The 61115-nt window shown below is 38.5% G+C and overlaps 3 protein-coding genes and 1 long non-coding RNA gene across 4 annotated transcripts; 2 read left to right on the forward strand and 2 right to left on the reverse strand.

Annotated features, from left to right (window-relative positions):
* Window positions 1–3244: 3244 nt before the first annotated feature.
* LOC139139985 (uncharacterized) lies at window positions 3245–5466 on the reverse strand. Its single transcript, XR_011553920.1, has 2 exons — window positions 5182–5466; window positions 3245–3706 (listed from the first exon to the last, which is right to left on the reverse strand). It is a non-coding gene; the product is annotated as an uncharacterized lncRNA (long non-coding RNA).
* A 145-nt stretch (window positions 5467–5611) lies between these two features.
* Window positions 5612–23089, forward strand: LOC139140307 (WD repeat-containing protein 75-like). The gene is given in 18 exon segments (XM_070709465.1): window positions 5612–5697; window positions 8563–8627; window positions 8630–8691; window positions 9242–9307; window positions 9918–9993; window positions 10528–10765; window positions 12499–12686; window positions 13088–13243; window positions 14104–14291; window positions 14875–15062; window positions 15583–15746; window positions 16543–16732; window positions 17345–17436; window positions 17845–17973; window positions 19472–19673; window positions 19998–20127; window positions 21601–21695; window positions 22812–23089. Coding segments are annotated over 18 exon segments (2550 nt in total). The 3' UTR covers window positions 23047–23089.
* An 869-nt stretch (window positions 23090–23958) lies between these two features.
* On the reverse strand, window positions 23959–42134 carry LOC139139986 (ferroportin-like). The gene is made up of 7 exons (XM_070708968.1): window positions 41421–42134; window positions 28759–28829; window positions 28293–28452; window positions 27441–27683; window positions 26125–26337; window positions 24868–25673; window positions 23959–24511 (listed from the first exon to the last, which is right to left on the reverse strand). The coding sequence occupies exons 1-6, from the start codon at window positions 41665–41667 to the stop codon at window positions 24994–24996; spliced, it is 1614 nt and encodes a 537-aa protein (XP_070565069.1). The 5' UTR covers window positions 41668–42134; the 3' UTR covers window positions 23959–24511; window positions 24868–24993.
* LOC139139701 (uncharacterized) lies at window positions 33023–35023 on the forward strand. Its single transcript, XM_070708559.1, has 5 exons — window positions 33023–33089; window positions 33331–33407; window positions 33600–33657; window positions 33806–33885; window positions 34123–35023. The coding sequence occupies exons 4-5, from the start codon at window positions 33806–33808 to the stop codon at window positions 35021–35023; spliced, it is 981 nt and encodes a 326-aa protein (XP_070564660.1). The 5' UTR covers window positions 33023–33089; window positions 33331–33407; window positions 33600–33657.
* Window positions 42135–61115: the final 18981 nt, after the last annotated feature.

Here is a 61115-nt window from a genome sequence, read left to right on the forward strand (position 1 = left end):
CAACTTTAATCACCGAGTATTTTAACGTGAACGGTCACTATATTCTTTTCTGAACCTTGGGACTACGGGGGAAAATAGACCTGTCACATAATGAAGGAAAACCACAGTCACATGTTGCTGTGATTGATGCTGTCTATCACAGCCTGATACAGCGGTTAGAAATGGCATTACGAAAACTCACGCAATAGAGAGCTGCCACTTCTCGATGTTAATATTCTGTGTCATCATTAATAAAACACTTAGGCCCGTGCGAGCCGAGTGACACCGCCCTCTATGTTACTATGTTCTGCAACTCTGGGTGGATTAAAGAGTGGCTGCCGTTGGGTTTATGGTAGGAATAAATGGTAAGTGCAAATGTTATAGCTGAATTAGACAAGAACATCGCTTTTTTACAGGTAGTAACTACAATTCTACCGACATCAATTTCAAAAGAAATAAGCTAACCACCGTAGATTTTGAAATAATTGGAACTCAAAAAACCATTTTGTAATCAAAGTTTCCAGACTGGCAACGTGTTTGGAATATTGCCAACATTAAGCAACCACGTGAATCCTTCAGCGAGCTTAAAAACATTTTGCTGCACATAGGTTGCATGCAGTCACGGAGGTGAGTTGGGGAATATTTCAACATTGTTACTGTCCTTACCCCTTTCATACACCATACCACGGGGAGGGGGGGGGTATCTGGTGACAGCTCTTTGCACAGATATATCAGAGTTGTCATTACGAGGCAAGGGCATAGCAAAAAGAAATGAACTACCTCAACACCATGCTTGGATCTAAAATTCAACATCCTGTGATCAAAAATCAGATATTCTGATCATGTCATTGTCCTCCTTGACTAACCATTGTCTAACCATAGTACCTGAGGGCTATGTCATGACTCTTATTAAGGTAGAATGCACCTCAGGTACAGATATTTGGACTCTCAAAATTTAACAATATTGAGTTAGCCTACCTCTTCTAAGTGCTCATTTTGAAGCTTATTGACTAAAAAAAGGTTTCACTAGCTTAGTTTTGTGAAATCTGGAATTTTATTCCCCCCCCCCCTCCCACTGAGCTTACAGTGGGATGGCAGTCATTTTGAATGTAAAATATTGATAAATATATGCAATTTGTTTCTCTCGTACCAAAAATTTGCACGGCATTGGTGATCCAGATTTTTATTGACTTTGAAAGAAAAAGGTTGAAAGTTTGCCAGAGGAAAGTTTGAGCAAAAGTGCAAGCCTTTCATTGTCAAGTGCGAACTACATGTACCTTAGTCCAGAACCATTTTCACACCATGACATCAGTCTGCACATACAGACTCTCCAAGGCAGTTGACTTATGATTGACACTGATGCCGTGGTGCACTTCAGTATCTGTTTTGTCTCTCCACTTCGCTTCGCTTCTTCCATTATGTGCAAAATAAATATTACATCATACCAGTATATTGATGGTGCAAATGCAGCGAACTGATTGGTTGAGACGCAAAAAGAACCGTGGTATATTGGCGATATACCACGGCTGGCATACCGCGAGCTCTCAGCTTGAGAAAAAATCCGTTTATGACATTCCACGCCAGAATTTCAATGTACTGTTATGATATGATAGTGATAAAACACACCCAGCGACGGTATACCACTCGATTTTGACCAATTCACTTCATATATGCACTCACTATCGTGCATATATGTCATGAACTGGTCAAAATCGAATGGTACACCATCGCTGAGTGTGCTTTATTGCTCAGTGTTCTCCCTAGATCAAGGGCAAGCATGTCGGAAATTTGCATAAAATTTACATAATTAATTTGAATCTATTAACATATATTTAAATACATACACACAAATACAGTAACTGCAAATTGTAGTCATTTAATATGCCTTTTATTTACTTACACATTGCTGCATGAACAAACGTATCAGGGGAATAAACAATTAAGTTTACAGGTGGCACCATAAAGTGCAATAATTTCATACATGAAAACTGAACGGTCACATCTTGCTTTCTTCAGCAGTCCAACTTCAGTTGTAAAAATTCAACTCGTACTCTCATTGCATGGAGAAACATTTGCGATGAAACATTGCGTCACTTGTTTACGAAATTATACAAAGCAACGAAGCCACACAATCAGGGCTGTGTACCCCAGCGTCCCAGCGAGTTTTTGAGCACATTACGGTCACGGTCCCAATGAATAGAGGGACTGTTACGGTTTACCATAACAGAAAATTCAGACGTATTTACACGAATGATCGTCACCAAAATTTATGAAACCCCTGGCGTTTCAGTAACTTGCCTCCTAGCGAACCTGAACGAGACCTGAACTTGAAAACAGTGCGAAACGCTCAAAGCCCACACATTCGACCGCCATCTTGGAAATCGCCTGACCTGTTTACGTCACATGGCACTGTAGACATCATTTTGCGACCAAACAGTAAATCCAAACTCATATTTTTAAAAACTTTGCGCGAAATAAAAAAAAAGACGACAAGAATGCAAAAGAACGATTGCACGATTAGCCAAAAAACTTGTAAAATGACAGTGACCCCAACATCGAGAAACTAGGTCAAGTCAGCGTAGCGTAATATGACGCAAACGTAACGTGTGCAGCCCACGAACTCTACCGTTCTCCTGCTCTGATACTTTCACCGTTTGTCTCAACAACAAGAACAGAAAAATAATTAAAATACAAATGCGCATTCGTAATACTGCCATGGAGATTTCATGTAGACTAACCGTCATCAGGTATAGACGCCTTATAAACCTTTATTGAGGGTCGCAATTTTGACCGATAGCTTTGACCACCAGCATTTTCACGGCATCGACGTCACTGTAATCCCCCACGTAACTTGATAAACGGCCATTGACACGGCGCTCGAACCACATGATCAAAGTCGCGGCCGCACCGATGTGCCGCTCGGCCGGTGTTTTTCAACACCTATGTACGTGTCAATTGATTAATGTAAACTCGTCAGTCGACATGAAAAAGTCTATTCAGGACTAAAAACGATGTTGATAAGGCTAGTTTTGGCAGATGTCCCATGCCAATGAATACACTGAGCTGTCAAGTGGGGCTGTCATCAAGGGTGTCGGGAAAAATCTGAAGCATCACGGCATTGTAGCAAGCGTCACGGCGACCAAGGCAAGCGTCACGGAGACGTGATGCTTGAAGGGCCTAGGGAGAACACTGTTGCTTAAATAACAACTTGGTGTGAGTACCTTGAAGACATGTAAATCAACACACATATTACACTATGAGAAAATTTTGTCTTTTCGTAAAATCTCTTTACCATTCCATTTTTAATAAAGAAAATGTTACAGGGGATACAATATTAAAAACAGGTCTGATTTGAAAGAGAAATGGTGAATTGCATTTAATATGAATAAAAGTTCCATCCATGCAGTCAAAATTTCTCCGCTAGAGGTTCTGGGTAAGTCAGTGGTAGACTTGCATACATGCAATAGCAGTACAAAACAGTCATCTGTAGTCTTCATGCTGCTTCAATGCCCAATAATCCTTTCAAGTATTCACAGGTTAACCCTTTCATGCCCAATGAGGTTGTACCATTGCATAGAGGTGTAAGAGTTAATCCAGCTATCTGTCTGGGGAAGGATTTGCTGTGTTGTACCCAGGTGACCTCTTTCCCATTCACTATCTTTCTATGCCCACAGTAGACTCAGAAGGGTTGGTTCTGGCATGCCTTGGTCTGGACCTCTTTTAAATCCTGATTGTGGAAGAGATAACATAAGAAAGGTATGTCAAACCCGACACAGGACATTTGTTTAGCAATCTATATCTCGGAAAGTCCACCTTGTGTGTAACTTGTCCATGAGATTTCATTGTATAAGCAATGCGATTTCGAATGCAATGTAAATGCAAGGATGGTAAATCTCACAGAGGGATCAATATTACAATCTCATTTCTGGTTCTATTGTAAATGGCATGAGGGATATAGTACACATGTAACTTGTAGTGGTACTAAATGTACTGCATGTCCCTACAAAGATTTAGTTCTTTCCGAAGGCATGGAGCTCAATGCAGAAGGCTAGATCACCCATCTCCGTGCGTCCTGGCCGTTCAGTTCAACCACAGTCATTCATGGAGGGATCATGGTTCAATATCAGTGGATTATGGCACGCTCCCACCTCATATGGAGGAACAGTGACTGTAGTTGAGTTCGAGAAGTGTTATATTTATTTATTTTAGCGAGCGCAGCGAGAGCGACCGAAGGCCGCTCGCGAAGCGAGCATTAAGACTAACGCCTGTACATGAAATTTAGAACGGAATCTCTATATACCTACGAGTTTGAAAAGAGAGCACGTCCACGGAGGTGGCCATTTTGAATACTTTTACACGGATTGCGTGAAATTAAAGATATCATCTACCACAAATCCTACTCGCCAAAGTGTATTTCCGACAAAAGAATCTCTGTGTTTCAAAGAAAGCGTGAATTTGGTTCAAAATGACTATTTTCGATCACTTTTGAAGGCCCGGTTCAGTCATCACTAGGCGCCGCCATTTTGAAACAAGCCTATTCTCGTGAGAATGAACGGTCAACTCACGCGAGAATTAAAAACCTTGTGCTGAGAGCTACCGACGGGAATATCAAGTACATGTTTTACATTAAACTGCCTCTGTTCCCGCCCCTGTTTAATATAATAAACTGATCGGAATCATATAATTTACCAGTTTTAAATAATTTTCTCCAGTGAACTTGGCATTTCCGAGTTAAATTGCCTTAAATGTTATTCTAGAAAACAATTCACAACAATTCAACCTCAATGGCCAAGATATTCATCATGCATCAAACACAGAAATTAGCATGCTATTGCCTGAAAACATCAATGACGATATACCCTACGCTGCGCTCGCTCTCAGGTCAGACCTGTTACATATTAGGATTTATTGACTTTTCTGAAGCATATGGAAGAGCGCCCTCGGCCTTGGAATCGGCTTGCACGCCATGGCCAGTCACCACTATATACTCACTGGCGTGCTCTGAGCTGGGTAGTTTTAATGGTGGAGAGTTAATGCTTTGAGTTTATGCTACGTTCCGACGTTCTCATTCGTAGACCGTACCGAACCGTAGGAACGTAGCATCAACTCACAGCACAAACTCTACACTATTAAAACTACCCAGCTCACAGCCCGCTCGCACAGCACGCCTGTAACTACAGTACACTACAGTCGTGTACTCACCAAGGTACAAAATTAAAGGTATATATCCCCACTGGAAAACTGTTGTCGTGACCTTCCACACTGCCGCAATCCTCTTCTTTGTCTCTGGTTGCATTTTCACCATCTTGACTCTTAAATTATCGAGATATTATTGTTCCTTTCGACAGCGTCCTTACCAAATGACGGCAAATTTTGCTCAGAGCTTAGAGTCACCTAAAAAACGGTTGACGTCGATTACAGATGCGATGTTCGACAGATGAATGTATAATTATTTAATTCAAATGTAAAAGATACCAGAGGTATCTGAAAAAATACTACTAAATATTAGTAAAAGATAATTTACAACACCATAAGAAAGAAAAGGTAAACATTATGCCCGAAGATCATATTATACTGTAACCCGTGGTTGAATACAATGTTCGAAAATGTTAGGTTATACATTATAGCCAAGATGGCGACGACCACGCCGTACAGACTCGACATGTGCGGAGGCGCTGATTTCACCACCCAACGCACCGTCTTCTCTTCCGATTCACGGTATGTTACGCGCTTATTAAGGTGTCTTCGACGTTTGAAAAACAGTGATGAAGCAGGCTTTCACTTCTTGTGCGATTGTCCACACACATGGTGGAGGGACTGTCGGATGCGGATGCACGTGTATATCGCATTGTAAAGTAGTACACCTTCCGGTACTTGTACTGCCCGGGCAGGGGTGTCTCGGGAGCTCTACCAAAGAAGAACCACAGGTGCTCAAATCAACGAGTGATCGCGAAGCCCCCTGTAAACGTACTTTTTATGTACGTTTACAGGGGGCTTCGCGATCACAGGTTGATTTGAGCACCTGTGGTACTACCCATCTGTACATCGGCGAAAGCGATCAGTATAGACACAGTCCCTCTATCCACGGATAGAGGGACTGTGGTATAGAAGACACTCACAACAACAACATGTTACATGCATTTTCTTAAAGCCGCACTTTTCAATCCCAGGTTCTCGCATTAGTGGAGTTCTCCTCCCAGTCAAACGCTTGGCCAGTACGATGTTTGATTTCTATAACATTGATTACACAAACTGATCTCAACCTTTTGTCACCTTTTGCTAATCCTGCAAACAGAGTGTATGCAAGCTTTTGATTGACGGTCGGTTCAAATCGCCAACGGTCATTGATTCCTCACCACAAACGCTCGAATTTCCTAAAAAATTGTCTTTTAGTCGCGTATCACTTTGAATATTACCACAGAGTTCGATCGGTAGCAACTTCGCGCTGACCGCTCGGCAGTCTGTCTGTGTTTTTGCGGCCGGGGAAAACTAAAAAGTGGCATTTTCTGGAGCGTGTGCCCGCGTGTTGCCTGTTTTGTGTCCACTTACACAATGAACGCCGCCATACCTTGCGTCCTTTTAAAGGGAGGCTCCGCCTTTAATCGTAGCAGCGGGTTGTTGGGCGAATTATTGCATAGGATGTCATCCTTGTGGACACTGCCTTCGCACAAAGTAAAGGCGTACACTATTGACAGCTTCATCTGTTAAAGATTCGGTGCAAAATGAGTAACAGTTGAAATAGGTTATAAAGAAAGCTGATGGCAACCACTAAAATCGTCAGCAAAAGAACATGAGATAATAATAACCTAACCATATGAAAGTGCAATTGTTATGACTACAATGTATAGTTCCTATATGATTGAAAGTAGACTCCTAACAATTCTTATAATTTAAGTTTTACTGTAATGAAGGTGGGCAAACGATTTCACTTTACAAAGGTCACTATATCTACATTTTAGCTCATATTTAGTATTTATATAAATACCAAAAAGAGCTTGTATGGTGAGTTGGTGGCATCTGCATGTCTGTATGTTTATGGGTGTGTTTGTCACATGCAAAAGCTCCCATACCGCCTAAGCTACCATCTCAGTATGTGGTGTACAGGTAGATGCAGCGGTTGAGATGTGACGTTGTTCAAATGAACACGTCAGTGTCACAAATGTGCAAATGAGGTAAAAAAAGGGAAATTCTGCCAATATTCAGGAGCGGTGGCATGCCAATGGCTGAAACAGGACACTCCACTGACCTGTAGTCATTTCCTGTTATTGTGTATGAATTGTTACATATTAGCAGACCTGCTCAAACTAAGGGACGGACCATTAGATCTTGGGAGGGGTGGTCACAATGAAATTGTGAACATTTTTTTTACAATTGTAAATTTCTAAAAAAAAAATTTTCCAAATGGAAAAGCTGTGCTAATTTTTTACTGAGTAAATTTTCAGATTTATAATTTTTAGCTCACATTTGATGTACCAATGTGACGTTATCGTATAAGCTGAATCAGTTCATTTGCATCTGATTTGCATGTCTGTATATTTGTGGGTATGTGCGGATGTATGTCCGTCACACACAAAGGCTCCCAAAGCTACCATCTCAGTATTTGGTGTACAGGTAGATGCAGGGGTTGAGATGTGAATTTGTTCAAATGAACACATCAGTGTCAAAATGTGCAAATGAGGTAAGAAAAAGTGAAATCCTGCAAATGTGCAGGAGGCATGCCAGTGGGAAACAGGCCAACTCCACTGATCTTGACTCATTTCCTGTCGTCATTGTTTATGAACTGTTACATATTAACAGACCAGCTGCAACCATAGACAGTAGATGGGGAAGACTGTTTATACTAAACTAACAGGGGCTTGTTTCTGCTATGCATGTTGCTCCAGAACCTAAAGTTAGACCTTAATTACTTTTGTCTTTCTTGTTTTTCTGGTTTAAATATTTCTTGTTGTTTTTCTGGTTGTACTGTGCAGAAATCATTGCCATAACATCAACGTAGAATTTTCCTCCACTGAACAGATAGAAACAACATTTATTGTTGATCATTGGTAACCCATACTGGTATATACCAATTCTGATCAAATTTGAGCGACATCATATAATTGCTGTATTTTTTTTTAGTTCAACGCTGTCTGAGGATACAATGTACATCCATATCACTAGCGCAAATAAGATTGCGTGCTGTAACTACAACATACATATGGCCCAGTGATTTATATTGCTGATAGATTTCGCAAAATGTTGCAGATCATCTTTTGACAAGCTGAGAAGCTGTTTGCAAAAAATGTGGTGAAATTTCAATATTTGTGTTTTTAGGACAATTTTTGCCCTTTTTTGATCAAAACATCTATTTCTCTGTAGCAGTATGTCCAACTTCTGTCATTCTTGTTTTTCTGGTTTAAATACTTCTTGTTGTTTTTCTGGTTGTACTGTGCAGAAATCATTGTCATAACATCAACGTAGAATTTTCCTGCACTGAACAGATAGAAACAACATTTATTGTTGATCTTTGGTACTGGTATGTACCAATTCTGATCAAATGTGAGCGACACCGTATAATTGCGGTATTTTTATGTTATATTGCAGGTACCTTTTATGTTGTTGTGGCAATGAGGTCAACGTGCTAAGTACTACCAGTGGTGACTGTCTTCATAAGTGAGAGGTCACAGGAACATCGTCACAGGTTTGGCAATAAATTCCCAGAATTCCCTTCAGGTAAGAAAGAGATTTTTCTACACAAAATTCACCGTGTGCCACAACTTATTTCATTATTAATTTCACTTATGCTGCACAACTTTCAAAAAGAACATATCAAACTCCAAGAGAAGTCTGTCAAAAGACAGGACATTTAAGACTCTCATCTATGCTGATTGGTTTGCAAAAGTTTCTAATGGACAGAGTTACTGGTTTTTAAATAACGCTTCCAGAGTTAGTTGCTGGTATTGCATCTAAATGTTACTTAATTGTATTCACAACATTAACAGTCACAAGTTGATTCAGTGTTCTTTAAGTAGTTATACAATATATTTAAGACATTAATTCTGATTTGATTATGATTTAATCATGTGACTCCAAGAAACAAAACGGTGTCAGGAGATATCACCCAATGATCTTCCCACTTTAGAGTATTCTGAAGACTGGTTGCAATACTCGAGTGTAAGAACTCATGACAGTCTGTTTATAACTATGTGTTTATATTGTTGTGAGTAGAACAAAGTAATCTGAAAAAATGTCATATGTTGTGAGGTACAATTGTGTCTTTCAGTTATTTACAAGTTCATTAGATGGTACGATAAAGCAATGGGACTATAATGATGGCATTCTTTTAAAGGTAAGTCACTTTGAAAAATACATTTTTGAGTTCTTCCTATTTATTTGAATGTTTTTAGATGACATTAGACAAGGGGAAGTTCAATTTTTCGTAGAGGTACTCTGTATTCAAATGTACATAGCATTTGTTTTTTTTACAACTTTAAATTTGCAATCGCAAAAAACGGTTTTACAAGATTTCTTAGACAGTTTGTACATACAGTATGCATTCTTTATATCTGTGCGAACTTTGTACATTTGCAATAATATTAAACTAGTGTAACCCCCCCATCACTTCCATGGTTTGGTTCAGTATTATTGTTCTCTGTAGTAAACCGGAGCACTGCACAGAAAAATGAGGTTCAAAAAGATAAGCAAGGGTAATTTCTGTAAAATTGCAGACACACATGTACATGTAAAAGTAAAGAGATGCATAAATGTATAAATCATATGTCACTTATGTACTTACAATCCATTTGTTACAATGACACAGCAACCATCTTCTTGTTGTACGTAAATTTATTGTAATCACAAAGGAGGTAACAAAGTTTTTAATAAGACACGAAATACATGAACCAACTGTAATAGCAGTAAACAGCACTTTACTGATAATGTGTTGTTTTTCCCCGTAGACCTACACAATATGGATGTCAATATATTCAATCTTTTCACCTGTAAATAGCAAGAACTTATTTGTCATTCTCCGAGGTAAGAGTGTTCCCCAAAACCAATACAAAGTATCATTCTCTTTAAAATGTTGTTGATGGAAACCGTATTTTTGTAGGTGTAAGATTTTATTAAACTGCAGCACGAAAGGTAGCTTCATCCTTCTGGAAATGTTGGAAAATATTTCTGTGAGTCATGCAACATTGATAGTGAGCCATCATGAGATTTGTCAACTTCAACTATACTGATTACTACACTTTGTGTGTGAGTGTAAGTAATCCTCAATTTCAAATGACATAGACAGATGCACAGAGTATTTTACACCTACAGGGAGTTTTAACCCTTTCACTACCATGGTTTGGTCCAAATCCATTGTTATCATCATTGATTGTGGACCTGTTTAAGGGGAAGCGGGGTGAACAGTTCAAATACATTGGATTTGTCACAATTACACATGATGGCCAGAACACTGAAGACATTTTCCTTGTGTTTTCTGCATTGGATAATTTATTATCAAATGTAGACTACATTGCAATTTAACTTGTCTGATTTCTTGGAATTCTTATAATATTACAGAAACGGACACATTTAGGGAAGGTTCCGGCGAGGTACGCTACTGCCTAAAATCTTTTACCCTACCCAAGACAGCCAAACAAACAGTTCCCATAGAACAAACAACATTGGTCTTACAGGGGCTTGATAATCAACAAAAGAAAGTAGCCTTTGGTGTAAACTGTGAATACGCAGTGGCAGTGAATGAAAAAGATCTCTTTATCAAATTTTTTGAAGAGTCTGAAGAGGATAGTAGGAGACAGTAAGTATCTATCCAGTGGAAAACGCAATCATGTGGTTTTATTCTTCATAAATGCCTGCCAACTTCATTTGTCATCATCAGGTTGAGATTGTTGGTCCCCATGGACAAAGTCTGGGGAAACTTATGGTTTTGTCGTGTCTGTGCGTCCGTTCACGCATATTTCTAGAGATACCATGAGCAATTTCTTTCAAACTGGGCAAGGATTACTCCCTATGTCATACATCATTTTGTTTTGTGATACAATTCAGTATGGCTGTGTGATGGCCATTTGGTGTCCTGTATTTAACATTTACAGGACAGCTAACATGAAGACAGGTTTTGACCAATTTCTTTCAAACTTGGCACAATGACAAGGCACTGTAACTCAACATTTGGATGTAAATTATTTTAGCAATATGATCCAATATGGCTACCAGACGGCCATGTTTGTTTTTGTTGATGGCGGGTCTTGTACTTTGTACCATGCAAAATGTTGATATTAAATGCATGTTCATTTGTTGTTATTGTTGTTGTTGTTTTGTATAAAAAATTCACACATCTGTCCGCCCCTATCCATCTTTGTCACATACCAACACTCAGTTGTGCCAAGTTTGAAAGACATTGGTCAAAACCACAAGAATTAATATCAGCTCTCGAAATATATGCAATGAAATTACGCTGAATCTTGTAATTTCCTGACTTTCACCATGACAGTTCAAAAAAACACTGAGTTAAAATATATTGTAAACAGTTTTGTGAAATGTAGTTTTGTTACATTATGATAGTATTATTGAATACAAGTGAACTACAGGGATGTTGGCTGCCTTTTATACAGAGAAATTTCTTGAAATATGATGATAAAATTTGCTGAATCTCAGTACGAATCTGAATCCTTTGATAAAGTCGTTACATTGACAGATAGCCCTGTATTTCCCTTTGTGTCCAGTAATTTAAGTCAAGTCATATTTTACTCTTGTTAGTATAAACCTGAGCTTTTGACATTGCAGGTCAATTTGGAAATATTTACAACAGCTACAGACACATTCCATGTGAGGGACTTCCACATCTGTCCACCCATATCCATCTTTTTCACATACATGTACCAACACTCAGACTTCATATAACCACATTGCAACCATTGATCACAGACCCAACTATTTCTGACTAATTCCATTCATACATCAGACATCAGCTGCACATTCGCTTTACTTACCATTTTCTTGATATTCGATGGCCAATGTCACTTCCCCGTCATTTCTGTCAGTGGATTCCAAATTCATTAACCAAGTGGGAACCATGTCATTGACAATGACTTGTTAAAACTAGAGAGGTATGACATGTGCAATATGCTGTTGTAACAAAGACTTAAAATATTTGAAGGTCCCTGAAAACATTGATTCTGTAAACATGATGTTTACGATAATCTCTAAAACTGCTGTAACAAAATCATGTTAAACCATGTTGGCAAATAACATATTTGGCTCAATATGGCTTTTTTATGGACTCTGCATATGGGGAAGTGATAGGCTTGGTAGAGAAGGGTTACCGTAATCTTTTCTCAGAGTTATTTCCTTGATTTGTCTGCTATATTTGGTTTTCTCAAAAGTAAGTCACCAGTCCACTTTGAGATATCTTTAGTACATGAGAAACAACGTCTATCAGATTTTCGTGACGAAACTTAAAATAATCCAGTTTTCTAAAATTTGTAACATCCTTGCATTTTTTTTTCGTTTCTATGTACTATTTCATTGCAGCTTTGAACACAATGAAGGGAAATTCACCTGTGTAGCCTGCCACCCTACAGAGTACTGCATAGCAACAGGTGACGCAGTCGGTCACCTCACACTCTGGAGGAATTTCCACGGCTCTTTGAAGAGTTTGTCCAAAAACAAAAACCACTGGCATGCCCTGAAATTGGAAGATGTCTGTTTTACTGCAGAGGGTTTGTCTTTGTGTTCTTCTTTCTGTGTTGTACAGTGGTGTATATTGTCACTGAGTTTTAGCAAGTTGCTGAAACCTTTTTTGCTGAATGCTTGTACTTGTACTTTTTCATTTCGTACCAAAGAAAATATCCCAAACTTTTCATTCCTAGCTTTCATTGGCAGGGACGGTACAAGAAATGTATTTCCACCTCTTCTGATTTTTTAGACAAATCTGTGATCAGTATTTTTACAGACAGCAACAATGATATATATTAAAGTTATACAGACTGCAAAATTTTGACCATGATATGAATGTATTCATAATACAAATTTCATTTTCATTATAAGGATGTGAAAGTGTGTAAGATATTCGAAGCCTGAGATTTTTTTGGTATATATCGCTTCTCTGATATTTTTACAGGTTCGTATATTTTCACTGTTGGACACGAGTGTACAGTGGTCCAGTGGCAGTATTCAACCAATAGCAAAGACTTCCTGCCTAGGTTAGGGGCACCGATTCACCAAGTGTCTTGTTCACCAGACAACACCTTCATAGCAACAAGCCACAAAGATAATGGTAAGATTGTCAAAACAATCACTCTTTGTCATATTTGACATTCTGGTAATGACATGGATGTGTTTTACTAAAGTGATTTTTCAATATTGCCTTGTAACAAGATGGATAAAACACCTCGGCTTTTCATGTGCAGAAGAGTTCAAAAGCTGCTGCCACTGATTCCCTGCTTGGTAAATTAATATGTGTTTTGCCGTGAATGCCATACATTGGAGAAGGAACAGACTGGATTAAAGTACTACTCCAGACTAACTCTCAGTGCTGTTCATGACTTTCATCATTTTCAGTGTCTGTTTCATCTTCATAGCTGTCTAACTGAACCTGTCCATCCCCAAATAGCCAGTAAATAGGTCCACAACTCCCATTGATAACAATAGCTTTGGGCAAAACCATTGTGGTGAAAGGGTTGATACAGAATAATCCTGGATACCTAAAAATACTTGACCAGTCCTCCTTGTATTAGTAATCTTACATATCCTAGGGAGTCTTCCTTGTATTAGTAATCTTACATATCCTAGGGAGTCCTCCTTGTATTAGTAATCTTACATATCCTAGGGTGGCTTTTGTGTCAGATATCTCTGAAGATAGTGGAATGGCAGAATGGCTCAGTTCAAACCATCCATCTTTAGTAATGCAGAAACTTTCACGTTGATCCATTAAAACATAATTGGATAAATTGAGATTTCGCAAAATTGGCAAGTATTTCATTCAGGATTTAGCAAGGTTGTCATGGAGACAGCTATTAGGTCATACACAAGATTGCATGATCATATACAAAAAGTATGATCACTCACTATTACATTGCAATGCAGTTCTCTTTCAAGGCATTCCTGATAAACGAGTCTTTTATTTTTCCGATACAGCCATCCATCTGCTTTCTAACCGTAATGTGGTGCAGACTTTCCAGGGTTTGACAAGGGCCTTCTCACAACAACTGAAAACAATACCTACAGGTCTGACCCTTGACCCACGCACCAAGGCTGTTGTTATGAATGGTAAACCGGGACATCTACAGTTCTATGCTATGCACAACGATAAACAATTGTTCAATGTAAGTCTCTGCACTTGGCATTTGGTTCTTCCAGAATTAAAGAGAGAGTCAGAGCTTTCGAAATCTTTTTGAGCGAAAGTGTGTCATATCCCATGTCTTAAATGTTCAGTATGTAAAACATGATTGTGTTGTGATACTAAGTCAGGCAGTTTTGCTTTTTTTTTGTTTGAACTACATTCTGTGTGGTTACATTTTGAGTAAATCCTGCCAAAAATGACATCAACAGAGCTAAGAATGTGTTCAATTTGAAAAGCATGGTTGTTCACAGATGTTCACTTTGCCTGATGCCCTCAAGGTAAAGGAACTTGCAAAAAATGAAAAGTTGTTAATCCAGTAGAGACACAACAGGCTTTGGTTTGAATGAATATCAGTGTAGTTAGAATTCATAATTTCCGTTTCTTTGCACTCAAAATGACTCCAGCCAAGATGAAGGACAACTTATATTTTTTTAATCCATTTCCAAAGCATGCACATGCTACCAGGAAAAGGAAAGAGAAGATTTTAACAAATTCAGAGTAGCAACCTGTAACTGTTTATCTATCGAAAATAATCAATATTTTCACTATGTTCTGATTATCGTCAGCTCGACATTGTCTGCCAAAACTACATTACCCCGATGAAGTTGGATAAGCCAATCATACACACAGAGGTTGAAAATGCAGCCTTTGATTGCCATGGTGATTGGTTGGCAACCGTTGAAAGGAGAGATGATGGTGTGACATCTATGGAAATGAGGCTTAAGTTCTGGCAGTGGGATGCTGAAAGACAAAGGTATAGACATATTCTGTTGTACAATTACATGTAAAACATTGAAATGCAAAATTTGAGTGAAGTGATGTGACTTTACAATTACTTTTCAGTGGTGAACGTACTTAAATGTTATATTTCAGGCCTCTGTGAAATGTAATAAGTGTATAACCATTCTGGTAAATATTACTGACTAACCAATCGGTCATTTTGAGTTAGAATAGCCATATATTTTATATGTCTCACTTCATTGTCCAGTGTGTATTTCTGATTTTATGTCAGGCGTTTCACACCCAAGTAAAACTTTCAATTATATTTTATTGATCTTTGGTCTGAATAACTGTAATGTCGTAAAGTTCATGTGTTCAGCCTTTTTAACATCTATTTCCCTGTAAATCACATGATATTGTCACTGAAAAAAATGTTTCAACATAAAATATCTCTCTTCAAGGTAGATTGTTGGGCATCTTGTTAAATTACCCTCTCATTCTGTGTATGTTTCTTCCGTGAACAATTTTTGTGAGCATTTTTGATCTCTGTTTAGTTTCATACTCAACACCTGTGTTGAGTTACCACACCAAGCCAAGGTCACTGACCTCTGCATGAGACCACCCAACAACAAACTAGAAACATCTCCAATGGCTGCGACCACAAGTCTGGACAAGAAGTTCAAGATATGGACATTGGTAGATGACTCTGACATCTATCGTGAGTGACTGTCATACATTATCATGTCTCATGAATAAAATTCTCAGATAAACTATATCAGTTTCATTTGAAAGTCTGATACCACTACACCCGTTGTCAGTGAGAGATTTTTCACACTGCATGCAGCTGTGTACCTTGAAAAGCTTGACGATTGAAGTAGAGTCTATACAACATAACACATAGTTCAATGTAATACAGTATCAAAATATGAAAATCCATGGCACCTTGAGTTGTGCACCAAGATGGTTTCAGACAAATATAACTTGAAATTGTAACTCAGTCTCAATCTCTATCCCTCCTACGCTGTCGGTGCATTAACCCCTTGACTACCTTGAACGCCAGATATATCTGGCACCATATTGAATTACAATATACCTTTAGTGCCGGAAATATCCGGCACAGTTAAATAGGTGTTTGTTTCGTTTTTTCCCCTAAAATAAAAAGTGACCTGAAAATACAAACTTATGTACGAGAAAGTGGGAAATTTCATGCTGATTCAGAAAATATATGGTTTATTGGTACTTACTTAATTTTTAGCTCCTCAGTTTTATATACAGAGGCTCTAGCTCCTCAGTTTTATATATATAGGAGCTGTTAGAATTGAAAACCAGTATGGTGGCGTGAACTTTTATTACTCTAAGCAGTGTTGATGCAATGACCACACCCCAGATTTTATCAATATTTACATAAGGGGCCTGGTATATAGGAATACATTGGCCTTGGTAGTCAAGGGGTTAACACAAGATCAGATCATCCACCTTATTAATAATGCATTGTTTTGTCTTAAATGTTCCAGGGGAGAATGAATGCTGGAATTGTCAGTCTGTTGGTTTCTATCATGATTTACCGGCGGTCAAAGCTGCCTTCTCAACTGACGGTTCACTATTGGCCGTAGCATTCCAACAAATAATTACACTCTGGGATCCAGATCTCAATGATTTGAAAATGGTTCTGAGTCCGCTGCCAATAAATCAGGCCATTATCAGGTATGGAAAATGTTATACAGTTAAAACTTAGTCTTCAGAGTGATGTCACCATGATATTAACTTGTATAATTGAACTTTTCACCTCCATGGCTTATTAACATAACTCACAATAGTGATGGTGGGGCTGTTCACAGGAAATGGGGGTTGAAAAGTTTAGTCATTGCTTTGCTAAAAGTGTCGCAGATATGGATTTATTTATACTGTTTAAAAAGTGTTGCAGAGATAAGAGTTATTTATCCTGTTTCCAACTATATTTATTTATATTTGTGTTGCACATTGATATATACATAAACTTAAAAAATCTTTTATATGACCCATACAGATTTTATCAAATTTTAATAAAAGAAAATATATTGTGACAAAACCTATAAAATAGATTGAACATTACTGCTAAAATACAGCATTGTGATAGCTTGGCAATTCATCACAATGTTTACATTCACAAAAAGTAATATGCTGGTATTACAAATTCTACCCACAGCCTTGAATGAAAATTTGTATTATTCTTTGCTGAATAATATTTCCTGTCCAAATTTCTTCCTATATCTTCTGATTTGCTGTCAAAAGAAATGACTTGTTCTTTTGCAACTGATTGTTAAAATTTCTACACAGACAAATGCACTTTGGTAATGGAGCATCATCTCAGTACCTGGTGGTAACGTCGGATAACTTGCTTGCTGTGTGGAATCTGCTGACATGTTCAGGTATGCGCTTCGATCCGATAACCAGTACTGAGTTTAAATCAGTGTATCTCAAACACTGACAGTTTGGATTTAGAATCAAGGGTTAATTCCTGTAAATATCATATACAATTAAAAATTTAGCGCGTGCAGAGAGTGTATGTGGATTGGTGATAGCTGCTGCAAAGCACAGTCCTTGCAGGATTTGTGTAGACTTCAATAGGGATAATTCTAGGCCTCCAGACACAAGTAACTGTATGTATCTCCATACCCTCACTTTATATGAATATTCATGGTGAAGCATGGACAATGTTTAATATTCCAAAAAGTTGCAGGATTCAAACAAAATCAAACCTTTACTGCCTTGATGTACAACCAAAGCTGGCCATTTCTTCTCTCATCTGTTTTTTTCCCACATTTTCTCTGTTACAGTGTTCTGGACTGTTGATGTAGGCGCAGACATAGTCAGCCTTGTAAAAGATCCATCTACAGATTACTTTGCTGCCATCACCAAAACTAAAGGTGAGAAACAGACAGGCAGGCAGACAGACAGACAGACAGACAGACAGACAGACAGACAGGGATGGACAGACTGACTGACAGACAGACAGACTGACTGACTGACTGACTGACAGACAGGGATGTACTGACAAACACAAATGGTGACTCATGTATAGAGCCATAACTCAGGCATATCTCAACTGATTTTATTCAAAGTTGGTACAAGGACATTGACCTATGTAATACATATGCACGTTGATCTGTTTTGTGATATGATCCAATATGGCTGCCAGGCGGCCATTTTATTATGATTTTTTCATGTACAGAGCCATAACTCAGACATGTTTCAACCGATTTTATTCAAAGTTGGTACAAGGACATTGACCAATGTCATAGACATGCACGTCAATTTGGTTTGTGATACGATCCAATATGGCCGCCAGGCGGCCATTTTGTTACAATTTTTTCATGTACAGAGCCATAACTCAGGCATATCTCAACCGATTTTATTCAAAGTTGGTACAAGGACATCGACCAATGTAATATATATGCACATTGATTTGTTTTGTGAAACAATCCAATATGGTCGCTGTGTGGCCATTTTGTTACGTTTTTTCATGTACAGAACCAAATCTCAGACATGTATCAAGCAAATTTATTCAAAGTTGGCACAAGGAGATTGACTTATGTCATACATATGCACGTCCATTTGTTTTGTGATACAATCCAATATGGCTGCCGTGTGGCCATTTTGTTATGATTTTTTCATGTACACAGCCATAACTCAGGCATATCTCAACCGATTTTATATCAAAGTTGGTACAAGGACATTAACCTATGTCATACATATGTAAGTCAATTCGTTCATGATGTGATCCAATATGGCTGCATGGCAGCCATTTTGTTACAATTTTTTCATGTCCTTAGCCAAACTAGGGCACGTCTCAACCGATTTTATTCACCGATTTTATTCAAACTTAGTAAAAGACATCACAGACCAAATTCATGAAGAGGACTCTATCCTCTCTGAGGACTTGTAATCAAAGTACCCATTAACAAGTGGGGACTGTGTCATCTAGGATGACTTGTTAGATGTACTGTTGACTCAAGAGCTTCTTTTCCAAGAAAAATTTTTTTTTACATGTGACATATGCTGATATAGCATGGACACCATAATTTTAAAAAAAATCCCAAAGTGACTCTCAGAGATTACAGAAATTTTATAAGTACAGGTTCTCATTGCTAAGCAGGAAACCTTGATTTCTTCATCATGTTGATAAAAATTGTGGATGCAAAGATTTGTGTAATTCAATTCATGCAAAACCTCACAGCTTTCAGGAATAATAAAGCTGTTTGCAGTTGCAGGTTTGTTACAATGTGTGCCGCCGGGACGCTGGTGCTTGAAATGCAGACAAATTTTGTCAGTAATGCATGCGTGTTGTTGAGCCTGTGGTCCCATTCGTTAAAATGTCTTTTGAAGGTTTCACTTACACATTTGCTTTCTTTATATTTGTTTTTTTTCTAATCCAACAGTGTTTGTATTAAAGCCACTGAGCAGGAGCCAAAGTTTACATACAGGTCAAGAAAGCATCCATCATGGCCGCCATATTTGTTCCTCACGCCAAAGAACGGTCAGGTCCAGATGTGTTGGCATGGCAACAGAAATCCCAGCTGTACCTGATGGATGATTTGCAGCAGATTCTGACCATCAGGAGCGAGGCAGAATTTTTAAAGCTTGAAAAACAGAAATCTATCAAATGGTAAGTTTTGGTATCATGGACAGAACGTCTTGTCAGTGTGAAACTGTCCATATCATTTTGATAGACAACCAATCTTTTCCCAATAGCCAGTGAAAATAATAGATCATTTTCCCCAGCAGTGTACTTCAATGGACAGAGTTTATTTCAGGGTTAAAGATTATGCATAGAAGTGAAACATAAATAAAATCTATTTTTGAAACAACAAACAAACAAAAGAACATTGCTCTGTGCTATTATCATTATAGAGAATATTTGAAGCAAATAAATCTTCATATGAGCTTTGTTGTTAGGTTGATGTAAAGACTGTTAATATGATCTTGTCCATCAGAGTAACTTGCAAGAGAATCTGCCGCTGACGCCGTTTTCTGCGTTGCTGGAGAAGAGGGAACGGAAGGGAATGAAGATATATGGTGCTGTCATGCATGGAACTCCAAGTACAGCTGCTGTCAAACAGGTCTGTTCTACCTGAAGTCATATGCTTAGTAGATTAGATGTTTTTACAACATGGATGAGTGTCTGCATTGCGTGGAATTCTGTCCTTTAACTGTATCAGGATAGTGTTCAACAGTGGTGCTTTGCAATAGGATGAAATCACAGAGCTGAGAGAGTAAAGCTGTTGATTTGGTAAAATTCCAAAGCAGTGTTGTCCCCATTAATGTCTGATAGCACAGCGGCTAATATGCATAATACTGTAATTAGTGGTCATGTTTATGAATGTCTATTGTTTAACCAAAATTAAAGAGAGTGGCCACTATGCTTTAATTGCCCTAGGTAGAACACTGCGCAGTCAGTGAAAAAAAAAAAATGTTACATTTTATCTTTCATCTCATGTTTCTTTATACATCCAACCTGAGTGTGTGGTGGCTGTTCTAGTTTATCTTTACACCGATGTGTTATGGTATCAATTTCCCTTTTGCATATCAAAGCAATATGCAAATCTGTAAGCATCATACTGAACAATTCACCAAGGTGAACATACTGTTCAAGTATTTCCAGCGCAAGATTGTGGATAGTATGGAACAGAAATTGTAAAACTTTGTAGTTCAGAAATACTTTTTAGCTCATATTTGGTTTTATATATAAATACCAAAAAGAGCTTATATGATAAGTCTGAGTGGCGTCTGTATGTCTGTATATTTGTGGGTATGTATGTGCGGATGTATGTCCGTCACACACAAAGGCTCCCTTACCGCAAAGCTACCGTCTCAGTATTTGGTGTACAGGTAGATGTAGGGCTTGATATGTGAATTTGTTCAAATGAACACATCAGTGTCAAAAATGTGCAAATGAGGTAAGAAAAAGGGAAATACTGCAAGTGTGCAGGAGTGGTGGCAGTGAACTGAATCAGCCCACACATCTGAATAAGAGGATTTGACCTTTAACCTATTTGTATGCAGGGTACCTATTTTGTTTGGGAGTGGTAGCAGTAACTGAAACAGCTAATTGGTCATTTCCTGTCATTGTTTATGAACTGTGACATATTAACAGATCTGCTGAAACCATGGATGTCTATTTTTGTACATCCATGGTAGAAAGATTCTCTGCTATGCATGTTGCTAAAGTTGACCTTCAGTACCTAAAGTTTCAGACCTTATTTACTTTTGTCATTCTTAATTTTCTGGTTTAAATATTTCTTGTTGTTTTTCTGGTTGTACTGTGCAGAAATTGTCATAACATCAATGTATAATTTTCCTGCACTGAACAGATAGAAATAACACTTGTTGTTGATCTTTGGTATGTACCAATTCTGATCAAATTTGAGCGACACCGTATAATTGCGGTATTTTTATAAAAGGTGGCAAACCATGATATGAAGATATGGTGCTGTCATTACTGAGGTACTTTCATGAGTTTTGTCTCACTTATCTTTAGATTTGGAGTAACAACCTTGTTTAAAAAAATCCCATACTTTTTTCCTTGTTTGCAGATGTTGGAAACACCGGCCCATGTCTTACCATCTGTCAGCTCACTGTGCAGTTCATTCATGAAGATACTATTGGTGCCCAAGTCAACCAATAACAGGTACAGATGAAAGCACATGTCCCTTCTGGATGAATTGCACATTATCTCCTAGTGCCACTTTCACAAGGTACAGATACCTTGTTTGTCAGAAACTCAACTGTAGAGGGCTACCACCTTCCTCTCAAAAACACTTTGCAATACTCATATTTAATGTGACATGTGTTTTGTATATCAATAACTGCTCATCAGATGTCGTAGTATAATAATTTCACCCCATTACTAACTCTAGTGGTCCATTCAATCTATCAAAGACAGTGGGAATGAACCAAAGTTTGGTAATGAGATCATTATTATCAACTGGTTACCAGGGTAACAAGTGTGATCATTTACTTCAAAATTTGAACTTGTTTCCGAGTGATCACATTTGATGTAGAAATCCATATTTGGTGTATTTTTTCCCATGAAGTATCATAATCATGTTGACAAGTACATCATAATTGGTAAATCCCTCACACGTCCATTCCTCTCATTCTACCCCCCATTAATGAAATGAAAGGGGTAAAATTTTGAGGGGTTCCATCAATTTCTGGTGAATGAGGAAAGTATAACTTTGAGATCTGATCAGTTTTGGTAGAGGTGGTTCTACTTCCTTTTACAAAAAATTGCTTTACCTTATGAGGTCACCTCAACAGAGACAAAAACATTACACACACACTCACACACTGTGGGATAGACCATGAGATCTTGAGGGGTGGTGGTTAAAAATGGGGGAAAAATGTTCTGAGCAAAAAATTGCTCAAGTAAAAAGGAGTTTTTGTATACATTTGTAGCCATGATGATTTTCTTGTAAAAATATCCAAGTGAAGGTCAGTCGATAAAAACTTGTTAATTTGGGAAAAAATGGTTTGCATTCTGTGAGAAATCTGAAAACGATAAATAAATAAACAAGTATATATTAAAATAAATAAATTGTCAAATTTTGGAAAGCAAAACTAAATTGCATGTCAGAAGCATAATCATCCCTTCAAATATCTAATGGTTGATCCCGAGATGATCATTTGCAATAACTTGCACAATAGTTTCACTTTTAGAACCCTATATTGAAAACAGAAAAATACACCTACCATTTTTTTGGAAAATTTAACTAACACATTACTTTTATGTTTCCGTGCATAGTAAAGAAATAGAAGATGACTCCGATGAAGAGAGAAGTGAAGACGAACACACTGACTCGGATGAATCAGATATGGATGTCAGCGAGGTCAGAAATGAGCACGCTCAGGAGATTGACCAATCAGAAGGACAACAGCCGACCTCGGTATCTGAAGATATGGTTTATATCAGAAAAGTGTCCAAACAATCACGTAGCAGTTTCTCATGGATGAAAAAGTATTTCAGTGAAGTGTCATGAATTTTATATAATATGTAATAAAAACTCCACCAAATGTAACATACCAACACTTTCGTAAGTTATTTGTTCCCAGCATGGAGTTTGCTTTTTGCAAGAGAGGTACTTGCATGTCATAGGTACGGTGTAGCCACTGTTTGTTTGTCTTGAAAAAGAAATATTCGCAGATTTTTTTCTCAGATAATGCATTTCCAGCATTTTCTATATTAATTTTAACTTTGTGAAAATGACGGACAGATTCAAATTAACTTGAAAAATAATTCATGGAAATTTCAATTCATATCATAAAAAACATCTTCACATTAATTTTGAAATATGTGAAAATGTGTTGTTTTTAACGCTAGATAGTAGAGTGTTTGTCCTTGTACTGTATTTCAATAGAGAAAATAAGTATTGATTCTGCCAAGATGTGCACATCCAATAAATGTACAAATTAACATAAATTTCCACCAAAGAAAATAACTCAATGCTAACCACATCAACCGTATTGGTTCAATCAAATCACTAATTTGATGTGAGGGCACTGTTAACATGTATAACAGAACAAGAAGTATTTTACAAATTGGAAAATTACTATTCAGCTGTCCCTGAGCGTTTCACCGTGAACTTGAACACCTTGTGGCTTGCACACAATTTATCAAAATGATAATAACTTGCACTTGTTTCAGAAATGAGAGTGAACACTTTGATCCGGTGGAAGTGTAGCGTCCACTGTAACCCTGGAGAGGTCCCAGACTACACGTACTGTTTCTTTCTTGGGAGAAGTTTGGTTGCACATCTGGTTTCCTACAATTATTTGCTGAAGCTGTGCATCAAATACAATGCACAAACCTACCATTCATCCGAACAACACAGTTAAAATGATAATATCTGTGTGGTTTGTAAAGCTTTAGAACAGTATAAATGCGACGGATATGATATGACCCTTAGGAATTTATTGAAATTTTGAAAATTAGCTTTCATCTTCTTCATGTTTGTCTTATTGCAATAATAATAATACTATGATAAGGTTGAGAGTCACTTTGAGGCAAATAAGTTGGCAGTCAAACTACAATACATGTTGTTTGTAGTAACCGTCTTAAATTTTGCCTAATATTTCCATATGTGGAAATGCTGTGACAAGGTTCTTTCTAAACGTTGGCAGGCTCTGTTTCCGCGTCTGCGACAGTGTATCCGTTCACACCTCTTTTTTTACCCGTTCTGGTCAGTTTCTCAAAATGGCACAGATGACCACGAACCTTGTACGAGAACATGGCATACATTGCCCCACCGAAACAGACAAACAGAAACGACGTTACAACAAGGACGCCAAAGGTCCGGGGATGCGGTGCAATGATGACAAATATGAATTGCAACATGTCCATTAGGCCGTTGAGGGCGTTCTGCACACCGTTGACCACACCGCGTTGTGTCTCCATGACATTTTCCTGGATTAGTTGAGTTACTGTCAGATCAAAGATCCACATTCCTAGAAATATAGATAGTTTAGACCGTCAGCATGTTATTTTAATTTTACAGCAGTGTTTGTCGAAACCCCGCTGTGTAGTATTAAACAGTAATAAAGTGCATATCAATGGAGGGACCATGTCTGGAGTACATGCTGCTTTGGGATCTCACTTACCCAGATTGTTTGTACGACTTTTTTCAGTTTATATATAACTTGAAATAGCGGGGAAACGACAAGCCGAACGTGTAAAACTCGTTCAACAGAAACGCTTTCGTTGCCATTACCTCGACACACAAATGAATTGTGTTGCAGCTAGTTTGCACTCGAAGACAAGTGTGAGGTGTGTGAGGGGTTGTGAAAGAGCGTATGAAACTTACCCAGCTTTGCTAAAATCATGCCGATGAATAGCATAGTAATAGATGCATAGGAATCTGGCAAAGGGGGCAGTATATCTGACGGTGCATCCGTTGTGAAGTTGCCCCCTGTCAGATTGAAGGCAGAAGTCAGCGTCGGAGAGACTGCAGTAACAGGTGGAACCCCAGTTGCATTATTGAGAGGTGGAGGAGGAGCACCCTTGTGATGCAAGTCCAAGGGCTTCCTGGCGCCCAAATTGAGAAGACACACAGCGTTAGAGATAGAATTTGCTCCAACATGGCCCACAGACCTGTCCTCTCGAGTCCTATCTTTCGCCGCACCAATGGAAACAGTAGGGTACCGAGTATTCCGAAGACGGAGGCAACGGCCCTGAGCACACCAATGACCCATACATCAACGCCTTGTGAGAATGCGTAACCAATGGATACGTAGTCAAATCCCAACACGTTCATGTACAGCATGGCCAGTCCAAGTCCCGCGAAGCACACTTTATATCCCATATAAACTCTCCAGCCCTTCCCAAATTTTATGCAACACCCGCACAAGTTTCTAACGGTCCTCCACCTTTCTTCTCTCAACTCTTGCTCGTCTCTGATGTCGGTGAATCTGATCTCCTGAAAGGATGAACTCGCCTCGCTGTCACGGCGATGACCTTTGCTGAGGTCCTCCCTGGATACGTTGATTTCAGTGTCACTGTTCTCGCTGTCGCTTCCCAGGGAGAACATCTTATCACCGGGCGTGTCTTCTTCTTCCTCGTCCTGCGCATCCCGAATTGCCGAGCGTTCATCGGCACTGCCCTCGGTTGATTCTGAAAAATACAGAACCACCATAACAATTCGAAAAAGTTTGTATATTCTGCACGTTTGTTACGTGTGTCAGTATGAGTGTTCTGGTTCTTTTTATCAAAATTAAATATCACCTTCTGGAAACTGTTTTCGGAGTCAGGTTCGATATTAATTGTTGACACACTCGGCCAGTATCTTCTCTGAATCTCTATGCTACAGACACACGTCTGGGTGTAATCGACTCTTTGAAACTATTTCTGCCTTGCTATGAAGTTGTTTATGTTTTGTCCTTCGCCGCTGGAAAAGCATGATATATTCACAATAATAAATGCTATGCCCCCTTTCCAGACGAAATAAAATAAGAACGGACTGTATATGTACCGGTTTTAAATTAACACTTTGACCGTCATGAATATTTTCTGTACAGGATATTTTTACTTGCAAATCCCTCATACTAAAACGTTGTTGCCTTACCAGAAAATGTCTTCTGTTTCTTGAGGCTCAAAGCTGGAACCGCCGCAAAGATTTTCCACATAAGGAAATACTCCAGCAATCCACCCAGCAACGCCCATACTGCAATGACGAGAGTGCCGGCCAACAGCGATCCAAAAGTCATTACCCAACCAATGAATATGGGTGCTGCGATGTCACTGACGAGGTCGATACGAAGCAGAATAGCGTTCAGACCTACGAAATTCGAAACAAGAGTTTTTTCCAGTCCAATTGCCACAAAAATAACACAAAATTTCACATCGGGTAGTTGTATCACACACAAAGCATTATTTCACAGTGAGTTTCTCGACGAGTACTTTCACTAAAGTTGAGATACCAAGAAGAAGCAAAACATGCATGACCGCGAACTCTTGTACACTATTAAAGTTGTACTGCTTTAAATTTGGTCAGAGCGATGACTTTACTCACAACACAAAAAATGCTAAAATGATATTTTATTTAAAACAAAGGAGAGTCTTAGTAATCATAAGATATAGGGAATGTGTTTTTCTCAGACTATAATCCATGTTAGAATACTTTTATCCGAAATTGTATTACTACTTTTCTCTGTAATGCTGTTTTGGTCTTTAAACTTGCACTTGATGTGCACTTCATGAAACTGAAATTTACATAGTAATTACTGCTTGTCTATCTTAACATCCAGGCCAATAAATATTCCAATTTGACAATGACTCGCTACTAATTTGAAGTTTTTGTTAAATGCTCATAAATACAATTTTAATACCTAAATATACATTAAATTGGGAGATGACGTATCAGATGTAGGGATATCTGCGATCGTAAACAACTTTGGCGATCGACACAGTTGCCCCAAGCACGTTACTGTTATAGAGTCATCTCCATTAGAATAAATGTCGTTGCTCTGTGCGTATTACATATGAGAGGCAAAGGATCTATTTATGACGACCTAAACAGTGTGCGCTTTGTAGTGTCGAGAGGAACCAATGATATTCTGAATACCCACAACAAAAACACTTTTACTTTTCGAACTTCCGTAGAAATAAATCCCTGACCAATTTGGCAGATTAAATTTTGTGAGGGTCAAAAGAATTCAAGCAAGATCATTAGAAATCAAAAATGAGGACGACTTTTGATAATGAAATGGAGCATGAGATCTTGGGAAAGGGCGATTGGAACGACAACATGCAAAAAGTTTAGAGACGTTTTCAGAGTCTGCAAGGCATACATTATTTGCCATACCAGTTGCTTTACTTTCCCTGAGACAAAAAATACCACGAAGTACAGTCTAATACAGTGACAAAATCAACGACACTTACTAGCTAGTCTTGCCTTATCCGTTCCAGCCAACACTACAACCCAGTCTTTCTGAATTGATATTCTCTCAGCCTGGCCAGACAGGTGAGCTAGATCACCGAGTACAATGATAGCGAAAACGACCATCAAGAACAACGTTCCGTGCCACAGGACAACGAAGTCGCTGCCCAGGGCGATAAGCATCGTCAGTAACAAAGCACAGAGGATCAGGGAAGAGTTTTGCAGTAGCAGCGACCTTCGAATAACTACAAAAGAATAGGAGGAACGTTACGTTTAGATTATTTGTTCGAGGTTCCCGCATTCACAGCATTACTGGAGGATCGTATTAATTTTAGTACTCAGTGTCTCTGCCCATCACTCCGTTGATCCAACCATCTATCTATCTATCTATCTATCTATCTATCTATCTATCTATCTATCTATCTATCTATCTATCTATCTATCTATCTATCTATCTATCTGTCTGTCTGTCTGTCTGTCTCTCCCCCTCTCTCTATCTATCTGCCATCCGTCTGCCTGCCTTTCGTTCTGTTTGTTTTTTGAAATCGGAGCCGGAGAATAGGATACAAATTCAAACTTCGTACGTTGATATGGAAAATTGCTTATCTTGATTTAATCGTTGTAAAGTCGATTTACAACTGTAATTGTCGATGTCAACGTTTTAAAAAAGCAATTTCGCGTAACAATAAGCAAAGAAGAAAATTCAAGAGCAAATTTTTAAAAATCGAGACATGGTGATAAAGGATAAAACGTGATCTAGGCCTAAGAATAACTATATGACATGCATAGTCATTGCTTAAGGCCTTCCTGCATAAAATGATGTCATTAAAGAAAGATGCATTAAAGTAAGTCACCTTTTAGACGCTGGGTTTTGTCTACCCAATTTCCGATTGCTGGTCCCATTATTAACGTAGAAGCACACAGTGTTAAACCGTAGAGGGCGATCACTCTCAGTGAATCCCTGTCAATTGCTACCAGGTAAAATCCTATCGCAAATGACCACATGCGATAACCCTGTAAGATAATTTTCATGCGTTATTTTCAAAGATCTTGGGTACACATGAAAACGCCAGATTCTGTGAGATTATGAAATACGAACATGCATTATCAGCTGCCTCAAAGAACACTTTATTTGAATTTTAGTGTGTTGTCACCAAGAGGTCGATATCTGGCAGTGCTCAGAGCATACAAACCTACATTGTAATCTTGCACATCTTTGCGGCGTCACGATTTCTGCATATCATTATAGACAGTAGATATCATCTTTGATATCTTAGATGAACCACAAAATCTACATAATTAGTTAGAAAGAGACCTTACCCAAGTTGATAGTACTTGACAGCAATAGATGAGGAAAGCCGGACTTTTGAAATAAATACAGCATCCTGTGTCTGTTAAAAATAGAAAGCATCAATGCCATAATATCATCAATCAGTACAATAAAGTGATAGTTCGATCATGACGTATGGATGATGGGTGGCTTTGTAAGATTATGTAACGCACGCTCATGGGATAACGCTGACCCTTTTGAACGGCGGATCGTATCTGTCAGGCTATGCATGTACAACATCCATGGTTAAGGGCATAGTCTAATACCTGGACTGGACTATGGACTATGGACTATGGACTATGGACTGGGTCCATAAACTGAACTATGGACTGAGTCCATAAACTGAACAAGAATTTTATTTTCATAGTGATCCCGTGTATCAGAAATGCATTCTGAAAGAAATTTTAAATATAATCTTTATTCCATATCCTAATGTTGTTAGCCTAGCAATCTCAGAGATGTTGTGTATCGTTGAATTAACACATTAAATGAAAGGGTAGCACTGTGCACCTTAATTTAGTATTCAAAATCAAAGGATAATATAAAAGGGCTCAATAAGTTATCAATTTCACCATGCAAAAATGTCTGCCATTCCATTTCTTCAAATATCCCAAATTTTACTGAATGTACTTGCAGCTTTTAAGGGATGAATCAAGTGTACCTTTCAGCTGGCATGCGTTGAAGTGGTTGCCGTGGTTCCCATTGCTGGTGGGAAGACTTTTTTGTCACTGAGAATATCACGTTGACTGAATAGATGTGCAACAGGTACATAAACAGATGATATCATGCACATGTCAGTTAATAATCATAATCCTACATTATTATTGATATCTATGCAAGTTTAAAACTAATGAACAAGGGAGCAACCATCTTCCAATATCATATAAGAAATCATATCAAAGCTACAATTTAATTTCAACAAGGAAACTTAAGATAGGTGAAGTATTTTTTATTTGAAAAAGCAATGGATTTCTGTCATTCATCTAGATAATTGGTTGCAACTATTTGTAAGAACTTACCCAGAACAAACGAAGCACTGTAATGTTGAATATGACCAGGTATGAGAAAGCAGTCGGCAGACTAATTAGGGGTGGGCCATCTGATATCCTGGGGGGGGGGGTCTGGAAGATTAAGAGGTTGCATTTTTTTACCTGATCCACTGAAGTGTTATTTAATAAAGACGTAGATGATAGTGTCACTTACAATCTCTAATGAATTACCGTGTGTGCATTCTAAGATCAAAGTTCACAGATGCTGGATTGTGATATAGTGTTGCTTGTTTTCTTACCACAACTCTGCCACGGAGGCTTTCTGTGCAACCACCTGTGCAAGCCGCAATGTTTAAACCCACTTCCTCTGTTCTGTGGTAAATTGGGTTTAATGAAGGTGTTGTACCTGTTGATAATTTTGTGGTGAAATAAAGACAACAGTTCAGTGGTTGATAGCGACTTAAATTTACAAGTCTTGACAGTGACGCCTTCCAAATGTCCACTCCTGATAAAGCACTGACTGTGGTTACATAACGAGACCATTGAACTGATAATGATTTTAGAACGCTACCTGTGTTCATTCAAGGGCTCGATAAGTTATCAATTTCACCATGGCAAAATGTCTCCTCATTGCCATTCAATTCTTGAAATATCCTAATTTTTACTGAATGTACTTGTAGCTTTAAAGGGCTGAACTCACTGTGTACCTTTCTGCTAGCATGAGTTGAATGGGTGGTTCCCTTTGCTGGTGGGAAGACCTTGTGTAACTGAGAAGGCATGCACCTGTCAGATACAATATCGTAATCCTACCTTATTATTGTTATCTATACAAATTTAAATCTAATGAATCAGGGAGCAAACATCTTCCACTATCACATTGTAAAATCAGATAAAAAACTTCAATTAATGTTCAACAAAGTAATTTAGCTGGCTATTGAACCACTCTTTTTTGGGGAGTGGAGATTTAGCCGAGTGGTTCTCTCTGTGGCCTCTCCGCTAGGCGACTGATGCCGTATGTTGTGGGTTCGAACCCGATTGAAAACTAGCCGTATTTAAAATAGGTGAAGTGTTTTTTGCTTTGAAACAAAAAAGGCATGGATATGGATTTATTGATCTAGACAATTGGCTGCAACTATGTTATTGTATGAGTTTACCAAGAACAAATATGATCAGTTATGAGAAAGCAATTGAATACTGTAGATGATTTTATTAAAATGGACAGTGGCTATTTACAGTGAAGCATAACAGTAGGGTGAGAGACTATGCACAGAGTACAGTGATATTAAGTGCTTCTTTTACATGGCCAAGATTCGGGAAAACGGGTTTTCCCATAGATTAAGCAATTTTGGCGGGAAAAAAGTTAATTAACTGTTAACTGCATACATTCAAGATCAAAGTTCACAGATCCTGGATTGTGATACAGATGTGCGGATACAGTGTTGTTTGTTTTATCTTACTGCCACTGGGCAATTGCATCTCAGGCTTTCTGTGCAACCATCCGTGCCACTTAAACTTACAAGCCTTGACACTGACACCTTCCAAGTGTCCACTTTTGATCAAGCACAGACTATAAATCTATGCAAACTTAAAACTTATGAACAAGGGAGCAAACATCTTCCACTATCACATTATAAATCAGATGAAAAGCTTTAATTAATGTTCAACAAGGGAACTTAATATAGTTGAAGTGTTTTTTGCTTATAAAAGGCACGGATTTCTGTCATTGATCTAGACAATTGGCTGCAACTATTTGAAAGAACTTACCCAGAAAAAACGAAACACTGTAATGTGGAATATGACGGCCATACAGTGAAGGTGTAAGGGTAAGAGACTGCGCACAGAGTACAGTTATGTGAAGTTTGGGAAAGGGAGGTTTCCCATTGATAAAACAGTTTTGGCGGGAAAAATGTTAAGTCACGTGGATTCAGGTGATAGTATCACTTACAATCTGTGATTAATTAATTAACTTGGATACATTCATGATCAAAGTTCACAGATGCTAGATTGTGAGACAGTGTTGTTTGTTTCATCTTTCTACCACCCCACAATGGAGGCTTTTTGTTCACCCAACCTTGCCAACCGCAATAAATTTACAATAGCCTCTGTTGTGTGGTTAATTGAGATTAATGAATGTACCCGTTGTTATGGCCGAACAAAAAAAATGTGCTCTTCCGATAACCCGATCTACCTTAATTTTTACCTGGCGACCATGAACTTTTGAGAGGTACGTAAACACGAAAGTAAAAAATAAGAAAGAAAAAACCCTTAGAATCACGAGTTCGTTACTTTACATTTGATGTTTGTTTGAACGAGGACGTCTTTTCTGTTTTTTTTTGTCCTTTTCTACCGGTATATATGATACATTTTTCTGGAAATGTTCTGGCCAGTGTTTGACCGCCCTGAACCCCTAAGAAATGCATATTTAAAACGTAAATATTTTGGAAAAAATCCTTGCCCATGCTAGTTTGAAAACGATGTTAACTGAACTGCACAATTTATTTTACTTTATTTATTTATTTATTTTTGCCTACTTTCTTTGGTGGAATAAAGACATCAGTTCAGAGGCCGATAGCAACTTAAATTTACAAGCCTTGACAATGATGCCTTCCATATGTCCACTCCTGATCAAGCACAGATTGTAATTGCATAATGATTATGACACCAACTTTGAATAAAGTACTTAATATGTATCACGTGAACACTACAAGTGTACCACATCCGCAAATAGATAACCACACTATTTCAGAATGGACATACAAAACGTAGCTACAAAAACGGCTTCTTAGGACATATGCAGAAGTCCTCAAAGGTACAAATGGTACAAATGAACTTGAAGAACAGAAAATCAATGATTGTCATGACGAAGGCTGTTCGCAAGAAGAGTCTGCTGTAAGGGCATGTAGTGAGTCTATGGTAACTCCACTAGAAATTTCCCAAGGTGAACCTGGAATACCAAGAATCTCCCCAAGAAAGTGCTATTTTTCTTATTCAGCTGTTTCACAGAGATACAAAAGGTAAGGTTCTGAAATCTGAAAATATTTGTTTTGTATTCTAAAAGGAACTCAATTTTGTCTCAAATTTTAATACAGACAAATATGGACAGAAGTTAAAGAAGGTGACACAAACTTCCATAAGTTCCCAAAGTGTTTTGTTACATGTTATCTGGAAATTTATGTTGAGCAAAGAGTGAATGTCATGGAATTGTTTAACTTTTTCAGGGAACTGGAGTGCGACGATTACAATTCGGCGAATAAGGTGACAAGCCGAAATGTGAAAAAAAACCGCTTAAAAAGGAGAAGAAGCAACTCATACGCACATACTCGTGGGAGGAGGTAAGTTCACAACCCAATGATATTTTACGGAAAAGGTTTGAAGACTGCCAGAAGAAATGCCATCCATATGCAAACTGTATTGACATGGTTGACCACATTCATACCTTGAAGTGAAATGAAATCGCACAGTGAGGCCTTACTCGTCAGCAGGTCTGCAAAATCTTTGCAACATATTTTTCTCACGTTGAAACATCACTTTCTACTTTAAAGTAGATTGTATATTTCTGACCTTATATTTCAGATTGATGATGCTGTTGCAAGTGTTGGTGACTCTGATACAATATACATCAGTTCTGATTCCTCAGTTCATAGTGAAAGGTAAATATTTCATCACTGTATTCATTTTGTACCAATAAGTATGGTCTCCTACACTATCGGCGTTGATTTCTTCCATTGCTAAAGAATTCCCGTCTAATACAAATTGTCTTTATTTTATATGAACGATCATTCTTTGATTGATATGTATGTCTTTTTAATATTGTCATCTGTTCTGATTCTTGAATGTTTTAGGGAAGATAATGGTGATGAGAAAACACCTTTTCAGCAAAGGAAAGATATAGAGTATGAGGTAAGGTAAATTTTGCGCTAGTATTCATGGTTAAAGATAAAGAAATATATTCGCGCTCCATCGCTAGTGTATGCTTTTATGTGACTTTGATTATGGCCACTGCTGATATAGATATCCTCACAATGTTGCAATCATTTTGTTTTTGCAGATGACGAAGACCACCACAACTTTGTCAGCCTTAGAAGAAGTGATAGAAATTAGTTCAGACTCCGAGCAATGTACAGACAGGTGAGCTGAATAAAACATTCTGAACCTTGCGACCGACAGCAGCAGAATTACAATTACTACACGTAGAAAGTAGAGTGTCTTAAAAAAACAAAAAACATTCAACTCAAGAGTGAATCCTGGTATTGACTCACTCAAACCAAACCTTAGTTCATTATAGTTTAAATGATGGTTAGCCCCCAGAAGATTTTCAAATTACATGCATTTCTGACCTATTGTACTATATTATTATTTTTTCAGTGGAGATAACACAAGTTATGTAGATGATCATGCACCACAACTCTACAATAATGACCAAGATTTGCCAATCATTATTGAGGGGAAAACATCAGGAATATCAACAGGTAAAGCTGTGTCCCTGCTACTGCAACCTGGCAATGAGCATAACATCGCAAGAACCATCCCCGATTGTGTTAATAGGAATGTAGCTTTTGTTTGTGACACGAAACATATGGCAAGCTGGAAGGATATTTTATGTGATGGTAATGGGTCTTGGGAAACAAAAGGGACAAAGACGTTCTTTTACAAGCACAATATCTCATCTAACAAACTCGAACAGGTAGATGACAGTTATTTTGGTAAAAGGGACGTATTTAAGGTAAAAAGAAGACAGTACGTAAATAAAAGTTCCCCTGATTTTCATCGAGTGGTAATCAGACTCATGAAAAGTGATGGAGTTGAAAACAATTTAACATTTGTGCAGTATTTTTTTGATGGGCCTGAGCATAACATCGTAGTTAAGAAACACGGAAATTCAAAGGAAGGTAAGCCATATTACAGAACAAGTGAGTCAACAAAATCCAAAATCAAGTTATTGTCAGCATCTAGTAAAGCAAAGGCAGTTGTTCATCAGGTTATTGAGGATGCTGGTGGTGTCATGAATATCAAATCAGTTGGGCAGTTTCCTCGCAATCGAAAACAAGTGACAAATTTCAGACATGTGACCAAGAGGCAAGAATTTTTAGATAAAGATTCTGTTGTAGAGCTGATTGAAATGGCCAAAAACGATGAATTAGACAAGAAGCAAGCGTACATAAGATCTGTAAAAGTGTCTCCAGAATTAATGGTTGTGTTAACCACTGATCAGCAGCTAAGTGACATTGAAAAATTTGTACGAAATCAGATAATTTTTGTGTGTTAGGAGTAGATCCTACCTATAACCTGGGAAACTTCCACGTAACACTTACAACATTCAGACATTTGATGCTTCAGAACAAACACGGAGCACATCCGGTGATGTTAGGTCCAGCTCTTATTCATCAAAGGAAAAACTTTGAAAGTTATTTTGAGCTTTCGTCTGCCTTGGTGAGTTTACATCCCCCCACTAGGGGTTTGAAAGCTTTTGGATCTGATGGAGAACACAATGTATATGAAAGTTTTAAGTCCACCTTTCCAGAAGCATTTCATCTTATGTGTGATATACATATGAAAGATAATGTGATGTCTAAACTGACTGACCTTGGCATAAAGGGTAATACAGCAAAAGAGTACGTTCATGATATATTTGGTCGTACGTTTGATGAGAAAAAGGAAAAGGGCCTTGTTGATGCTGTAACCCCAGAAGAATTTGATGAAAAATTAGTAAATTTGCAGAATGAGTGGGTCGACAGCACCAGAAAGGAGGGGAATTTTTCAGTTACTTTCTGGCAAACAAAGCGGATCTGATAAAAAGTACAATGTTAGCTGATATACGCACTATGTGTGACTAGGTTATCCACCAAAAATGTATAACCAAAATGCAAATGAGTCAATTAACAGCATGATAAAAAGGGATAACAACTGGCAAAAAAGATGTGTTATCTTTTGTCCATTCTATGCGAAAATTGTGAATCGACAACAAGAAGAAATCAAATTAGCAGTTATTGGGAAAGGGGAATACACTGTACTTCCTGAATACAGCTCTTTCTCTGTGTCTGAACGTGATTTTTGTAAAATGTCTGCACTGCAACGAGAAAGAGTCATGGTAAAATTTAACAACGCTCTGCTAAAAGACAGTATAGTAACAGAGATGGCACAATCGTCAACAAGAGAGCTTACTGTTAAAGCTCATCAGTGTGATGTAGAATATATACCACAGCCTGTGCTTAATGAAATGTTTGATAAGGCTGCCTCATTACTATCAGAAGATACAAATATTTCCCCTGCTCCCGGCACATCTAAGTCGCCAAATGCATGGTTTGTCAGCAGTAGTCGAGGTGTACTTTATCCACATCTTGTTAGACAAAGTGTAACAAATGCGGATCAGTTTTTCTGTGATGGACAGTGTACACGATACAGTACTTACAAACTCTGTCCACACACAGTTGCTGTTGCTGAACACGTGTCAAGGCTTCAAAGCTTTATCAATGACTGTACACGCAAAGATAGGCAGTCAAGATTAGATAAACTATGTGCTGTTGGGATGCCCAAGGGAAGGGGAAAGAAAGCGAACAAAGCTACCCAACGTCGAAAGGGTAAATCTAGCACAAGTCCCTCGGTTTTAGAAACGGTTGTTGATGTGATGGGAAATAAGCAGATGGGCAATGAAAACACAGGTAGTGTACAGAAAGTCCCAACCCCAACAAGACCTAGACCCACGGTTGGTTCTTACATTTTGAGGCTCCTTAAATTTGCCCATCCGAAAGTATCTAAATGCTATGGTTGTAATGGGCTTTTCAAGGAAAATGGGATAGACCCACTGCCACCAAGTGATGCGATTGTTACAACACAGGCGCAAAGGGAATACATGCATAATGGCCAAAAACAAAAGGCCAGCGCTTCAAATGTGTACTTTCATTTGAATGAATCTTGCATCAGAACAAAGAATGAATATTTCATTATATCTTTGATTTATGTACCAGAGGATTTAAAACCACATTTATCTGAACAGCATGTTGATCTCTTCAGACGTATGAATGTCAAAGTGTAAGCAGGTTCAATGCTATTAATTATTGTAAAATTTCAGTAATGTAGACTTATCTCATCACCTTATTTCTGCCACTGTATACAGTCAGGATGGAATTATTTTGCAATAAAATGTTGCATGGTGTACAATCCTTATGATTTAGTGGTGCTCGTATTACGTCACTGTTATTGAATTATCTTGCTGTAGATACTCAGATACGGGGAAGATAAATTTAACATTCCTTCTAAGATTTCAGCTTGAGACACCGCTTCCTATCACTGTTTACTCTACCAACCTCAGCTTAAATCTGCTGAGACAACTATGTCTGATCCTTCATGTGCCTTTCTCGTGACTCATAGGCACTTTTCCCGCCAAAACTGCTTGATCAATGGGAACTCACTGTACTGTTATACTTCACTGTATGTAGCCACTGTTCAATATGAGTGAATAAGTCTCCCGACGGCTTTCTCATACCTGGTCATATTCCACATTACAGTGTTGCGTTTGTTCTTGGTATAAAGTTCATACAAATAGTTGCAGCCAATTGTCTCGATCAATGACAGCCTCGGGTTTTCGGAAGAGCACAATTTTTTTTGTTTAGCCATAACAATAGGTACACTAATTCATTAATCTCAATTAACCACACAACAGAGGCTATTGTAAATTTATTGCGGTTGGCAAGGTTGGCTGAACAAAAAGCCTCCATTGTGGGTGTGTAGAAAGATTAAACAAACAACACTGTCTCACAATCTAGCATCTGTGAACTTTGATCATGGATGTATCCAAGTTAATTAATTAATCACAGATTGTAAGTGATACTATCACCTGAACCCACGTGACTTAACATTTTTCCCGCCAAAACTGTTTTATCAATGGGAAACCTCCCTTTCCCGAACTTCACATAACTATACTCTGTGCGCAGTCTCTTACCCTTACACCTTCACTGTACATAGCCACTGTTTATATAGTATGAGTGAAGTAATTAGTCTGCCGACTGCTTTCTCATACCTGGTCATATTCCACATTACAGTCTTTCGTTTTGTCTGGGTAAATTCTTACAAATAGTTGCAGCCAATTGTCTAGATCAATGACAGAAATCCATGCCTTTTAAAAGCAAAAAACTCTTCACCTATGTTAAGTTCCCTAGTTGAACATTTGTGCTCCCTTTTTCATAAGTTTTAAGTTTGCATAGATATATAGTCTGTGCTTGATCAAAAGTGAACATTTGGAAGACGTCAGTGTCAAGGCTTCTAAATTTAAGTGGCTATCGACCGCTGAACTGATGTCTTTATTTCACCAAAAATTATCAACAGGTATACCACGTCATTCATCCCAATTTACCACACAACAGAGGATGTGGGTTCATAACTTGTAGCTGGCACGGATGGTTGCACAGAAAGCCTGAGATGCATTGCCCAGTGGCAGTAAGATAAAACAAACAACACTGTGTCCGCACATCTGTATCACAATCCAGGATCTGTGAACTTTGATCTTGAATGTATGCAGTTAACAGTTAATTAACTTTTTTCCCGCCAAAATTGCTTAATCTATGGGAAAACCCGTTTTCCCGAATCTTGGCCATGTAAAAGAAGCACTTAATATCACTGTACTCTGTGCATAGTCTCTCACCCTACTGTTATGCTTCACTGTAAATAGCCACTGTCCATTTTAATAAAATCATCTACAGTATTCAATTGCTTTCTCATAACTGATCATATTTGTTCTTGGTAAACTCATACAATAACATAGTTGCAGCCAATTGTCTAGATCAATAAATCCATATCCATGCCTTTTTTGTTTCAAAGCAAAAAACACTTCACCTATTTTAAATACGGCTAGTTTTCAATCGGGTTCGAACCCACAACATACGGCATCAGTCGCCTAGCGGAGAGGCCACAGAGAGAACCACTCGGCTAAATCTCCACTCCCCAAAAAAGAGTGGTTCAATAGCCAGCTAAATTACTTTGTTGAACATTAATTGAAGTTTTTTATCTGATTTTACAATGTGATAGTGGAAGATGTTTGCTCCCTGATTCATTAGATTTAAATTTGTATAGATAACAATAATAAGGTAGGATTACGATATTGTATCTGACAGGTGCATGCCTTCTCAGTTACACAAGGTCTTCCCACCAGCAAAGGGAACCACCCATTCAACTCATGCTAGCAGAAAGGTACACAGTGAGTTCAGCCCTTTAAAGCTACAAGTACATTCAGTAAAAATTAGGATATTTCAAGAAATTGAATGGCAATGAGGAGACATTTTGCCATGGTGAAATTGATAACTTATCGAGCCCTTGAATGAACACAGGTAGCGTTCTAAAATCATTATCAGTTCAATGGTCTCGTTATGTAACCACAGTCAGTGCTTTATCAGGAGTGGACATTTGGAAGGCGTCACTGTCAAGACTTGTAAATTTAAGTCGCTATCAACCACTGAACTGTTGTCTTTATTTCACCACAAAATTATCAACAGGTACAACACCTTCATTAAACCCAATTTACCACAGAACAGAGGAAGTGGGTTTAAACATTGCGGCTTGCACAGGTGGTTGCACAGAAAGCCTCCGTGGCAGAGTTGTGGTAAGAAAACAAGCAACACTATATCACAATCCAGCATCTGTGAACTTTGATCTTAGAATGCACACACGGTAATTCATTAGAGATTGTAAGTGACACTATCATCTACGTCTTTATTAAATAACACTTCAGTGGATCAGGTAAAAAAAATGCAACCTCTTAAATCTTCCAGACCCCCCCCCCCCCAGGATATCAGATGGCCCACCCCTAATTAGTCTGCCGACTGCTTTCTCATACCTGGTCATATTCAACATTACAGTGCTTCGTTTGTTCTGGGTAAGTTCTTACAAATAGTTGCAACCAATTATCTAGATGAATGACAGAAATCCATTGCTTTTTCAAATAAAAAATACTTCACCTATCTTAAGTTTCCTTGTTGAAATTAAATTGTAGCTTTGATATGATTTCTTATATGATATTGGAAGATGGTTGCTCCCTTGTTCATTAGTTTTAAACTTGCATAGATATCAATAATAATGTAGATTATGATTATTAACTGACATGTGCATGATATCATCTGTTTATGTACCTGTTGCACATCTATTCAGTCAACGTGATATTCTCAGTGACAAAAAAGTCTTCCCACCAGCAATGGGAACCACGGCAACCACTTCAACGCATGCCAGCTGAAAGGTACACTTGATTCATCCCTTAAAAGCTGCAAGTACATTCAGTAAAATTTGGGATATTTGAAGAAATGGAATGGCAGACATTTTTGCATGGTGAAATTGATAACTTATTGAGCCCTTTTATATTATCCTTTGATTTTGAATACTAAATTAAGGTGCACAGTGCTACCCTTTCATTTAATGTGTTAATTCAACGATACACAACATCTCTGAGATTGCTAGGCTAACAACATTAGGATATGGAATAAAGATTATATTTAAAATTTCTTTCAGAATGCATTTCTGATACACGGGATCACTATGGAAAATAAAAATTCTTGTTCAGTTTATGGACTCAGTCCATAGTTCAGTTTATGGACCCAGTCCATAGTCCATAGTCCATAGTCCATAGTCCAGTCCAGGTATTAGACTATGCCATGGTCATGTGCATATCAGGGTATACACAAAGTATGCAAACTTCAAGCAAGAGTAACCAATCGTTTTGCCCATGATATCATAACCTTTCATTTTAATATTGAACGGGCTTGTAAAGAAATAACCTTTGCCGCTGTATTCTTTCCGCGGTGTTTCGTCTGCAGGAAAATCAAATTAAACATGTTTCCTAGGGCATCCTTGAGACTGTCAAGTCAAGGATTTTCCTTGTCGTTCAAGTGATGGATGGTTATAGTTTGAAGTTCGACAAAATGCCGACGGTGTAATCCACTACTACTACTCTGTTGATGGTTTATCAGGTGATATACTCAGACACGATTATTTTAAAAAAGGCCGCAGGATCAAACTATTTACGTTATAGCACGAAGTTGCGCATTCTCACGGCTTCATTCTTTTTAAAGGGTATGTTTTATATCAGCTTTATCTCTTATCTAATTGAATAAGTGAACACAACTTTCAAAGGAGAGCGAATGATTAAATCGAGTAAGCAGTCAATGTAAACACACTAATGCGAGGAGCAGGGGTGAGGTCAATGAATTATTAGTATAATTAGTCATAGAGACTAGCGTGTCGCTAAAAATTCAAAGCCTGGCAAGACAACACAGCAATTAAAAGACACAAGTGACAACATGACTAACATATAAATGCAGGGCTTGCATACCCTTTGGGTAAATCAAAGACAATAGGCTGCCATTGAGCCTCAGGCTGGTGAATGAATGAATGCTTTTAGGTCATTCAATGGCCGTGGAAGCTGCCGTGTGAACTTTGAGTCGTGATCTATTTGCAAACTTCATTTTAACTCCTGTGTATCACCCAAATCAGATTATATCATAGGTATTCACACATACGCTAATTCAAATACACATTCCATGTACTTGATAAACACATGGTACTCTGGTTGTCTAGGGGTATTTGTAATGTGTGGTTAGCCAAGCGGTCATTCCACTGCTCGCTTCGATCACTTCAGAGAGTCCTTGAACTTTACGATCGTGGATTTATAAGAGTTGATTTACCTGGGAAAACGGTGTTTTTAGACTTTCTCTGAAATTGCAACTGCATATTATTCAGCAGGACTTCTGTGTCGGCATGGTTTGATGGCACTTCGCCCAGCGGCGTCGACTGCCGAAGATCCAAATCCAGTATATCGTCTTCGCTGTCCGACCCCAGACCCCCGTCTGCAGCGTAGTACTGGTCGCCCGTTGCTGTCACTATGGTTGCGCCTCCCTCCCGTGGACTGTAATGCCCGTGAGTGTCAGCCATTTTAAAACGAAAATCTGATCTGGCCAAGTCAGAAAACTGGAGACTGACCTTCGTCCTTCGTCACGAATTACACCTGCGACCAAGATTATCAACACTGGCCAGATTCAGCAACAGGGCTCCACTGGTTTCGCAGTCCAGAGGTGTTTACAAATGTTCCTACATGTCTCGTTCGGTATACAAACAACACTGATTTCTACACGCAACAGATGCGTTGTTTAAAGAACGTTCCAATTAAAGTTATGCCGACGAAGTTTTGACCGATGAAGAGAAAAGAGGACGAATTTCTACCAACATATTTTCGGTGTACATTAACTACACACTTCTGTATTGTTTGCTCACTGATCACGTGACTCGTCCAGGTATTGTTTGTAAAGTGATCTTTGATCACCCTGTTTTCTAACCTTGGTCAGCGATCATCACATTACATGCATTACTGTGTATATAATCTAAGTTTAAGTTCCACAGAATGATTAATACATTTCATATGCTACTAAATAAAAATACCTTTTCTCTCACGGAAAGTGACGTCAAACAAAACACACTGTGATTCAGAAAAACAAAAAAATCTGGACAGAGTGCAGCATCTCGGGAGCTATTATCCAATTGGATGGTTGAATCTTACAGTCATATTGAATAGAAATGGACTAATTGCTGTGAATAGTGACAATCGACCAATCAGAGATAACCTTCCGAGCACGCTGCACATCAGCAGGAAAATCTAAATTACTACAGTGACAACCTGTTGCTTTGTGCGTGTCATAGCGCCACCACACCACTGTAAAATTGATCGCAGATCGATCGGCACTCGACTGTCTTTTCAAAGTGCATATTGAAGAATTTCTAGACTTGGTTCAAGTCTTTGATTTGTGAATGTTTGAGTGGAGTGAACGCAATGATTTGTATTTTGCTTTCATGTGAAACGCGCCCGTGAGTGGAGTGGACGCTATGAGTCGGTGAACGCTATACAGGGGAGTTTGACCCGTGAATCCGGCAGAAACTAACTCACTACACTGCGCAGACTCAAAGGTAATGCATTCAATGGCTGGGAAAACCTCGCATGGGCTTTCCAATTCCGAATAGGTTTGTACGAAATAGGACAGACACAAGAGAAACTATTTTAAATGATTTTTTTTAATTCACCGACTTGAACCAAGTCCGTAGAATTTCTTAAAATTGTACAAAAAGTTCAAAACAAAGTAAAAAAGTAATTGTAAAAATTTTTGACTCTCAAACTTTAATTATTGGTTTTTGGTCTACAAGTAGTTGGGCTCATTGTCATTTTGAAGCTCGTGGAGCCTCTGGATTACGTTTGTGAAAATCGAAATCTTAGTTTTCTCCATAGAATTAACACCGCGATGGCGGCCATTTTGAATTTCAAGAGTCGGTAAAGATTTGGTTATTTGTTTCTCTAGTACCACAGTTTGCACAATGACGACTTATTTCTATTCTAGATTTCAGAGGGGACTGGTTTAATTCACGTGTACGGAAAATCAGTTGAAAGACTTTCAATTTCGAGACCCAAATTTCTTTGAAACTGTTAGTGTCGGGGACGCGAGGAATTTACTCCCAATAGTCAATGACCGAGAAAGAAACACATCGAGTATCAATTTAATAAAAAGAGAAGTATTCACCTTTTATCGAACTAACTTCTTTTCATCCCCTTCCCGAGATGATACTCTTTAAATCTGACTGACTAAAAAGCAACCTACCTCTGAGTATATGATTGAAACGGATTCAAATAAGCAAAATATGCTAATCTTTCTGAGAAATCACGGCACAAAGACGCCGTATGAATACTTTCTTTGCAATTCTAGTTATTGGATGGTTGTCTGACGAGTCAAAAATTATATTACCCCCACCAAAAAAACAAAAAACAAAACAAAACAAAATTAAACAAACAAAACCCAAACCTCAAAACCATCGAAAATGGTATAGGTCTGAGTTGAATGATACCATCGTTTCTGTTAAAGTACTTTTTGGAGTTGACTTAAAATATTCCTACAAGACAATTTTTTCTAAATTACTGGAAATACCTAAGTACAGCTATCGGCTATACCTTGACAACAATGATGCTAGCAACAAGATCCATATCACAACGGCAATAGATATCAAGTAATCAAATTGTCAAAAATGGAAATTATACAGTTAAGAGAAACAAACACTTGCTCCTGTAAGTTTTGCTTTTTCCAAGAAAACCAATCGTAGCGTATAGAAGGAATTTGAATAAAAGTCGAGGCGCGATCCCCCCCCCCCCCCCTATGACTTCAAAAAGTTAGCTTGCCCTGTACTTCCTAATACTCAAGCGATTTCGAGTTTCCTCAAACCTTTAGTGATTGTGAAATTTTCGTCATTTTCGTAAAAGACTGTTCCAACGCAATTCAACGCTCGTTCGGTTTGACTTTGAACTTGGGATTGAAGAGACTTTGTAGTACCTTTCAGAAGCTGTTCTTTATTGCAAAGAAGAATGACGTCAGTACCAGTCGATTTTCATTCATGATTGCTAATGACATTTCACCTGGGAAATCACATAGCCCTTGGTTGTAGACTGTTGTTTGTTGAATGCGCCAGCAAGTGATAAGTTGTGCTCAGTATGTCCAATTGTTGCTCACTATCATGCTAGGTCTTGAAAAGCCAAACGTATATTTTTAAAAAGTGGTGAACAATCAGATAAGTTGAATATATTTCAATCTGCAATTATAAAAGAATAGCAATGGAAGAAAATTCGATTAGAGTTGTCATTATCAGTTACATGAAAAATCTACACTGTCCAATAACTTCCAGCCCCCCTTCGATTGGACAAAGCCTTTCACTTTTTGCATGATATATTTTCATGCTACGTGAACAACACTGGGATGCACCATGATTTTCAAATAAATATGCCAACTTTTGCTCAAACTTTCCCCAATAAAAATTTCAACCTTCCTTTTAACAAATCGAGATTAGAAAGCAGGGATCACCGCGCAAATTTCGGTACTAGAGAAACAAATTACCTACAGCGCATTAACCCGTCCGATATTTGAAATTCAAAATGGCCGCCCCATGATCCCTGTGTTAACTCAATGGGGAAAATAAGATTGTCGGTTGTCATTAAATTGAGTCAGTAATTTTTTTTTGTTAATCCAAGGGCTAATAAATCACTCTAAATTTACAGGAATGGAATAAAATACTTAGCGCAGTAGTCGGTATACCTATTGTTACGTGCAGAGAAAACGAACAAAAGGGTGAACTCAGCAGTTAACGTTTAAACAAAATTTATTACGAAAAAAAAACTAATTGCTAAGTCAGGGATAGAGTACAAGCTTTAAAAGTGTACAGACTACTTATCTCAGCTGGGACGGCAAAGCTCCAGTCTCAGAGTTGTAACAGTCAGTTGAATGAATGAACAGTCCTTGCAGGCTTGCAGCTGCACAAAGTCCACAGTATAAATCCAGCGTTGACAGTGAAGGTCTTGAAAAGTCTTGAGAATGACTACTGCTGGAGTTTATAGTAACACACAAGAGACACGATCCCAAAAGTCTGACTGGAAGCTGTGCACGTCCCTTTTATAAAGGCATATAAGAACAATCTAGAACTTTTATTGACATGCTAATTACTGTTCTAAAATTATCTCCCTATACACAACTAATCAACTTTCCAGAACATTCCAAACATGACTAATTGAATTCAAGGTTGTGAGGTCATCAAGGGCAGTGACCTTGAGAATGTTCTAGACTAATTGAACTCAGGTCATGATGAGTGTGGGGGAAATGACCTACATAACACACCCCCTCTTCAAAAAAGAAAATTTTTCAATGAAAAATCTTTCTTTTACAAATGTAATCTTAAAAGTGTGAACAACAATAAGTTCTAAATACGAGAGAGACAGTCTGCAATTAAATTGTCTCTGCCTTTGATATGTCTAATATCAAGATTAAACTCCTGTAACATTAAACTCCATCTTAGCAATCTCTGATTTTTGCCTTTAAATTTCTGCAGAAAAACAAGAGGGTTGTGATCAATATAAACCACTATTGGCTGATTTGAAGAAGTAACATAAACTTCAAAATGCTGTAAAGCTAATATCAAAGATAAACACTCTTTTTCAATTGTAGAGTAGTTTCTCTGGGATTTGTTAAATTTGCGTGAAAAATAGCAAACAGGATGATCTACCCCATGACTATCCTCTTGCAATAAAACAGCACCAGCAGCCGTATCACTAGCATCTACAGCTAATTTGAATGGCAAAGTGAAATCTGGTGCAGACAACACTGGGGCACTTTGCAGTATGGCTTTTAAGTGTATCAAATGCCTGTTGGCATTGCTCTGACCAAACAAACTTTACTTTCTTTTTAAGTAAGTTAGTCAAGGCTCAGTAATTGCGGAGAAATTTGGACAGAATTTTCTGTAGTAACCAGCCATACCGAGAAAGCGCATCAGTTGTCGTTTGCAGTTTGGTATGGGAAAACTTGAAATGGCACTGATTTTGGCATCAACAGGTTTTACCTCACCCTGTCCTACAGTATGTCGAGGTAAGTTACCCTCGCCCAACCAAACTCAGATTTGGCAAGGTTGACAGTCAACATTGCTTTGCTCAGTCTCTCAAAGAACTTCCGCATGAGCTTGATGTGTTCCTCCCAGGTGTCACTATACAGGACGACGTCGTCAACGTAAGCTGCACATCCGTCTAGCCCGGATATGACGTCGTTGATCATCCGTTGGAACGTTGCCGGAGAGTTCTTCATTCCGAATGGCATCACCAATGGCATCACCTTGTACTGGAACAATCCGTCTGGTGTAACAAAGGCGGATATTTCACGAGCACGATCCGTCAGAGGGACTTGCCAAAATCCCTTCAGTAGGTCAAATTTCGTCACATACTTGGCTTTTCCCACTCGGTCGATGCAGTCATCAATCCCGGATTGGGAAAGTGTCTGTCTTTGTTAAAGTGTTGACCTTCCCAAAGTCCGTGCACATACGATAACTGTGATCTGATTTGGGAACAAGTATGCACGGCGAACTCCAGTTACTTTTACTGGGTTCAATAAAGTCATTGTCCAGCAGGTATTTGACTTCTTCCTGGAGATATTTTGCTTTTGTTGGATTCAGTCTGTATGGATGTTGTTTTACAGGCTTACTGTCCCCAACATCAACGTCGTGATAGATGACGTTTGTCCTCGTTGGAACATCTTGAAACAGGTGTTTATATTCATGGAGCAGTTCTTTCACCTGTTGTTGTTGTTCTGGCTGGAGGTGTGCCAACTTTGTAGACTCCAGGTTCTCCAGGATTTCTGAGTTCTGAAGCTTGACCGAGCCCAGCTTTGAGTTTAGAGTATTTTCACTCAAGTCAGTTTCAGTATCACTATCTTCATAATGGCCAGAACTGACTGTACCGACAGGCTTTGTTTTAGTAGGATTATCCCTATCTAAATATGGCTTAAGCATATTTATGTGACATAGCTGTTTTTGTTTTCGCCTGTCAGGTGTTATTATGATGTAATTTAAATCACTCAATTTCTTATCAATTAGGTATGGCCCAAAGTAACGAGCATGGAGTGGTTTGCCAGGAATTGGAAGTAGAACAAGAACTTTTTGACCTGGTTCAAACTTCCGTTTTGAGGTGTTTTTATCATATTTGGTTTTCATTGACTGCTGAGATGACTCAAGATTTTCTCTGGCTAATTCACATGCTTTAGAGAGTTTTGTACGAAAATCTGACACATATTGCAAATATTCAGACAATCATCATCGTCTGATAGGAATTTCTCTTTAACGAGCTTAAGTGGGCCACGGACTGTATGTCCAAATACAAGCTCAAATGGGCTAAAACCAAGAGACTCCTGAATTGACTCTCTAACAGCAAAGAGCAAAAAATGAATTCCTTCATCCACTGTTTCTCTGTGTCAAAACAGTAGGTCCTAATCATGTTTTTCAAAGTTTGATGAAATCGCTCAAGAGCACCCTGACTTTCTGGATGATAGGCGGATGACCTATACTGTTTAATGCCTAGCTGATCCATTACTTGTTGAAAAATACCAGACATAAAGTTGGAGCCTTGATCGGACTGGACACATTTAGGGAGGCCAAATAAAGTGAAAAATTTGACTAAAGCTTTCACTATAGTCTTTGTCTTTATATTTCTCAGTGGTATGGCTTCTGGGAACCGAGTTGATGTACACATTATTGTCAGCATGTACTCATTTCCTGATCTTGTTTTTGGTAGGGGCCCAACACAGTCTATTAGTATCCTACTAAATGGTTCTTGAAATGCAGGAATTGGCTGTAAAGGGGCCTTTGGAATGGTCTGATTTGGCTTTCCTACCATTTGACATGTGTGACAGGTTTTACAGAAATGTGCTACATCCTGCCTGAGATTAGGCCAATAAAAGTGACTGAGAATTTTGTGATAAGTTTTCCTTACTCCCAAATGACCAGCCCAGGGGGTTTCATGGGCTAGGCGCAATATTTCAGCACGATAGGGCTTTGGAACAACAATTTGATGTTTTATAGCCCAATCGTCATCAACCAAGACATCTGGAGGTCTCCATTTACGCATGAGAATACCAGATTTTGTATAATAGGAAACAGAGCTATCTGAAGTTTTACCTTCATCATCTACCCTGTCAAACAAAGACAAAATATCTGGGTCTTTGTGTTGTTCTGCAATGAGATTTGATCTAGAAAATGTCTGACTTTGGTCAGCAGAAGTTTTACTGGAAGTTTCAAATCCACGAGGGATAACGGAATGATCCGTGTCAAACACCTGACTGAGAAAGGTGTCATTTAAGTCAACATCTGTGACATTATTTTGAGAGTATTTTGATTCTCGGAAGTTTTCTTTGACATGGCTCGAGTAATGGCACATGAAGGAAATAAATCGGGTATCTCTTGTTCAATTGGCTCTGGATCCTGATCTAAACTAGGATTATCAGTCACAAGTGGATTAGTAATGACCTTGTCCCCAGCAAGGTCGTTTCCAAGAAGAAGGTGAATCCCTTCAAAAGGCAAAAAAGGCCTAATACCTAAAGCCACAGGTCCAGAAACAAAGTCCGAAGACAAATAGACATTATGGAGAGGAACAGGAATGTAGTCATTACAATCTACCCCCTTAATAAGAACTTTAGAACCTGAAAATGACTTTTCAGAAAACGGCAGGGTATCTGCCAACAAAAGAGACTGGGAAGCCCCGGTATCTCTTAAATTTTGACAGGGGTAGCGGAAGAGAAATCACTAGAAAGTGATATAAAACCATTATGAATAAATGGCTCGAAAATACCCATAATGCTATCTTGAGAAGAATTGACCTTGACCTCATTAATTGGGGATGAGAGGGGTTTAACCTCAGAAAATGTGTTGCACACATTATTAGACTCTAATTGAGTTGATGAAGAAATAAAGCCGGTTGGCTTAGATCCACTTTGACCACTTTGACCTTCACGTTTTCTTTTCAATTTGAAACACTCTGACATTAAATGGCCGTCTTTCTTACAATAATTACAAGAAAGTGTACCAAACTGTTTGTCAGAAGGAGATTGAGACTTGGGATCTGATGATGTGGGAGTGTTACTTGAACTCTGTGAACTGTTGTCATTTGATTTTCTACTCTCCTTTGAAAAATTCTTGGATGAAAAGGACGAGTTAAATTTACCTGCATTGTTTCTGTATGAAAAGGACTGGGATGGTTTGCTGAGAAATGAAGATTTGTGGGTCAATGAATAATCATCGGCCAAACGTGCAGCAACCTCTAATGTATCTGCCTTTTGTTCATTGATAAACGTCTTGATGTCACTCCGGATGCACCTTTAAATTCCTCAATCAAAACGAGCTGTCGTAATTTGTCATAATTCTGACTGACCTTTTCAGAAGAACACCAGCGATCAAACAGTTGTTCTTTTGTTCGAGCAAATTCAACATAAGTTTGATCCTTCACCTTCTCACAATCCCTAAATTTCTGACGGTAAGCTTCAGGCACCAACTCATAGCCCTTGAGAATTAATTCCTTCACAGAATCATAATTTGAAGCCTGCTCTACTGACAACTGAATGTAAATTTCTCTGGCTTTACCCACCAAAGCACTCTGCAAAAGCATAGACCAGGACTCCTTAGGCCAATTCAGACTCTGAGCAATTTTCTCAAAATGAAGGAAATATTTATCAACATCCTTTTCTTGGAAAGGGGGAACTAACCTGAAAGCTTAGTGATGTCAAACTTGTCTGAAGGGAAGAATTTCCTGATTGTCCAAGCTCTAAACGTCTCATTTCTAACTGTAGTCGATGTTCTTCCATTCTCTCTCCTTTTCTCTCTGTCTTTCTTCCATTTGTAATTCTTTGTCTTTCATTTGTAATTCTTTGTCTTTCATTTGTAATTTTTCCTGCCTTTCCCTTTCTTCCATTTGCAATTTTTCCTTTTCTAATTCCAATTTCTTAAGCTCCAAATCTGCCTGTATTTCTAATTCTAATTTTTTGAGTTCGAAGGAAGACTCAGGCTCATAATCTTTTAAGGCAGACTCCTCAAAATGGCCAGAATTAACTAAATGTTTTGCAATCTTGAACTGAATTTCTCGCTTGCGCATAGATCTTTTGACATCTACTTTAAGGAAATTTGCCAGTGCTATGAGGTTGTCTTTTCTGAGGGAATTAAATGTGTCCTGATCAAGGTCATCCATAAATTCGTCTGGCTTGAATTCCGCCATGATTGAATTTCGCTGAGTTCACAGTATACAGTAGTTTTGAAAAGGCTGTCAAAATGTTTCAACGGCTCAAAATATTCGTCTCCCGGACGAGCCCCCAATTTGTTACGTGCAGAGAAAACGAACAAAGGGTGAACTCAGCAGTTAACGTTTAAACAAAATTTATTACGAAAAAAAAACTAATTGCTAAGTCAGGGATAGAGTACAAGCTTTAAAAGTGTACAGACTACTTATCTCAGCTGGGACGGCAAAGCTCCAGTCTCAGAGTTGTAACAGTCATTGAATGAATGAACAGTCCTTGCAGGCTTGCAGCTGCACAAAGTCCACAGTATAAATCCAGCGTTGACAGTGAAGGTCTTGAAAAGTCTTGAGAATGACTACTGCTGGAGTTTATAGTAACACACAAGAGACACGATCCCAAAAGTCTGACTGGAAGCTGTGCACGTCCCTTTTATAAAGGCATATAAGAACAATCTAGAACTTTTATTGACATGCTAATTACTGTTCTAAAATTATCTCCCTTACACAACTAATCAACTTTCCAGAACATTCCAAACATGACTAATTGAATTCAAGGTTGTGAGGTCATCAAGGGCAGTGACCTTGAGAATGTTCTAGACTAATTGAACTCAGGTCATGATGAGTGTGGGGGAAATGACCTACATAACACTATCTCATCAAACACTATCTGCACTACCAAGACAACGACTGTTATTCTATGATAGCGTTGTAGAGTACATTGACACTAATGTTTGGTTTTCTGTAAAGACCAATTGCCATCTTTATCTACACAATCACTGTCAAGGTGGGTATACAGCCAGTCATGAGGTTTTCACTGTCTAAAGTTGGTTTATGGAAAATACAAGAAATATTTTTTCCCGTAGAGTGTTTTTTTTTCGAATGTCAAACATAATTAATTTCAGGAAATTTACGTTATCGAATTCCAAACTCTGCGGGAATATCCCAGACATTTCTTGCCTATTATGAAAGACATTGGATCAAACTTTCCCAGGCGCGTATTATTATTGACTTTCTCCAAAATATTTCATTTCTCGTCCGTGTACCTGTTGTAATATTCTGAGCATGCTTATATAATCCGGAGAATTCATTAGAATGCTGAAGAGTTATCATTGCACGTACTCGAAGGACATCTTTTAATTGTCAAAATAAAAGTTAGTTCGACATCAATTCCAAATTCATCGTCACAGCACGTTGGTCGTGTGTTATTGAATGCAAAATGTTGTTAATAAAATGCAGGTACCAAGAGAAGATATTTTACAGCATTCACAAACGATATTTAAAGTTCCATTAGCTGTATCTTCTGGCGATTTTTCCGTTAGTTTTGATTGAAATGATCACTGGCTCATGTTGAATAGCCTGTCAAATAACAGAGAATCGCATATTATTCGGAAACATTACGTGCCCTACAACTAAATAACATGTGATTTTACAACGAAAATTTCAATTTTTGTCCGGACAGAAATACAAACTCTGTTGACACGCGGATTGCAACGTAGGCATTCTTCTGCACCTGCGCGAGCCATTTACAGCAATTTCAAAATAAATATTCATTACTTATGCCCGGTACTTCGTCGTAGTCCATTGTTCGAGCACGTTGCGTAGCCAGATGTCTGGCAATCCACGACGCAATGTTGTTTTGATCCCGCAATAAACGTGAACTTGTACAACTCGCGTAATCGAGGCGTCACCATATCTGCGTTCTCCCCAGCACGCTGAGCATGCCAGACGTCAACAAACGAGCTCGGAAGGGCGACACGTTTGAACCACGGTCCCTTCACAAGGGGGGGGGGGGGCGTGTTTGAACAAAAATTAGCAGAATTATGTGGCTATAACATTACTAATGTTACATTACTAACATTACTATTAAGGTTACACCAGAGCAAGACTTGCCTCTACATTCAAACGCTTTTTTGGCAGGTATCGTAAGCTGGTAGATAAATACAATATCTCTCTTCGACAAATGATCACTGATGGCATCGGTGACATTGGGCCTTAGTTAGTGACCACTACCTATCTGACTTATAGATTGATATATGGCGGGTGCCACATGTGGGGCAGGATGCGCTTACTATTTTCGAAACACCTGACATCACTTCTTGGTCTTCTGGCCAGAGGTCCATATACCTTTCTTTCATGAATATGACTTTGTTTGTGTACGGTCTATTTACTGTCTGTTCTGTGCTGTTTTGTGTCTATGTTTACAACTATTGTCTTGCGAATTCCGACCTACTGTCATTGGATTATGGATTGGTATGATTGCGATTATTTTATTACTAATCATGTTTTTTTTTCGTAAACTACATTTTGCAACAAATATGAGCCTCCAACATGGAATTTTCCGAGGTAAAAATGGTCAAAAGTTACAAATAATGGCCCTTTAAAAAAAGAGCATTCAGTCCTGTAGATTCAAGAGAGACGTGGATGGTCAAAATGGACTGAGTGACTGTTTAGCTGTGAAATAAATTTCAGCCAATAGACCACATTAAACTAAACAAAACAAAAAGCGCAAGCTGGCACAAACGGCATTAAACGTAGAACTAGAATTCAACAGATATGCCTATATGTGCCATGCAATAAATTAAAGTCGATGAAACACAACAATTTCCAATAAACATATACAGACATGTCGACGGATACAGCTTTCTGAAGAACCAACGATGTTACAATCATGACAGTTGTGATGTAAAACAAAACAAAACAAACGACAAACAAAAAGCGACTGGTTTAGACAACACGTACCTATAGGTTGAAAATATGAACTAGGATGTAAATCATTGGCTTTGACTGGTGGAGCTGGTCTGGCCATCCTTGTTTACTTTCCAAAGGCATATGGGAGAGACGAGATGCAGAAAAAAAGCACACGAGTTAGGGGCGGCCAACAACAATGTTTGCCACCGTGACGGTGAAAAGCTGTTCTTGGTGAGCAGGCTGGCAATACAATACAGTGTGATCCGGTTACTTTTCGGCGCGTTCGCCATTTAGTATGGGTAAAGCATATGGCAGAGAGGCGACAGTGGCTACTTTTGTCACGGTAACGGAGAATGGAAAGTGGAAATATTTATAGGGCCTATTGGTAGAGCGAAGAGGGAATAGAGGAAAACTTATGGGAGGGGGGATTTTCAAACCTTAGCAGAGAAGTCACGAACAGCTTTCAACTTTCCCGTCCAATTTTAAATTTGGATTAAGTATGTTAGATAAAAAATTTACATGTAAAACACCAATGATTACAAATTTTTGAAATTCAACTCGTTTTTAATCGCTTTTCAAGGAGGATTCAGTTTTGATGGCACATGACCCCGACCACGCAATATTTTGATTCCCATGAAACTTAACTTAACAAAACGTAACTGGCTTATACACACCGTATTTCAGTAACAACAACAACAACAACAACAACAACAACAACAATTACAGCAGCAACAACAACAACAAACACCTACTTTTAACATGTTTAAAAACAGAGTATGCCGTCAATCCACTTTTCACCACCTGTCCACGGCAGTGGAGACAGCGCCTCTACTGTCTGTGACTGTATGCTTTATGAAGCTGTTGTCGCTGAGGGCGCTATAATGCATTTCCCTCAGAGCCTCGAAACTTAGGCCGCGCGTGCAAGTGGTGCTTTCGTGCTTATCTACCGAGTTTTCCAGGCTAGTTTGTTCCTTAAAGCCACAGGATTTCGTGATCAATCAAAATGGAGTCAATGGCAAGTATTCTGGCATCTCTCAAACTTGAAAGTCTTATTGATACCTTCGACAAACATATGGTCACCCCTGATATTGTTCACTTGTTGTCCGCGCATGATTTCACCGAAATTGGTGTACACAGTCGGGCAGATATGATAGCTGTGCGAGATGCATGCAAGTTTGCGAGTGAAAATTCTACTACTCTCCGGGAAGGTTCCAGCTCTCAACGATTCGCTATACCACGAAATGTGTTAAAAGACCTACTGGACGAAGGATTTGCCGTGAGAGAAGTAGCATCCATTCTCAGCGTTTCCGAGAGTACCATCCATCGCAGAATGTGGGAATATGGGTTAGCAAAGACGAGTTTCCTGCGAATATCTGACGATGAGCTATATGAAATTGGCAGAGCTTTATCAAGGGAGTTTCCATTTTGCAATAAAATACACCTTGAGCGGGCTCTTCTTGAAAGGAGGGGCGCGCAAGTGCAAGGCTGGAGATTAAGAGATTGCGTAAACAGATTGACACCTTACCAGATGAAGAGGCGGGAATGGTCCACTGAACGTCAAATCGGAAGTCTTCGAGGGAATTATTCACGTGATGTGAACGGGCCCAACCAACTCTGGCATGTTGCAACTGACTACAGTTGCTTAATTCGATGGCACTTGGTCGTTATTGGAGGGATCGATGGTTTTACACAGTTACCTGTCATGATACAGTGTACCGGTAACGTCAAACCGTCCACCCTTTTGGAGTGTTTTAAAGCCGCCGTGGAGGTACACGGCCTTCCAAGCAGAGTGAGATCGGATATGGGCATGGAGAATGGTGGTATCGCCGATTTCATGATATCGGAGAGGGGGCCCGGCCGAGGGAGTATAATCACCGGTAAAGCCTGCCACAATAAGAGGACGGGGATACTGTGGAAAGAAGTGTACCCAGGTGTCATCCAATTTTACAACGAACTCTTTACTTTCATGGAGAAAATATTGGTATTTTGGACCCACTTGATGAACTTCACGTCATAGCCCTTCACTATGTCTTCCTGCCGAAAATCAATGAGCAGCTTGTAGCCTGGAGGAGTGCATGGTCAAAGCAAAGACTCAGATTCACGAAATCGACACAGCTTCAACTGTTGGTCACAGGACAAGTGCAAGACCCCGTGGATGTTGAATTGAGCCGCAGCGACATACCACACTACGGTATTGATGGTTACATTTATTACTTCGAAGAAAGAGACTCTACAAAGGTGCCTCTTCAACCCCTCTCAGTTGAACTTAGTGAAGCATGTCTGCAGGAACTTTCTGCCAAGATACCTCTGCCGTGGACCTCCACAAATTTTGGTATCGAATTGTATAAGCGAGCATTGGAGATCATCAAAACACATTTGCAAGAGAAGGAATGAGCAGTGAAGCCTGATGAACTGGGAGGCATGATGAATTTGGTATACATGCAGCATTTTTCCACAAAGATGTCCACCAAATATGTTGGTGATAGTATCCTATCTTTTCCATTGTTCATTTATTGCCTGTTGAGTGTCGACTCCTCTTGGTTAAAATTCCAAATCTCTCAGACTTGAATTTTGAATTGAGCCTCAAATACTGTTGGTATACGACTAGAAAATTTACCTGAACTCCAACTTTGTGGTATAGAATCCTCTGGTCACCACAAAAACCACATAAAATATATTATCATCAGCTTCGAATTCCTCAGTACTGTAATAACAGTTGGTATACGGAACCTCCACCTCTCTGCAGGTGTATAATAAGTTAGCATGATAAATGCTCACACAAAATATCACTGAAATATTTCAGAGTGCCATTTTGAAACTTATCTCAGATTCTTTACTATAAGACAACCTTCCTAAGTTTGTATCTTTTGGGAAATGATAACAATAATCAGCCAGCCATGTTGTGTTATAAATGTCACTGTGTAGTTTGTATACTTCGGTCTTTCCAAACTTTACATATCAAAACACTCTCTGTAAATTGACATGTACTTGTGAACTGTTGAAAGGGACCTTGTTGTTGTGAAAACAGAGTTTTAGTTTAAAGTGTTAACACTAGAAAATAGTAAAATGAAAGGAAGAATGCTCATGATTGCAAGATGTGGAAAATTCAAGATACAGCAACTTCATAATTCAAACCCAGTTTGCAAGACAAGACTTCTGCTTCTGCCATTGAGAGCTGAAAAATATAATCATTTGTGTATTAAAGAGGCACTCCCACTTTGTAACATTTTTAAAACACATTTTTTTAATGCCAACGGTCGATATTTGACTTGGCGACTGTGCGCGGATCGCGAGATATCGATAAAAACATGTCATTTCCCGAGCGTATTTTCACATCCCGAAGTTTTACGATCGTTCTAATTTTGACTCGAAATCCCCCGAAGGTTTGTTGTTGTGCTGATTGACGATATTCTAGGGAGTCTACAATAAGTTCGAACGACGCAATTAATTTACTTCCCACTGCAAAGACTTTATATACAGCATTATGCCTTTACCTCAGGTAATTTTTTAAAAACTTCTCCTTAGTTTTTGTCGTTTTCATTATTCTAAATCGGTTGTATTATATTTTTAACCAATATCACATAAACATCAGTTTTTACATGTCAAATATTAGCCGCCTCCGATGACTACATTTTGTCGTCTGCCACACAGTACGCTGCGCGCGTGGTATGCGCGCGTGGCATGCGTCTATGCATATCACGCGGGGCCGCTATGTATCAACCGCACGTAACTGTACTAGTCACCTTTGCCAATTCTGGTGGAATCAGCAAAAATTGTTTTTCGTTTATACGCCAAGTCAGTAAGACTCAGCTTTCTCCCACAGGCCATGACCGATCACCGATGCCAGTGGTACTGTGGCGTACAGCAGCGTCAGCGTAGACTCGTACTCCATAGCTTAGTTGACAATGGCCCCAGTGCCGAACGTTCGATGTTCGGAAGCTGAATTTAGGTGGGCCACCGGAATTCAAACTTTTACTTTTTTGAAGACATGTTTTTATCGATATCTCGCGATCCGTGCGCAGTCGCCTCGTCAAATATCGACCGTTGGCATTAAAAAAATGTGCTTTAAAAATGTTACAAGTGTGTGTGCCACTTTAAGGTAGTATGGGCATCTAAAATGAAAGACAAACTTTTGCTCAAACTTCCTTGAATGAAACTTTCAAACATTCTCTTCCAAATCAACAATAAAACTTAGGGGTCACCGTGTGAAGTTTGGAATAGGGAAACAAACAGCCCAACATTTTGTGATATTTTAAATTCAAACCGGCAGCCATCCCTGTGTTAACTCTGTGGGGAAAAATGAAATATTGGATTTTTGAACAACTGAGATAGTGAAAGTTTTTCTTTCTGCAAGAGCTTTATAATGAGCCCCCACAAGACGTTTATGAGAAAAGAATTGTAGAAATTTAGAGACAGGATATCTGTCCTCAGAGGCGCATTCTATCTTAATCCATTACTGTGTTTTGAAAGAGCAAGTGATGTTTAGCAGGTGAACCTTAACTACTTCATTACACTTATAAGACATTAAATTTCAAGGTAGAATGGGCCACGGGGATCTTTATCCAGACTGTCAAATTGTTTCAATTCTTTTCTGATCTACTGCCTGTGGGGGCTGAAAACTTTTGGAGTAAGAACAATTTTCACTGTCTTAACTTGCTGAAAATCAAACTTTCATTCTCTCCATAGAGTTAACACAGGAATGGCCGCCATTTTGAATTTCAAATATTGGTTTGCATGGTGATCTTGTATTTTTTATTCTTTATTTAGTCAATGAATGGTTGAGAGTTTCACTTAGGAAAGTTTGAACAAAAGTCTGTCACTTTTGAGGTGCAAATAACTACCTTAATAGAAAATTCTTAGTCTGAGACTCAAAGTCCCTCAGCTGATTGCTATATCCATGCCAAATCTTGCTGATAGCATATGTTTGGATACTAATTATTGAGATACTCTGTGTGCTGTGGCGGAAATAATAATACAGCTTGCAATTACGTGTGGCAACTTGAGAGCTTTAAGACAGTGTTGCTGGGAAAACACAGTCTCCCAACTTTAACACTGTGTCAGTCTAAATGCAACTGGAAGTGGTCTGGTTGATTCAGAATGTGATAGTATTCATTAATCTGATGAATCATTGTAGTGTATAAGAATCACCGTGACTACTTCATCTAGAAGGTTAACTGCTATTTATTGATTTTTTTTTACTATTTTTGTTCTTCCATGCCAACTTCAGCTTCTTCTTTTCTTCCCAAAGCATGTTGATATACACAGTATTCAGAGTCTGAGTGTTTTCTCAGCCTGTATATGTGTAGACTTCATTACTACATTATTCTTCAGGAATGTAGAAAATTTTGGTTACACTTGGCAGAAATATAAAAGTTACAAGTGGTGTGTGAAAAATTGTGGTTTGTGTAAAATGTCTTGATTACTAAAACTAAATTTTCACAACCGGCAAATTTTAGCTAGCAGCCGTTGTTTTTGCCGGCTGCCAGCTACTTTCTACATCCCTGATTCTTATTGAAAAGTGAATTCTGGTCCGGACTAGAATTCATATGCAAACACTAACAGTGCATATAACATTTATGGACACTGTACCATACAGCAGGCATTTCAACATACTTTGAGAAGTAGAATAAGAACTTGCAATTGACATGCAAAATAAATATAGTGAAAAAATCAAGTTCAGCTACTGGCCCTTAAACCCTTTCCTGAAAGACAATATCACTTCTTATCTGCCAAGTTAGTAAAAAGCAGTATTGAACCAAAATCATCCGTACTTTTACCCAATAGGCTTGGTCAGTGACAGCAGCTTTTGTAGATAAAAATCATGTTCCAGTGTTTAAGTTTACAGGGACCTTCAAATGTTCAATATTTTTGTGAAAAATGCACCATGTGGGACATGTTATGTTTCTCTAGTTCTTACAAATTTTCCCTGATTGTGCAATTTGAACTAAGCAGGATAAGGGGTAACAACAACAGCTGTAACTTTTTGGCATGTAATTATGTATGTATGTTCATACAACAAATGCATTTTCTTTTTCTTTTCCAAAAGGTATGTAGAAATGCAAGATATTGGCCGTGCAAACACTACACTGAGATTACATACAAAGTTGATAAAAGAATATTAGCCCAGGCTAGAAATCAGTTGTCAATAATGACCTTTCCCATAGACAGCAGCCTTGCTTCTACTGTCTATGCTTTTCTACAGGATTGAGGGAGCAGAATGAGAAACAACCACAACACAACCTAAATACTAGCAAACAGGTAAATGAAGTTTACATGATAATTTTCTAATGGTAACTATGAGCACACTACATATATATTTACATATAACTGTGTACAAAGCTATCTCACCAAGTTTTGCTCTTGAAGTTCAACTTTAGACGTGCCTTCCTTGCAAGATATGTAACTGTCCAACAATCTACTGATCCAACATTATACCTCTTCAGGGAGGGGGTCATCTGTACAGCACTCAAAGGTTGTATGGGACCCACTCAAGCAATGCAAATACTGTGTCAACCATATGTTAATCTGTATGTCGGAAAATTTAAATTCGCATGGCTACCTCATTGATTTGATGCATTCAGATATTGTGCGTGAAATACATTTTTTGCAAACAAGAAAGTCACACATGTGCAGTTCTGATGACCCACATGTCCAGTTGCCCACCTGTCAGTCAAGTTACTGTGTGGTAAAGTCACACAGGTGCAGTTCCGATAACCCCCTTCCTTTAATACATGTAAGTCCAGTTGCCCACCTGTCAGTCAAGTTACTGTGTGGTAAAGTCACACAGGTGCAGTTCCGATAACCACCTTCCTTTAATACATGTAAGTCCAGTTGCCCACCTGTCAGTCAAGCTAATGTGTGGGTATTTCATCCAGTCCATCCATTCAACCATACAGCATCCCAGTCAAGCTAATGTGTGGGTATTTCATCCAGTCCATCCATTCAACCAGTACAGCATTCCCAGTCAAGCTAATGTGTGGGTATTTCATCCAGTCCATCCATTCAACCAGTACAGCATTCCCAGTCAAGCTAATGTGGGGGTATTTCATCCAGTCCATCCATTCAACCAGTACAGCATTCCCATACACCCAGTGATCCACTATTTTTCCCACCTCGTTCGTTCTTCCTTCTTGCACATGTTATACAGCATCTGTTCACCAACCCAATCCCATCCAATCTAGCAAGCCGTACACCATGCCAACCAACCACCCTCTATCTACCCACTGGTCTGTCCATCCCTTTGTCTATCCGCTCCACAATTCAACAACCCAGTTGTGTACCCATATATCCATTTATCTGTACACCCGTGTTGACAGAAATTGTGCAGTGCATAAATAGTGTACACAAAGAAGTTTGACAACACTCTTCAGTTTATCCTACAAAAATACTCAATGAAATCTATATGGACAGAAATGAGGCAGAACATTGGCGATAGCAGTATTTTAGTCTTTTCATGAGAGTTATGTTTACACATATTGCATTCCTCTTATTTTGAAAATATTTTCATAGAATAGATTCATTGACTTTAGGCTTTCTGTAAACAAGTTTTCTTTCATGCATGTGTGATTTGTCTTTAATTTATGCCCAGGCTATGTAACTGTCCTGTAGCAGGCATCACTAATATTTTCATGCTGATATGTATGTATGGACTCTCCCTGTTGCTACATCTGATATGTTGGCAGTCATCAAGTTTTATTTGTTTTTGAAGTTTGCTCATTAGAGGGTATGTTGTTTTGTAGCTTGTTGCTCATCTGCAAAGTGGCAATATTTTGTCAGTTTCCTTTAACTTGCACAATCAGTGATGAAAAACAGCTGTTGATAAATACTTATTAGACATCCACAGAGAGTGATTATAATCATGATAGTACATATATTTACATAAGATCAAATTTTAAGAATTTTTTTTAAGAAGAGTGTGTATTATTAGTCTAGTTCAACTGCAATGTGTTACATTTAAGATTGATGCCAGACTAGTAAGTGAGATAGGTAGGGGTAGTGGTTGGTGTTGAAAGGCTTCCATGGAAGGCTGATTTCACACACTTGGCCAATCTTCAGAAGAACTGTATACACCAGG

The sequence above is a fragment of the Ptychodera flava genome, chromosome 9 (genome assembly GCF_041260155.1).
Source record: "Ptychodera flava strain L36383 chromosome 9, AS_Pfla_20210202, whole genome shotgun sequence".
NCBI classification, from domain to species: Eukaryota; Metazoa; Hemichordata; class Enteropneusta; family Ptychoderidae; genus Ptychodera; species Ptychodera flava.

Excerpts from the sequence above, each read along its gene's own strand:
- LOC139139986 (XM_070708968.1), bottom strand. The coding sequence starts at position 41,667 with ATGGCTGACACTCACGGGCATTACAGTCCACGGGAGGGAGGCGCAACC. Across the intron at positions 28,830-41,420 it reads TAAAAACACCGTTTTCCCAG|ACACAGGATGCTGTATTTAT; the intron begins GTAAATCAACTC and ends TATTTTTAACAG. Across the intron at positions 28,453-28,758 it reads GTCAAGTACTATCAACTTGG|GGTTATCGCATGTGGTCATT; the intron begins GTAAGGTCTCTT and ends ATTATCTTACAG.
- LOC139139701 (XM_070708559.1), top strand. The coding sequence starts at position 33,806 with ATGACGAAGACCACCACAACTTTGTCAGCCTTAGAAGAAGTGATAGAA. Across the intron at positions 33,886-34,122 it reads TCCGAGCAATGTACAGACAG|TGGAGATAACACAAGTTATG; the intron begins GTGAGCTGAATA and ends TTATTTTTTCAG.